Here is a 71,899-nt window from a genome sequence, read left to right as displayed (position 1 = left end):
GAGAAGAAGATAGTGATGATTTATTGAAAAAATAGAGAAGAATTAGAAGACGTGAGAGGACGACGATGCAGAAAGGGGAAGAAGACAAAGATGGCAGAGGTGAAGAAAAATTATTATTATTTTATTTGTTTTCTTTTTAATTTTTATGGTTAAAGTGTTTTTTTTTTGTCTTTTTGTGAATTTATTGGTTAAAGTGTAGAAAGTTGAAACAAATAATAAATTGATTGATATGATCGTGATTTTGAATGAATAAATTAAATAAAGAAATATAATTATTATTATTATTATTTTATTTTGGTTGTTTATTGGTTAAAGTGATGATTATAAATTGATAAGATGGGCACGTGAAAAAAAATATTTAGTTTTTTAATTATTTATTAAGATGGAATGTTATGATATGGCCACATGCAAATCCAAGGCTTTAATTAAGATGATGAGGAAGCACAGGACTATCATGGAGATAAATTGGAAAATAATGATATGGATTCCTTTAAATTTGAAGATTGATATTAGTTATACTTACAATTAATTAGATTTTTCTATTGTTTTATTTTCAAAAAATAGTATTTATTAAAATTTTATTTTATGGATATAGCTACCATTTTAAAAATTATAGTTGAATTTAGAATTTATAATCATATTTGTGTTGATGAATGATAGATTGATATTATTTTATAATTTTATTATTTTTAAGTGTATCTTACAATGTACGTTTCGTTTCTATATACGTTTTATAATTTTAACAAAATGATTCACATTTCGAATTACGATTTGACTACCAACATATTTGAAGCCGGATACTTGGAAGAAGAATAGGAACTGGACGACATCCATCAGAAGTAGAAAAGGGAAGTATCTGCCAGTACCAACATATTTGAAACAGAAGACTTGGAAGAAGAAGAGGACCTGGACGACATCCATCAAAATAGAGGACATGGGAGAAGAACTGGCTACAAAAAGTATGTCTCGTGGCTGATTTTTTTTTTTTAAAATACCAGTAAAAATTATTATTTGTGGCATTTTTTTAAAACTTAGCGTTTAATTACATCATCATTCAACTTTGTCATAAATTTGTTATTAGTCAAACTCATGGTGGCATTCAATTCAGTTGGAGTTCAAGGCAGAAAAGGGAATATGAATCGGCAGGGACCAACATGTCTGAAACAGAGGACTCGTAAGATGAAGAAGAACTTGCCAACATCTATCCGCACTGGGACATTGAAGAAGAACTCACAACAAAAAGTATGCCTTGTTGCTATATTTTCAAGATGGTTGTTGATGATTGTGTTTGTGGTCATGAATAAACTAATTATCTTATTTCCAATGGTTTCTATGGTGAAAACAGATACAGTAAAATCAAGGAAGGTGCTTAATCATTGAGGGAGAAAAGTTCGAAAGCTTTCTAAAGGATGCCGAAGTACAAGTAAGTACCAACATAATATATTTGTATTTTTGAATTGTTCAAGTTTAAGAAGGATTAACATCAAATTCCTTTTTTCTAATAATGGTGAAGGATAGATTAAACTCAAATCTGTTAACAATATGAAAGCAGTGACGAAGGAAGATGCATGATGGAAGACAAAGAAAAATATTAACTGGGGCAGATAGCTAGCATATAATGTGATACAAGAAAGTAACAAGGTTATGGTGGAGTTTTGCACCAAATCTGAACATGCAGAAACGAATGTATGTGTAAATCATAATCACAGGTTTCTTATCTAACATTTCTAGAAAATATAACTGATGTGTTTCAATTTTCAGTACAATTCAAGTCATGTATTTGTCCCTTGAAGGGATAACTGACATCTAATATTTATTGCCTTTATCCATCCATAATCTTGACAAAGCCAAATTGTCCTCTAAAAGCTGAGAAAAAATGTATAACATTTTGTATGGCTTACTTTCTTGCCTCTACTTCTTAAGATGTCTAAGTTGGTTACATTAGATGCTCAGTACTGCAGCAATCTGAGCACTGTTCCAAGTAACCTCGTGTCTAAATATTTTAGAAAATTGGATTTTGGAGGCCGCTCAAGACTCAAAATTTTCCTAACATTGTTGATAAAATAGAATGTTTAACAAGTCTAGATTTATGTGGCACTGCAATAAAAGATTTGCCTTCCTTGATTGATCTTATAGTTGCGTTTCACAAGTTGTACTTACCATGTGTAAAAGCTTCTGCACGTTCCAAGTAGCATTTATAAACTAAAGTTCCTTGATTTCTTGATCTTAAATGGTTACACAATTCTCTCTAAGTTTCCAAACTATAAACAAAAGAATACATGGCACAGTTAAGCTCAGCAATAGCATATTAAATCTTAGAAATTGTAATATATCAGAAGCGGATTTTCTTGTAACTCCTTTTAGTTTTCCCTTGCTTCAATGGTTTGATTTACCGGGTAACATGTCTGTCAGTCTTTCCTCGACTCTCAAGCTCTCTAAGCTTTCAGACCTTACTTTAGCTGACTGTCAACTGCTTAAGGAAATTCCTGAGCTTCCAGAAAGTCAAATTAATATAGTTGCAAGTCACTGCAAATAATTTATCAGCACTCTATATATGGAAGATAATGGCAAAGAACATTTCCAGTGGCACAGTCAGTCTCTCTCTATGTTTGAATGTGGCAAGTATACAATGGCTGTGTGTGTTTGTGTTAAACTAATGATATCCATTAAGTTGCAGGGATTCTTGAGGGACTCAGACTTTGAAGTTACACTTTCAGGTTCTGTTATTCCATGCTGGTTTAGCCATAAGTCTGCTAAAATAATCCATAACCTTCAATGTGCCTTGGAATATGTCAAAGAAAATGGCTGCAGTGATCATTTATACTGCCTCTAAATCAAGGAGGAAAAAAATAATGTGATTGTCATTTGAACTACTTCAGGAAAGTGATTCTTATGTAGGGTCTCTTAGAAGAGAGAACATTTTGATAGAACCAGGGAATACGTGGCTTATTTATTTTCCTGCTCGCACCCTTCTTTCTGAATGCTTGCCGTATTCTCTGTTCAAGGATACTAAAACAAGTGTCCTAAAAAAATTAAAACATGTTAACAAAATCAAGGTTTCATTCTTGGGCAGGAGGAAGAAGCATAATTATGACAGAGAAGTACCCATCTCTAGTTGTGGGGTTCATGTACTATAGGATCAAGGTGAGAACATGGTAGCACCAAACCTGATCAAGGGGGAAAGCCTCTGATCCTATTTCATACAGTTTTCGCAGAACGTGTATCTGCCAGGACCAACATATTTGTATCAGAGGACTTGGAAGAGGAAGAACTGGCCAGCATATCTGAAACAGAGAACATGGAAGAGGAAGAATAAGTGGCTTCTTCTGAAGAACCAGCCAACATTTCTGAGACAGAGAACATGGAAGAGGAAGAAGTAACCAACATATCTGAAATGGAGAACAAGGAAGAAGAACTTGCCAAAAAAAAATATGTCTGCTTTTGCAGGCTCTTCAAACATGTTAGAGATTGTTGGATGACATTTCATCATGTTCGGGAATCATGAGAAGCTTTCTCTATGTGTGGGATCCACATAGTATGGGATTGAGACGAGCTCATGATCGATCAAACACTGATCGAAGTCTTCCATCCTTGTCAGAATTTAGACAGATTTGCTGGTAATTTTCCATTAATTAAGAGAGGAGTTGTTGAGTACACAGATGGAGACGCAGAATCTAGTAATGGGTAAATGGGATTGTCGATCACTGGGGATCAACATAGCATAAAAAGAGAATATGCTAGGAATGCAACCTTGATGGAGGAAGGAAGAGTCACAATGAAAGATTAAAAAAAACGATAATAATAATTTAAAAATTAAAATATTAAAAACAAATAGAAAAGGTATTATTGGGCATAGAGTGATACAAGAAAGCAATAAGTTTTTTGGTGGGTTTTTGTCAGAAATATGAACTTACAAAGATGAATATTCAAATCATAATGATGTATTTCTACATTTTTTTCAGACAATATGAGTGATGTAAAAACATGTTAAATTTTGGTTGGCCCCCGGAAATCACTCGGGTTGGGCGAGACTCATTGTAATAATTTATTGGATAATTCTAACTAGTATTCCTTACACAATATGGTGAATTTCATTCTGGTCCTCAAACTTTTTTTTTTTAATTTTAATTAATTGATTTATTGATTAATTTATTTTTCATTTTGATCTTTTTAATGGGATTGGGATGGAAAGTTCACCGTTAGTCTCTGTACGGTACTGGTATGGGCCCCGTTAATGAGGTCTTTTTTTTTTTTTTTGGGATAATATTAAATTTATTATAACTGGGTGGTGCGGGAATGCCACACATAGCAAGGTTTAAATTGTTTCAAACATTAAACAAACGAACGCGAAAAAAAAATTATGTAGAAGTTAATTTTATGCACTAGGGAAAACAATATAAAAGTTATTTTTGGTAACATTTAAAAATAAAAATTGATACGTGTTATGAATAAAGTTTTCTAAAATACTCGAACAAATATGATTTTTTATGTAAAAAATTTTTTTAAAAAGATCTTCCCAAAAATAATTATATGAGAGATTTTAAATATTATTATACAATAACAAATTATTAAAATAAATAATAAAATCAATACAAATTTAAAAAAGTCCATATAAATATTCAAAAATATGAAAAGAACATTTACTTTCATAATTGTTCACAAAATCTAAAACATGTTTCATGTAATAAATGAAAAAAAAAAAACTAGGAAACAAATTTTATACTTCTTTAAACTTTTATTTTTTGAAAATAATAAAATAAATTAAAAATTATCCATAAGTAATAAAAAAATAAACTAGTAAAGTATTTTTTTTTTTCTTTTTTTGGGATATGATAGTGAAGTATGATTTAAATATTAGATTTATTGTTCATTTTAATTTAGAACTCATACAAATAATTTTTTTTATTTTATTTATTGTAAAATTGATTAAGACATGTTATTTGAAATCGATAAAATTTATCAATACATACCCAAAACAAAATTACACATAGTCCTAAGCCTACAAGTACTATATATATACACACACACATATATATTAATATATATATATATATTAACTTCATTTAGTAACAAAAATAGATACTTCTCTATTTATTTAATATTTATTCATATTTTTATAAAAAAATATATTTTAAATTTTTTTCAAAGTATAATATTTAAACTTTCTAAGACAATTTGTATTGGAAATAAATTATTTAACATAAATGTATTTTCACAATGATACATGAAACATATATTGGTATTTTTATGATATTTAATTTACCGTGTATGACAAATTTTATATTTTTTTCTATATGATATTTAATTTACCGTGTATGAAAAATTTTATTAATTTTATCTTTTTTTCTATTTTATAATAAGAAATATTTTTTCATATATATGCATACAGATTTTCAAATTTTTATTATTTTCGAAACTTACAATTAATAGTATTTAACTATATTAACTATCGTAGAAAGGAAAAAAACTAAAATATTTTTATTATGATTAAGAAGTGTATATAAATATTTTTTTTCTAGTTCCTTTATTTATTGCATTTTTTATTTATTTAGGTGGATTAATATATCTGTTACTTTTTTTACTATTTATTTAGATTTTTTTTTTTGGCATTTAAAAAGTAAACTTATAAAATATATCATATATGGTCCATATGAAATGACCAGTCCTACCTTGGCTAACAGAGTAAATGATATGAACAGTCCACTTTCGTTTGCCAAATGGACGGAAAAAAAAATAAAAAAAATAAAAAGACTAACAACGGACTTTTAATTGTATCGGAGGACCAAAATGAGAAAAAAAAAAAAAAAAAGTTCAGGGATTAGATTCACTTAGAGACTAACAATGAAAATTATCCTAATTTATTTGTTAAACATTTTTTAAAAAATAAAATTGCAATATAGATCTCTCATTTATTTTTTGCATAAAAAAGATAATTTTTTTTTTTTCATTCTCTTTTACTAATTCTCTAAATTTTTCCTTTTCTTTTGAAAGAAAAAAAAAAGAGACAAATTATAATTAATTAAAAAAATAACGAAAAGTATATATATATATATAAAGCAAATAAAAGAGCGAAAACTAGAAAATAGAGTATTTTTAACAAGTTATGCAAAAGGAAAGGGAAAATTTACCAAATACTTGGCAATTGGCCAAGATAATTTGGAATAATTTGCATGTAAAAAACAATAATGCTTAAAGTTATTAAAATATTTACCAAAATTATTAATTAAAAGATGTGGTAAAATTTAATTAGTTTATTTTTTAATTTATTTATTCATTTAAGGGTTTAATCATTTATATTTAAATTATACGAATATTTTAATCAATAATATCTTAATATATATCATTTGATAAATAAATTTAATAAATATTTTGGCATTTATATCACTGGGTAGAAAAACCATTTTTTATGATTTTAAAATACTGAAAATCATTTTTAATATGATAAATATTAAATTACAAATTAAAAAGATTAAGTCAAATTTCTTTTTCAACTTTTTATTTCATATCATTTTGTTTTTCATTTATTATTTTTTGGGGGAATATTTCAATTTTGAACTTTTACTACAATGTCGATTGATTAAGTACTTGTTTCCAAGCAAAAATTAAAAAAAAAAAATTACTAAAAAAATAATTAAAGTAATTTTTTTTTTTTTAAATCTTTCCACCGAGACTTTTCCCCCTGTTTGCCAATTTTTGCAAATTTTCCTCTTCCAGCCTTCCCCCCCCCCCCCCCCCCCCCCCCCCCCCCCAACAAAAAAACAAAAAAAACAAAAGAATTACATAAACACACCTCATATTTCGTTTCATTTTTGTTGAATATGACTCCTTTGGTAAGCGCAATTTTTTTTTTGAAACTCTCACATGCCCTTCTTCTTTGATTCCCAAACAATAATAATAATTAAACCACATATTGTCTAGTTTTTAATATCAATTTAAATGCTAAATAGAAAACTAACTATACTATCAATTTAAATGCTAAATAGAAACCTTAAAAAAAACAAAAAATTTATGTCATATAGGTACCATCCAATATGCATACAAAAGTAATTTTTATAATTTATTGTATTTTTTACATCATTGCCTTCTGACCTTCATGCCTTGCCTTGTAAGTAAATCTGTTTTGTTCTAAGTTGTAGACTCCTGTATTATGACCATTGAAAGAAGGTATGTGGGAAAACATCTGGTTAAAGTAAATTCAATTTTTCTGGTATTCTGGACATTGTTGGATGGATACCGACATCGATTTGTTTCAATGTATGAAAATAGGTCTATGGTTAAGGTGAGCAACGCTGCTTGTTATTAATATAATTAATAATAAAAGTCATTCTTGTAGGATCTCTTAGAACAGAGAACATTTTGATTGCACAAAGTATTATATGTCTAATTTACCTCACTGCTAGAACTATTCTCACCGAGTGCTTGCCATATTCTCCATTGAAACATACTAAGATTACTGTTGTAAGAAAAATAAACCAGTTAACCAAACTAGGATCAAATTTTTTTCCGGCTTTAATTATAAGGATTATTTGTCAGCTTATTTAGGGATTCATGTTGACCAGGATGAGATCATGATTGAACAAAAGCTGATCAAAGCCTGTGATTCTTTGTCACTAGTACTGACAGAAGCCTGGATGAGTTTCCTAATGGAGGCAATTGTGGTTCTCAGCAGAAAAGGCAATTTGAACGGGTGCATTCAGCTTGGGGGAAATAGGAGCAGCTTCTCCCACGATAATTTGGAAAATTCCCTTGGGATGTATATAGTTTTCAGACTCACTTTTACACAATTTTTTTACTTTATCCCATTCTTTTTGCATGTGCCTGTTCTCTCATTTAAACAATTTATTTATGATATCCGGAAATCCAGGGAAGCTGTCTCTAGGTTATGGGTTGAAAACAAGTTTTGTTGGGGAAGAACTAAACCATTTCTATTATATTAATGACATACAAAACAAATACATGGACACAATATAAAATATTCATACATGCAGCGGGATCCACACACACATGATAACCTTTACAATTCTTTTCACACTTAAACACCTAGCATTAATTATTTATTCTAACATACTTTACTGACACATGATAGCTCTCTTTCTAGGAGCCTACTCTACTCAATGGAGTAGCTCACCAGGCATGGAAGCCAAAGCTTCATTTTATACTTGCTATTGTCGGTTGCTTTAAGCCAACTCTTACGTCTTCTAGACTTCTCCAATATGCCTTGCTCTCATTCTCAATTTTAGATTGTTTTTTTTCACAAATTCCAATGCTTTACTTGCCAACCAAGTATATAAAAAATATTAGTTAATTCTAGAGCCTTCTAAGTCAATATTGATCCTTCATGTTCATGATTGATCAAACACTGATCAAAGTCTCCCATCCTTTTTCAGAACTTAAACAGATTTGCTGGTAATTTCCCACTAATTAAGAGAAGAGTTGCTGAGTATGCTTCTCATGGAGAACCAAACCAAAACTTGATGGAGGAAGGAAGATGCTCTGATGAAAGATTAAGGAAAAGGTTTATTGAGGTTTATTGAGCAGATAGTGACACAAGAAAGCGAAAAGGTTTTGGTGTGGTTTTGTTTGAAATATGAACTTGTAGAGATTGATATACAAATGATAGTGATACTTTTTTATCCTACATATTTCAGACAATATAATTGATGTTTTTACATTTTCTGTTCAATTCATTTCATGTTTTTGCATATAAAGTATAACCATCTGTAACACCCCATCCTGAAGTACATCGGAAATTTCTAAAATTTGACCAAGGTTGACCGTCGTTGACTGAGAAGGGATCAAATATTGACTTTTTGCTCCTGATGGAATTTCACATTGACTGAGGTACCGTTTAAAAGTACACGTTGTCACGAGTCCATAGACTAGTAGTACATTGAAAATAAAGTTACGGTTTGAAAGTTATGAGCAAAATAAGTTGAAGTCCAAATTGTCCAAGGGGTGCCCAAGTTGACTTTTTGTTCATGCAAAGTTGAGCTTTGACTCATATATGGTTGTGAAGTACTCGTCAATACGAGTTCATAGACTAGCAGTACGTCCGATTTGGACATGTGGTTTGAAAGTTATGGACATGTAAAGTTTTCCGAATACCGTAATATTTTAATATATTTTGACTTGAGTGAACAGTGTGTGCCACGTGTCATATTTTCAGCCAATCCCATGAGTGAACAGTGTCACCCATGGGTGCCTTTTATTTTGGCCAAAACACGTGAGCCGGGGGGAAGAGAGAGAAAGAGGGGAGGAGAGAGAGAGAGAGCTAGAAAGAGAAACCCAACCAACCACCGCCGATTTGCCATTTTCTGGCCACCCTTTCCATACATGCGCCACCCTACCTTGAAGTCCATCTGAAAGCCGGCCGGCCAGCCAAAAATCATGGCCAACAGACCGCCGAAGCATCTTCAAACCCAGATTTCTCCCTATTCCAGCCTCTATTTGCCTCACCCCCAGTCCCGTTGAGTTACCCATTCCCCAATCTACCTTCCCACCAAAAGTCACGACCAGTGACCATCGGATGCGCCGCCGGCGGTGATGGGTTCCGGTGACCACAGCGGCTCGCTGGGAAATCGACTTTCTGGTGAGTTTCCAGTTGCATCGCCCATCCTTTCCCACTAATTCTGACCCCCTGAATCCAAATCCAGTGTCCACTTTCCTTAATTCTTAATGGATTGTGAGAATCGAAGGCCAAAAATCCTAGAGCTTTCCGGCTAGATTCCGACCACCTCGGGTCCAATCTCCGGGAAGTAAGACCAGATTCGTAATCCTCCTTTCACAAGCTTCAATTCGGTATATTACTCATAAATTTTGGTTTTTGTTTGTGTTATCCCCCCGGGTACCGGATCTTATGAAGGATCTTGGTTGGATTGCGTACTTGAGGTGAGTGACCCACCTTCAAAACTATTTTGGGGACTATTAAAAATATATATTTTGTGTTATTTGAAATTATGAAAAATAAATGTGTTTGATATTGAGAGGAATTGATATTTAAAATTTATAATGTCAAATTATGATTGATTAATATATGTATTATCATCGAACTATATTTTGGGATTGTGAATATATATATATATATATATATATATATATATATATATATATATATATGGTGCTAATTGAATTTATGAAAAATGTGCTATATATGTTTAATATTTAAGAAATTGTTATTTGAGCTTATGATGATGATTTATGTTGACTTAGTGCATGTATTGCATCAAAAATTATATTTTGGGTTTTTAAATAAATTATGTTTTAAATTGTTATTAAATTTATTTTTGAATTTATGATGCCAAAAGTTTATTGATTTAAGCATATATTGCATGAAAATCATATATTTGGTTTTAAAGAAGTTATGAATTTAAATTATGATCGATTATTGTTAAATTTATATTATGAAATTTATTACGTATAATAAATTTACTTATATGGATTTAAGCAAATATGAAATTTATGTGAATTTGATATAAATTGATTTTAAGATTTTGAGAAAAATAATTGTATTAAAGTATTGAGTTCAAAATCTGTATTTATACGTTTGATTATTTATGGATCAGGTTTTCATGGTGTTGAAAATTGTTATATTTAAATGGATGGATTTGAAATTGATGAATTTTAAAGTGATGGATTTATGTTGAGGATTAAAGAAAAAATATGGGATTGTGAATTTGAAAAATGATATAATTTCCACGGTGAGTTTGCAAAAGTTGTTATTTTTTTAAAATAATATGGTTATTTATTTTAGACACACTCATACAATACTGGTGTTCTATACTATGTATATGGATGAGCGTGCAAGTTATAATGTCTCCCGTGAGTTGCCATCGGACCGAGGGCAGGCAAGTTTGATATTAGCCATAAGCTGCCCCCCTCCATGGTTGGGATGACGGTTTAAGCAGCAGTGCTGTCGGGACGCCAAAGCGACCGTATGCAAGTTTCTCTCTTTAACCTCCCGCTAGATGGTGCTCAGGACTCTGGGTATCATAGGGCATCACTGGTATATAGTGTGGTGCGTCAAGTTATTTTCTCGATACAAATTTTCAAACCAAAATGTTTTAAAATCGTATTTAAAATTACACATATTTAATTTTGTTTTATTGCTTATTTCAAACTAATATTTTCTAAAATGTATTTATTCGTGTTTTAATCAATTATTTTAAATTGGTGTTTTAGAATTTTATTTTACCATGTTGATATTATTTATTTAGATTTTGAGATTTTAACATAAATTTTATTGTATTCTTTTATCTATTTTAAGTTGACGTTTAAATTTACTAAAATGTTTCCTTGATTATTTCATTAATTTAAACAAAAAATTTTATAATTTATATACTGAGTTTATTTTTGTTTTATGCCAAATTTTTTTAATATAAGTTTATTTACGATTTTATTTATTTTATCTAGTGATGTTTTATTCTAAATTTAATTATTGGATTTTTAAAATGTTTTCAATGTAAATATTGAGTTCTAAATTAATATTTGTATTTATGTGCATTCTAAATTATTGTGTTTCGTTTAATCTGATATTTTCTTGATTATTTTAATGTAAATTTTATTGTGATTTTGCTTACTTTATTTATGATATTTTGTGTACAATTTAATAATTGTTATTAAAATTATTCATGTTTCTTATTATACATTCTAGATCTTTAATTTAATGTATTTTATTTATAATTTATTTAATTAATTATTCCTTGATGTTTGGGGCATAAAAGATTGAGTTTTGCGAAAATGTTTTAAAAGGGGGAACCTTTCCAACGGAATGAATGGTGAGGATTTTGAGAGAAAATATTATTTCCAATTTATTATTATTTATTTATTTAATTATTCTTAATTAATCAAGTGTACTATAATTATTATTACTATTATAATTGTATATTAGATTGGGTTACTCACTGAGATGATTAGCATCTCATGTATTTAAATTCTGTTCCCCTAGGTCTAGGTTTGGAGATGTTGATCGTCCGGGACAAGCCCGACGTATTAGTTCTTTGCCGAAAGTCCAAGGAACATTTCCTCCATTTTTCCTCTCCACCTTGTATTCCTTCTTTATATGTCATTGTATTAATTTCATAATTATTTGTATAATGCTCCGTATACTGATTGGACACATATTTATTGAATCATATATTGATTCCCTGTCATTTACTTGGAGTGCTGCAAACTTATGGAAGTAAATTGTAGTAAGGTGAGAGGAACAAGCTGGTGTTTATTGGAGTGTGTTTTATGTGCAGAAAATTTTGTGGTAAGTCCTACCCTTAGGGGAGATGCTGCCAGATTTTCCGCTGAAAGGTTCGGTGGTGTTTTCCTGGGATCAGGGCTTGTCTAGGATTCCGGTGAGGAATCTTGGATAGGTCCTGACACCATCCCTATGATTTTGAGTTACATAAGCTACCAAAAAAAAAAACAAAAAAACAAAATTGCTAATGAAATTGGAAAGGAAATAATGCAAATATCTTCAAAGAGGGTAAGAAAACAAAATTTACCAGAATAATAAGACCTAACACCCCAAAATTTGAAGCACAAGTTCGTAGCAGCCTCAAATTGAAAACTCAAGGTTTCCAAACTGTTCACAAACAATGCCTTCAAATATATACATATGGTGATTTTGAAGGTCAATTCGAGATATTCAGAAAATCATAATGAAAAAAAGAAAATTTTCAGAATGTAGGTGTAAATGGAAGACGACTCTTACCCTGAGAAATAGTAGAGAAATAAGAACGAAATCCAGCTCCATAAAACTTAAACGCTTTCACTTACTGCTTCTGAACAGCTTGTAATTTTGTGGTCCAAAGACAAAGAAGAAACAGGGGAAGGCATAGAGTCAAAGTATTAGGAGAGAGAAAAAAGAAGAGCTAAGGGGGGGAGAAAGAGAGTTTGCAAAGTGATAGTAGTTCAACGAGATTCGTTGTAATAATTTATTTGTTAAACTTAAAGTTCCTTGAAAAATAAAAGTACAACAAATCTCTCTTTCGTTTATTTATTTATTTTTCATATAAAGATGACCATTTCTCTGTTAGACTGTCTGTTTTCATTCTCTTTTTCTAGTGCTTTGGATGTAAGTCAATTTTTTTAAAAAAAGAATGCAAATATACTTAAATAACGAAAAGTATAAAACGACAAAAATTTTAATAACATATTACACATAGAGTAAAAATTTCAAAAGTAGGTACCTGCCTCCACTATCTCCACGTTGGCTCTGCTATGTATGTGGCTTCTTTTATCTCTTTTCTAGAACTATTGTTGGAAAAGTCAGGGTCGCATATATTTTTATCAGCGAGAGGAAATAAAATTCCAGAAAACCGAGTCATTACGTGTGAGAACCGTGTTAAGTTTAGACTTTTTTTTTTTGTTTTTTTTTTTTTCTAAACAATACAAATGTGAATATAAACTTAAAAGAGATTCCAACCATGATGATGGCAATTTATTACAGCTAAGAACATTATATTAAAAGAAAGCACTTTAGCCCCAAAAAAAAGAAAAAAGAGCTATAAACAGACAATATTATATTACTTGCTAGTTAAATGAAAAAAAACAAGAGCAATAAATCGAAAAATGTAGTCCACTTGGGTTGGATGATGATGAGAAAAGAATTCACTTTGCATCTTCATGGAAAGTACCAAAAGCTTACAACTATATATATATATATGTGTGTGTATGTGCATAATAGATGAAACTGAATTGCAATAGTTCATTATGGCCCACTTTTCCTCTACCTCTTTTTCCAGTGTCAGTGAAAAGCGACATGATATTTTCTTGAGTTTCAGAGGCATAGATACTCGCAAAAGTTTCACAGGCCATCTTTATAGTGCTTTGCAAAACAAGGGAATTAAGACTTTCATGGACAGTGAAGAGCTCGGTAGGGGGGAAAAAATTTCTTCTTCACTTATCAAAGCAATTACAGAATAAAAAATCTGCATTATTGTCTTCTCCAAAAACTATGCATCTTCAACATGGTGTTTGGATGAACTAGTAAAGATCCTCGAGTGCCAAGAATCACTAGGACAATTGGTTTGGCCAGTGTTTTTCAATGTTGATCCCTCGGAAGTAAGAAATTGTGCGGGCAGTTATGAAGAAGCAATGGCTAGATATGAACAAACTTTGAGCCATGACAAGGAAAAGCTATGCAAGTGGAAGGTTGCTCTGAAGAAAGCTTCCAATCTATCTGGATGGCATTTAGCCCAAGATATTCTAGAGCAAACCATGGATATCCTTTTTAAAATACATGTTGAAATTTATTTAGATGCATATTTTCAAAAGGATATGTATGTTTTACTCAGAATATTCTAGGCTAGCATAGGAGAATATATATTTGCTATTGTATGTAAGCCAGCTCACACTTTCATTTCACCAATTAGTTATCATATTACATGAGCTTAAACCTTCCCTTGTATTGCCTTTGTTAATGGGTTAAAAAAAATACCATGTTATTACTTCAGCAATTTTTTATCCCAAAGCTAGTACCTATCAGAAATAATTGAGTAATATCATACCACCATTTTGTTTACCAACTTTATTAGCAAGTGATATTGCAATATATTAATCATTAAAAAATTAATATATAAACTAATTATGAATAATTAAAGAGTTGGCAAACATTTTGGTATTTGTTGTTGTTAATTTTTGAATGCAAATTTTAATCCCATTTTAAACCTTTTAGAGGCTTCATCAATAAATATTTCACAAGCATAGCAGTTTTACATCAGTGAAAAATTTCAAATCTCAGGAATTCATTAATAACCCAACATGGAGAAAAATTCCTGTATATATTTTTGAGTTAGTAATTTTATCTTCTTGTATATAGTCTAGTATATCAAGTATGTTAAGTGGTATTTTTCATAATTGGGCAGGGATGAATCTCGACTAATCAAAACAATTGTTGAATCCGCGTTGAGAAAATTGAATCGTACACCTCTACATGTTGCCAAATACCCAGTAGGGATTGAAGATCGTTTACATGAATTGAGTCCAATAATAGATGTCGGAAAGAACGATGTGAGAATCATAGGGATCTATGGAATTGGTGGTATAGGAAAGACCACCATTGCTAAAGCTATTTTCAACAAATTTGTAGATGACTTTGAATGTTCCAGCTTCCTTGCAGATGTTAAAGACACATCAAAGCAGCATCTTGGTCTTGCTCATTTACAAGAAATGCTTCTGTTTGACATATTGGGAAACAAAAATTTGAAGGTCGGAAATGTTCACAGAGGAGTGAACATCATAAAGGAAAGACTTTGCCACAAAAAAGTTCTTCTAGTTCTTGATGATGTTGATGAATTAGATCAAATGGAGAAATTAGCAGGACGGCTTGAGTGGTTTGGCTCAGGAAGTAGAATCATAATAACTACCAGAAACAAGCATATTCTGACCTCTCATGGAGCTAATGAAATATATGAGGTCCAAAGGTTGGATTATCACAAAGCTATTGAACTTTTAAGTTGGAATGCTTTTAAGAGAAAACTACCCGTAGAAGATTACCTTTTGCTCTCAAATTGTGTTGTAGATTTTGCAGGTGGAATTCCATTAGATATAGAAATATTGGGTACCTTCCTATGCGGTAGGAAAAAACATCAATGGCAAATAGTGATACGTAATTTGGAAAAGAAACCCAACAAGAAATTATATGAAATACTTCACCATGCTTTCCAAAACGATGACGAGTGTTCAATTTTCCTTGATACCGCACGCTTGATTGTGAAAAATGCGACTATTTGTTTGGCTGCATTTTTAAAAAATACTGCCAAAAGAATTATTTACTGTATTTTCTTAAATTTGCTGTTGAATTTCCTCATTTTTAAATAAAAATATTGTACCCATTTATTACATCATTTTTAAATGTGCCATAAAATTGCAACATTTTCTTTTTTCATATGTCATTGATTAACATTTTTTTAATTACTAATCACCAAAAAAATCATTAATTTTAGATTACAACATTTTATATTTAAGTCACTAAATCTTGATTTAAGTAGTAAAACTATTGAAAATACAAGTAGTAAAACTATTGGAAATTTATTTTTTGATTTAGGTTCAAAGCCTCAGGTGAAAATCCACCCACTGTGACCCCAAAATTCTTAGGAAATGAAAGAAAAAATAAATTCCAAAATGAAGAAGAATGCTCACCTTTGTCATTATTAACAATTTTGCTCGCACTACATTTATCTCAACCTATAAATTACCCATTATACCATTCATTCAACAAGTAAGCTGCTGTTGGAACATCTCTCCCAATTGTTCAATCTAAGCTCTGGTTACTTTGATAGGAAGAAGTATCATAAGATCTGTTATAAATGGTGAATTGGCAGGTCTTGTCCTTGCTCAAGTTGTCCGCTGTTCTTCTCCATTCATGGTTTATATGGCTAACAGGAGTACAAAAATTGAAGAACATAGAACATGTTATGTGAACAAACCCACACGAAGCCGAAGCTACTAAACGATTGAATTGAACGATCTGTTTCAAAAACCTAATTTTAACCTACTCCGTCTCAGAGATGGGTTTGAGTTTGGGTACTGGTTGAATTCAAAGCCCGTGATTTTTTTTGTTTCTTTAAGCTGGGTATAAATTTACTTTACCTGAATTCAAAAACTGAGATTTTTTATATTTTTTATTTCTATGGTTAAATTTACATAGAGAGTAAGATAAAAATATATAGCAATATAGATTTTCTCTTAGCTACTATTTTTTTTTTTTTTTTTTTTAAATGCTTGATACATACCCCTCCTCATTTTGCTGGGGGCACCTAGTGTGGGGCAAGTCCCCATCCTTTCTTCAACCTCTGGTTCATCACCCACGCTTATTTTTTCAAAGATAATTTTTAAAAAATTGAAAAATAATATTAATTATTCTATTGATGGTGTAATTAATCATTGTATATGTTTTTGATTTTGTCTTTTTATGTATAAATTAAGAATTAAAAATTAAAAGTCTTTTCTTTACTTATTTTTATAGTCTGGTGTGGAAACCCAAAACGTGAAGATGTTGATGAACCCCTTTTGTGAGATGGCTTTGCATAAAGTTAAAAGCAACCCATTTCACCAGTTCGTTTACGAACACAGAATTAAGTCCCATCCCCATGCTTCCAAGGATCTGGATCAGGAAAAAATAATAATAATAATAATAATAAAGACTCAAAAGATCACATCTATATTCCTAATCCGAGCAGTGCTTCGATCATCATCGAACTTTTTTCCCTTTTTTTTTTTTTGCTTCGATCATCATCGAACTTAATGCCATCGTTTTCATGATTCTTGATTCTTTGCTCCAATCCAACACTACTCCACCCCTGCTCCACTCTCTTTATCTAATGGGTCACTAATATGTTTTGATTTTTGGAAACGAAGTTTCAGAGAGAAGAGATAAAGAAATAAACTTCAAAGGAATATAATTGGTAATGTATTAGATAGTGTAAATGAAGTGCGGGCAAACTTGTTGAAAATAAGAGATGAGATTATTTTTCTTCATTTTGCATGAGAGGTGGGCATTTTTGTTTTTTCCCTTTAAGATTTTTTTTTTTTTTTCTTTTGAACAAAAATCTTTAATTCAGTTTGGAGTTTCGCCTCTAGATCTCAATCTCCCTTTATTTTCCTTCCAATTTTATTCCATTTTCCTTTGTCTGATTCTATTTTCCTAGAATCCCAGTAAATGATTTTTTCTCAAATTCATTGCTTTTATTTATTTTATGGTTATTTTTAAATTTCAACTTGCTTTAACATTTTTTTTACCATATTTTATTTTTTATATTTATTATTTATTTTACTATTTTTAAATTTGTTTTATTGCGTTGCATGTTCCCAAATCTGTATAATGTTTCATATGTAAATTTGATTTTAGAAAAAAAAAATTCACAAAGATGAAACATATTTGAATTCTGGATGTGAAGAAGAGGGAAACAGAAGAAAAGAGTTGAGAAAAGAAAAAACTATTAACAAAAAAAGAAAGAACTAAATGAAAAACCATACTATTCTGATGTAGGATAGAGAGAGACAGTGACACTGCAATAGTAAAAAAGCAATTAAAATTTACAAAAATAAATTAATCTCATTTTAATATCGTCTTATTTTTCTACTCATTTTACTCTTACTCAAACAATTAAAAATTACGTAAAAAAATTAATTAAAAAGTTAACAAATTTTATACCTTTTTAAATTGATTTATTTCATATCATCATTTTTCAAAAATTTATTATATTTTTACGTCATTTAGTTTTTCTTTTTCTTTTTTTGTCAGCAATTCATTTTAGTGGTTCGATAAATTAATTTTTATAAAAATCAATTATCAAGGGTGTAAACGTAATTTAAATTGCCATATGGGGATAAACACTAACTGATCTTAGAGTAAAAAATGAAGATGTGCAGTTGATTTTCCTCAAATTTAAGTGAGGTTTTTGTATTTAAACAAAATTTTAGGGGTCACAGATGAAATTAGTCATAATAATTAATATTTTTATTTTGAAAAAATTACCAAACATTGCAAATTTCAAATATGGCTAATTTCTGGACAAATGGATGTGATAAATGTTTTTAACAAATAATCAAATGAACCTTATTCGATAATTGAAAACTGTTTTATACTAAATAGATTGCAAGTTTCAAAAACTGATTTTTTAATAACTAATTTAGTAAAGATAAATATCTATTAACCATTAGATAAGAAAAATCAAAAGCTAGGATTATTAATTAAAAATATTTGTCTAATATCTTTACATGAATGCTCCCCGTATATACACACACACATATATATATATATATATATATATATATATATATATATATATATTACATCAAACAAAATTGAAATATGAACAGTTAAATTGCAATTTTATAATAAAAAGCATATATACAAAACATCCTAAAATGAGAGGCTGTTTTAAATTGCTAAAAAGTCATCGTATTCCTCCAAAATAACAAAACCCACTTCTCCAAAGAACTAGAATAAATCTCCCAAAATCCAAATAATAATAAATAATAATAGTAGTAATAATAATAATAATAATAGTAATAATGATAATAATAATAATATTATTATTAATAATAATATAAAACTGAGGAAATGGTGCCTGTGAAAATGGAATGGTGGGAAAAAGCAATTGATTGGCCGTTATAAAAAGGAAAATCCGTTGGATAGTGTCTTTTGCCAATAGCAAGAGTGTAAGAGGTTTAGCATTCCATTGAAATTGTGATTATCAATTTTTTTTTGCCAAAAGCATTTTAATCGGAAAGAAAATTCTATGAAGTTTCTATGACTATTAATTTTGTCAAAAAAACATTTTGATTCATTATCTAATCATGACTACCAATTTCATAAAGAATTCTATGGAATGGTGTTTGATTTATAAACAATTTATGAAAAAAAAAATTTTTTAATTTAGTTGGAATTGTATAAATTATGGACATCTTAGATATTAAAAAGATTGTATAAAATTATATTATATTTTTTTATATATTTGAACACTAATGTATAAAAAACGACACTGTATAAAAGGTTTTTTTTTTTTTAAAATTGTAAACAAAATTCATTTGATAATTTTTTATTTTTCACTTTTTAGCAAATTAAATACAAAACAATATAACGCATCAAGCAAATAAAAGATTTAAAAAAAAATAGTTCTTTTAAGTCCAACTCTGGATTTGGTAGAACCAATTTGTATGATTTTTAAAATCAGGAAATATATTTTAGTAACGTATTTCTATTTTTTGCTCTAATAAATATTTAATTAATTAGAAACTAAATAGATTAACCCAAATTTCCATTTTGACCTTGTCTCTCATGTCGTTTTTGTCTTCGTTTTCCCTTTTATTATTTTGAACAACGTTAATGAACTTTTAAAATGCAAATTAAGCCCTTCTCTCCGAACAACAAATTTTGTTAAATATATATTTAAATTATCTTTTTTATCTTTTGATCAATGACATTCACCCTGTTTTGCTATTTGTGAATAAATGCCTCTGTAATTGTGTAATATCCCGTCCTGAAGTACATCAGAAATTTTTTTTACGTTGACCGAGATTGATCGGGTTTGGCCGCTGTTGAATGAGAGGGGTCAAAATTTGATTTTTTGATCCGGATGGAATTTCTCTTTGACTGGGGTATCGTTGCAAAGTATGCATCAATCCGAGTTCATAGACTAGTAGCACATTGAAAACGGAGCTACCGTTTGAAAGTTATGGGCAAAACAAATTGAAATCCGAACTGTCCAAGGGATGCCAGAGTTGACTTTTTGTTCGTGCAAAATTAAGTTTTGACTCTTGCACGATTGTGAAGTACTCTTCGATACGAGTTCATAGACTAGCGGCACACTCGAAACGGATATGTGGTTTACAAGTTATGGATCTGTAAGTTTTTTTTTTATATTGTGTTATTTTAATATTATTTTATATATATATATATATTTTTTTTCTTTCTTTTTCTTTTTCTTTTTTTTTTCCTTTTCCCCCACGTGGGAAAATACCCCACGGGCTTCTTCCTCCTTTCTTCTTTTTCTTCCTTCTTCTCCTTCTCTCTTCATTTCTCCTTCTCGTCAATCTCTCTCTCTCCTTGCTACATCTTTTACGGCCACCGGACGGCCACATGCGCCAGCCACCGGTGAAGTCCAGCTGTCGGTGAGCTCAGCTGCCAAGTTTGGTGGACCGGGGATGCGCCCAGATTGGCGGTTGAAGCTGGCGGCGGCTCATTTTGTTTTTTCGGCGATTTCATTATTTTCCGGCCAATCCAGCCCAATTCATACGCTATTCCCCCTATTTTGGACCTCCTGAGCTCGATTTTGAGGTCCATTCAGCTCAATTCCTTGCCGTTTGGGAGACACGACAAGTTGAATGTAACACCCCGTCCCAAATCGCACTGGAATCCATGCACGTTGACCGAGGTTGACCGTTGACCGAGCGGGTCAAAAGTTGACTTTTTGTTCCAGTTGGAATTTCGAGTTGACCAGGGTACCGTGGCGAAGTGCATGATGCTCCGAGTTCGTAGATTAGTAGCACGTCGAAAACGGAGCTACGGTTTGAAAGTTATGGGAAAAACAAGTTGAGGTGCAAACAGTCCAAAAAGGTGCCGAGAGTTGACTTTTTCTTGTGGTGTAATTTGGTGTTGACTCTTATACGGTTGTAAAGTACTCATCGATACGAGTTCATAGACTAGCGGCATGCTTGAATCGAACGTTTGGTTAAAAAGTTATGGACGTTTGAAGTTCGCCGGATACCGCAATATTTTATTATATCTGGCTTAAGTGCACAGTGATGCCACGTGTCAGCTTCTGATTGGTCGAAATGGAATGAACAGTGCCACACGGTGGCATTTATTTGATAAAAATCTCGGGGAAGGAATTCTGGACGGGTTTTGACAGTTGGTATCAGAGCATAGGTTCTTGTAATCTTAAGGGACTGTGCATTGATGTACAGCCCATCCGTAAATTCCTTCCTTTTGTAATTGTGCTTAAGTGTCCCTGTTTCTAAACTCTTGTTGTTTCTTCAGAATCTACTACGATGAGTCGACAGGACACACGTAGAACTCGGGAACGCTCAGCTGAGAGTTCCGGGAGTCGATCGAGCCTTAGAAATCTGGTCTCTCAACTAACTAGAGCCTTAGGGGGTTCAAGCTCTAATAATCGGTTCGTGGATCAGGCTCGACGTTTAGGAGCCGTGGAGTTCGATGGAAGCCAAGGCCCAGCTGCAGCCTTGAAGTGGCTAGCCAGCATGGAGAAAATCTTGGAAGAGGGGATGCAGTGCCCCGATGAAGATAGGGTTCATGTTAGAGGGGGACGCCCGGAAGTGGTGGCAAATAGAGAAGACTCGCAGAAGGCATACGTGGGATCAGTTCAAGGTTGCCTTCTCTACTGAGTTTTGTCCTCCTGCCTATCGTGAGGCAAGAAGGAGAGAGTTTGAGGAACTGCGACAGGGGAACATGACAGTTACCGAATACGAGAGGAGGTTCCGGGAACTATCAGAATTCTGCATGCACCTGATTCTCGACGATCACGCGAAGAAGGTGAGGTTCATAGACGGATTGAACGAGAACATCGGCTACACCCTTTCTGGATCAGTACATCCCACTTATCAGTCAACCAGGGATGCAGCGCTCGAGCTAGAGAGACAGGCGGAGATACGCAAACCCTCGAGGGGCAGATCATTCGAAGGTTCGTATAACGGGGTACCTCGACAAGGGGCAGCTAAGAAGAGCCATAGTTCAGGCTCAGACAGTGATGGGTTAAGCCCACGAGGCAGATTTCAGAGGAGAGATAGTTATCGTATGCCCCAGCCAGCTCGCCATTCGATCAGTGGGGATACAAGCTCGTATCAGCAGTCACGCATTGGTTCTCCGTGGATTTGTCCAATTTGTAGGGGGAATCATTCTGGGCAGTGTCAGATGGATGGTTTATGCTTTCGGTGTGGGCAGCCAGGCCACATAAGGAGGGAGTGCCCTTATGGTAGTGGCAGTGTGCTAGAAGCAGGTCGACGGACACAGCATACGGGGGTATTTCCAAGACAGAGTTCCCAGGGGAGTCAGGCAGTAGGAGTCTCTTCGGGATCAGTCCAGCCGTCTGCAGGATCGAGTCGAGGTAGAGGAAGGAAACCCCAGCAGACAGGTCAAGGTCGGGTGTTTGCTATGACGCAGCAGGGAGCCAGGACTACGCCTGACGTTATCACAGGTACTTTGAATATTTTTGGTAATGACGCACGTGTACTTATAGACCCGAGAGCAACACATTCGTTTATCTGAAGAGAGTTTGTCGTTCGGGTCGGTATGACCCCTACTCCTTTAGAATGTCTGCTAGAAATAGCCACTCCTGCAGGAGAATCCTTGTGGCCTAGCCAGTTAATCAAGGAATGTTTCTTCTGCATTGAAGATCAAGTGATGGAAGCGGACTTGATCCTATTGGATCTATCCGGACTTGATGTAATCTTGGGCATGGATTGGTTGGCAAGGAACCATTGAATGGAGGAAGCAACGTGGGAGCCCGAAGCGCAGATGCGCAATCAATACCCTTATCTGTTCCAGTGACGTGCGGAATTTCGAGGACGAAATTCTTGTAAGGGGGGAAGGTTGTAACACCCCGTCCCAAATCGCACCGGAATCCGTGCACGTTAACCGTTGACCGAGTAGGTCAAAGTTGACTTTTTGTTCCAGTTGGAATTTCAAGTTGACCAGGGTACCGTGGCGAAGTGCATGATGCCCTGAGTTCGTAGACTAGTAGCACGTCGAAAACGGAGCTACAGTTTGAAAGTTATGGGCAAAACAAGTTGAGGTGCAAACAGTCCAAAAAGGTGCCGAGAGTTGACTTTTTCTTGTGGTGTAATTTGGTGTTGACTCTTATACGGTTGTAAAGTACTCATCGATACGAGTTCATAGACTAGCGGCACGCTTGAATCGGACGTTTGGTTAAAAAGTTATGGACGTTTGAAGTTCGCCGGATACCGCAATATTTTATTATATCTGGCTTAAGTGCACAGTGATGCCACATGTCAACTTCTGATTGGTCCACGTGGCATGAACAGTGTCACACGGTGGCATTTATTTGATAAAAATCTCGGGGAAGGAATTCTGGACGGGTCCTGACATTGAAGATCGGCCGAAAGCTTCCGTCCACTTTCCAGCCAACTCCGGTCGAGTTGAGTCCAATGGAGATCAGTAATGTATTCCTCATCTCCTTAGCTTTCTGTTGATACCTTATTTGTGAATTTTGGACACCGTTTGTGTTAAACCCCCCTATACCGGATATTATTTATCGAAATAAAATATTAATTTATTTGATCCTGTGTAATATTGTTGTTTTAGGAGCACGTGTGAGCCGAAGAATTGATCTTATGGAGGATCTTGGTTGGATTGCGTGCTCGAGGTGAGTGACCCACCTTTAAACTTAATTTTGGGTGTTTAATTATATATATTTTGTGATAATTGATTATTTGAAAATGTGATATTTCATGTGTTAATTATTTAGCAAAATTATATTTGGAATTTTGATTGCACAATTTAAATAATTGAAATGATATGTGTATTAAAGCATAATTTGATTTTGACAAATTATGAAGATTTTATTTTTATGAAATTCAATTTTAAAGAAGTTGTGAATTTGAATTGTTGAATTTAATTGTGTTTTATAAAAATGTATCTATATTTTGATTTATTGTGGAATTTATTTATGAGAATTTTGATTGTTGTGGATTTTATGATGTTTAAATGACATATTTGATTCAAATTGGTTTTTTTGAAGATTTGAGAAAGAAATATTGATTTAAATTATTATGTTCAAAATATTTATGCCATTGGAAAATTTGTATATTTAAATTGATGGAATTGAGAGTTGATGGATTTGAAATTGATGGAATTTATTATGACGATGAGTTATAAAGGAATTGTGGGAAATTTACGGGTTTAGTTGGATGGAATAAACCCAGTAGTATTTATGAGATTTTGATATTTGAAAATAAATATATTGATTTTATGATTTTTAGATGGACCATACACGTAGTGGTGTTCTTTATATATGGATATGATTAGCGCATATGTGGATATAGTGAGTGCACAAGTGAGTGTGAGTAGCGCACAGGTGATTATGGGGTTGTCCTGTGGTTGCCATCGGATGAGGGCAGGCTGCCTCTCCATGGTCGAGACACCTGTTTGCAGCAGCGTGATGGGACGCCACGCGACCGTATGCTGATTTCTTTTTTTAACCTCCTGTTTGACGGTGCTTGGGATGCTGGTTACCGTTGGCGCCACTGGTGTCAGGACCCGTCCAGAATTCCTCCCCGGAACCCTAGACAAGCCCTGATCCTAGGGAAATACCACCGAACCTTCCAACGGAAAATCCGGCAGCACCTCCCCTAAGGGTAGGACTAACCAAAAATTTCCTGCACTGAAAATACACTTCTAAAAACATCCCCTTATTCCTCCCACAAAACTACAATTTGATTCCACAAATTTACAGCACTTCAAATGAACAACAGTAATCCAGTGCATAAATAATAACTACACGTCCAATACAGTATACAGAGCATTATACAATTAAATGTGAAATTAATAAAATGACAGATAAGGAAGCAATATAAGATGGAGAGGAAAAAGGGAAGAAATACTTCTTACACTTTCGGCAACGAACTGAGATGTCGGGCTCACCCCGGACGATCAACATCTCCCAACCTGGACCTAGGGGAAAGGAATTTAAAAACGTGAGATGCTAATGATCTCAGTGAGTGACCCTAACTACTGAACACCTTTAATATTAATAATATGACAAATACAGGAATTTAATTAATACTGACAACTAAATAAATAAATAATAATAAACAATTGAGGTAATAATGTTCCCCTTTTAAAACATTTTCACAAAACCCGATATTCGTATCTCCTGAAAACCAAGGGATCAAATAATTTAATAAACAACAAATAAATAAACATCAAATAATTTAATAAACAACAAATAAATAAACACCCCAAATATAAATAAAGTGTAATAAATTATAATAAATAATTTTTGTACTCTTTGGGGTTTGAAATTTCTATCCGAAAAATTTGTACTTGACGCACCACACTATATACCAGTGATGCCCTCCGATACCCAGCGTCCTGAGCACCGACTGGCGGGGAGATTAAAGAGAGAAACTTGCAAACGGCACTTCGGCGTCCCGACAGTACCGCTGCTGAAACCGTCATCCCGGCCAAGGAGGGGGGCGGCTATGTGCACTATATCAAACTTGCTTGCCCACAGTCCAATGGCAACTCACGAGAGACATAATACTTGCGCGCTAACCACATATATACCAGAACACCAATACTATGTGAATGCGTCTAAAATAATTATTAAATTAATTATAACCGTACCGTTTTCCAAAATTACCGTGGAAAATATACCAATTCTCAAATTTACCATCCCACATTTCCTTTTAACATACCCGGTACGAAAACATCGACAACAGTAAAACAACAATTTTTCTCATAATACGAGGTTTGACAAATAAAATACCAAGGGCATAATTATAAAAATTAAACCGCCACTTTAAACAAATATTTTCACAAAATATTCAAACCAATTATGCCCAAAAACAATATAAAATCCAGACACAATTAATTACTGAAAATACTTGCTCATGTGTAATAAATACCATTTAATCACAATAAAATAATAATCGGGAATTTCTTAATGATCCCAAAATTCCATTTAGCACCAACGGGTAAATATATATAAAATAATATTTTTCCCGATTATATTTAAAGTACACCACATGAGCATAACTGTAGATATCAAATTAACACGACATAAATATAATTAATTACCCCAAAATATTTTCAAAGGTGGGTCACTCACCTGGAGCACGCAATTAACCTAAGATCCACCATGGGATCAATTTCACGACTCACCGGTGCTCCTAGAACACAATTCACACACAGTCAAATAAATTAATATTTTATTCGGGTAAATAATACCCGGTACCGGGGGGTTAAACACAAACGTTATCCAAAATTGACAAATTATATGTCTATGGAAAGCTTGTGAGATGAGGATCACATTACCGACCTCCATTGAGTTCAATTCGACCGGCGGTGGCCGGAATTTGGCCAGAAAGTTTCGGCCGAATTTAAACTTGAGGGACCTCTCAAACGGTGGGGATTTTGGGCAATCTAACCCAAGAAATGGACTCATAAGGGTCGAAAATGGTGGAATAGAGGTATGGGTCGAGCTGGGTTGGCCGGAAACAGCGAGAATCGCCGGAAAAACTTAACCGGCCGCCGCCGACTTCACCGGCCCGATCTGGGCGCGTTCGGTGGCGACTGGCCGGGAAAATTGGAGGTTGAGGTCGCGGGGGACTGGGATTCACCGGTGGCCGGCACGTGTGGCCGTCCGGGGACTGAAATCCGGCCAAAAGGTCAGTCAAAGAGAGAGAGGGAGAGAGTCAAAGGAGAGAGAGAGAGAGGATTCCTTGCTGGTTTTTTTTTTTTTTTTTTTTTTGATGAGCTTGGGGAAGAAGGGGAAGGGAAGGAAAAGAAAAGAAGGAAGGTGTTTTCCCACGTGGGGAAAAGAAAAAAAAGAAAAAGAAAAGAAAAAGAAATAAAAGAAAAAGGAAAATAAAATAAAATAAAAATAATTAAATAATATTAAAAATAATATTATTACATAAAATAACAATAAAATAATATGATATTAAGCATGGTGGACATGTGGCATCTCAACATAGTGACACATGGTCACATTTATTAAGTCACACATGGCACATCGTTACGCATTTAAAATAATATTAAAATAATACAGTATTTGAAAAACTCTACAGGTCCATAACTTTCAAACCACATGTCCAAATTGGACGTGCCGCTAGTCTACGGACTCGTATCAACTAGTACTTTACAACCATGCATGAGTTAAAGCTCAACTTTGCATGAATAAAAAGTCAACTCCGGCACCCCTTGGACAGTTTGGACCTCAATTTGTTTTGCTCATAACTTTCAAACCGTAGCTCCGTTTTCGACGTGCTACTAGTTTACAAACTCGTGCCAACGTGTACTTCGTAACGGTACCTCAGTCAACCTAGAATTCCAACCAGAACAAAAAGTCAACTTTTGGACCCCTTCGGTGAATGGTCAACGGTCAAAGTCAACGGTTAACGATCAACCTCCATCAACGTGCACGAATTTTGATGTGATTTGGGATGGGGTGTCACAACTGATATATAGTGGGTGCATCAAATGGTTTTCACGACGTAATTTTAATCATACAATATTTTAAAAATTTATTTAAATTAAAATGTTTTTAATAGTGTTTTATAAATTAAATTGTTTTGGCATTTTAAATTGAGTTCTATTATTAATTGTTTGGTTTTATTTTATTTATCTAAATATTTTTGGATCATTTTTGTTAATGTAAATTTTATTGGATTTTCGTATTAATTGTTTATAATACTTTATTTCCAATTTAATATTTGTCATTAGTCTTATTTTTTATAATTATTTTTCACTAAAATTTTTGGATTATTAATTTATTATCTTTTATTTGCAAATTATTAATTAAATATTTTCTAGCTTTTTGGGGCATAAAATGTTGGATTTTGCAAAAATGTTTAAAAAATGGAACTTTTCCAACTAAGTGAATTGTGAGGATTTTGAGGGAAAATATCATTTTTAACTATCTATTATTTATTTACTTATTTCTTATTAATTAATCAACTAAGTTATTTACTCTTTTATTTTTATTATTGTATGGTAGATTGGGTTACTCACTGAGATGATTAGCATCTCATATTTTTAAATTCCGTTCCCTTAGGCCTAGGTTAGTTGACGTTGATTGTCCGGAGACGAGCTCAATGTCTTGGTTCATTACCGAAAGTCCGAGAGGCTTTTCCTTTCATTTCTATCTTGTGTTATTTCTTTTTATCTTGTATTGTATTAAATTTCATATTCAATTGTACTAATAACGCTCTGTATATTATTTGGACATTTATTTATTTAATTATGCACTGGTTTCCTGTCATTTATTTGAAGTCCTACAAACTTGTGGAAGTAAATTGTAGTAAGGTGGTGTATATAGAAGTGCATTTTCAGTGCAGGGAAATTGTGGTAAGTTCAACCCTTAGGGGAGGTTCTGTCGGATTTTCCATTGGAGGGTCCGATAGGGTTTTTTCGGGATCAGGATTTGTCTGGGGTTTCGGGGAGGGATCTTAGACGGGTTCTGACAAATTGGTTTTTTTTTTTTAAATTTACATAAAAAGAGAAAAACCTAACATTTCACTTTATTTTTGTTTGAATATCGCCCCTTTCTTAAGCAATTTTTTATTTTATTTTTTTTGGGGAAAATTTTACATGCGGTTCATCTTTTATCCTTTATACTCCCAATAATAATAATAATAATAATAATTCAATCATATATAATATATTGCCTTTAATAGTCAATTTTGTAAATAAAAAAAAAGAAGAAAAAATTACAATAAATGCCAATTTATAACATATATATCATCTATTATGCAAACTTATACAATATAAGAGCATATTCAATGGCGTGTTATTTTATCATTGCATTGTTAAATTATAGCATATGAGCACCTTTTATTTCTCCAATTTCAAATGGTAAATTTTAACAATGTTATTTCTGGTGTCAAATTTGGTACCAAATTTGTAATAGGCCAATTTTGCCATTGGACTCCCCTTTCATAAAGTATATGGGTTCCATGCCATTTTATGAATTTAGTTCATATTATTTTTGCTTTTAATTGGTAAAAAGTAATTAAAAATGGGTTCTATTTTTATTTAATAGAATTTTAAATTTAACATTGTCATTTTTCAGCATTTACTATTTGAGTATAAATGATAAAATTTGGCATTTGCATTAGCATTCATTATTGGAGAGTTCATATCAATACTAAATTATAAAAGCAACAATATCAAAATGATATTTACCATTAAAGATTAAAAATGTTCTAATATAGGAAATATAAATATATTCCAATAAAAATAAATATTTACGTATACAAACTTCATTTTTAAAAAGTACATTGCATCTTACTTAAGCTTATTATACGCGCGTGTGTGTGTGTGTGTATATATATACATATACACTTGGAAAAAAATTAAGAATTCTAAAGAAGCACTATAATGCTAATAAAAAAGAAAACATTCTTTTGGTAATAGTGTCCACTAGGTCCTCTTGGTTGGCACTCGCAAGTCTTTGTCTTTTCCCTTCCGGTGGTCAACAAAAGGGAGTGAAGCTTCGAGGAAGTTACCCTCGAAATAATATATCATTCTGTTATTGCTTTTGCTAAGATTATCAAAAGAAGAGAGTTAGCTAAAGCCTAAAGCCGAACATAAGCTCTTGGCAAAAAATACTTCCTTGACAAAAGCTCTGTGTGTGTGTGTGTTTTATTTTTCATTTTATTTTTCTAAAATTTTTTTAATGGTTCACTTGCTTACCTCTTCCTCTTCCTCTTCTTCTTCCAGTGTCTTAGTAACCCATCATGATCTTTTCCTGAGTTTCAGAGGAGAAGATACTCGCAAAAATTTCATTGGCCATCTTTGCAAAGCTTTGCAGCAAAAGGGAATTCAGACTTTTCATTGACGATAAGGAGCTGAGGAGGGGAGAAGAAGTTTCGCCTTCACTTATTAAGGCAATTAGAGGATCAAAGATATCCATCATCATCTTCTCTAAAAATTATGCATCTTCGTCATGGTGTCTGGATGAACTGGTTGAGATCCTTCATTGTCGAGGATCACTTGGACAATTGGTTTGGCATGTCTTCTTTGATGTGGATCCTTCTGATGTAAGAAATCACACAGGCAGTTTTGGAGAAGCATTAGCTCAATATGAAGAAAGTTCCAACAAAAAGAAGGAAAAGCTACCAAACTGGAAGCTTGCTCTAAACAAAGCTTCCAATTTATCTGGATGGCATTTAGCCGATGGGTATGTAACATTATAGTTACTTGAAGATATAACGTGTATATATCCTTATTTCTATACATGCTCTTACACTAGAACTGCATTTACCTTTCGTTAACTAATCTACTTTTAATAGAAAAGAAGCAATTAATGCTCTAATGTTAAAATCACCATCTATTCCGAAAGCTATAGGTAATATATAGGAAGCGAACAATTAATGCATTATAAAACATATTTTTCAATACTCTGATACATATGTCAAGCATTCCTCTCAGTAATATTATTTTTTAATGGGCAGAGATCAATCTCAACTGATCCAAAAAATTGTTGAAGCTTCACTGAGCAAATTGAACCGTACACCTCTACAAGTTGCCAAATGCCCAGTTGGAATAGAGGAGCGCCTGCAGTACTTGAAAACATTGATAAATGTTTCAAAGGAGCATGTGCATTTCATAGGGCTCTATGGCATGGGTGGTATTGGAAAGACAACCATTGCTAGAGCCATTTACAATGCACTCGCTGATGAATTTGAAGGTTGTAGCTTCCTTGCAAATGTAAGAGAAACATCAAAGCAGCATCTTGGTTTTGTTCAACTACAAGAAACGCTTTTGTTGGACATGCTTGGGGATATCAATTTGAAGGTTAGCAATATTTATAGAGGCATGAACATCATAAAAGAAAGGCTCTGCAAAAAAAGAGTACTTCTCATTCTTGATGACGTTGATGAACTGGATCAGTTGGAGACATTAACGGGAGGAAAAAAGTGGTTTGGCCGAGGAAGTAGAATCATCATAACTACTAGAAATAAACACTTGCTAACCACTCATGGACCTAATGGAATATATGAAGTCCGGGGATTGGATCATGAGAAAGCCCTTGGACTTTTAAGTTGGAATGCTTTTAAGAGGGAGAAACCTCCGGAAGATTACCTTGCGCTCTCAGATCGTGTTGTATGTTTTGCTGATAGCCATCCATTAGCTCTTGTAGTATTGGGTTCCTTCCTATGTGGTAGGACAGAAGAACAATGGCAAAGTGCAATACATAATTTGGAAAAGAAGCCGGACGAGAAATCATATGAAATACTTAAAATAAGTTATGATGCGTTACAGGAAAATGAGAAGAGTCTTTTCCTTGATATCGCATGCTTCTTTGTTGGAGAGGATAAAGATTATGTTATCAAAGCACTTGGAAGCAGTAACTTCTGCCCAATCATCGGAATCGGAGTTCTTTCAGATATGTCTCTCATAAGTGTAGAGTTCAATAACCTAAGAATGCATAACTTGATAGAAGAAGTGGGTAAGGAAATTGTCTGCCGAAAATCTCCTGAAGCTGGCAAACGAAGTAGACTATGGTCTCCAGATGATGTTTTTCACATTTTCTCAGAAAACACTGTCAGACTCATCTATAAGCTCCTTTTTGCAATAAGTTCTAACATGATTTTGTTACATATTGTGCTTTTGATATGACATAGAATACCTTTTTTCCTTCTATGAACTATCTAGGGAACAAATTCGATAGAAGGAATTATGCTGAAGTTGCGTGAGCAGAGAACTCTGTACCTGAATGCTACATCATTCAAAAAACTGAAAAGTCTATGGCTACTTATATTTGCTAATGTAGTCTTTTCTACTGCCATTGAATACCTTCCAACCGAGTTAAGGTTAATTAATTTGCCTGCATACCAGTTTCCTACTTTGCCCTTCAATGCCGGTCCAAAACAACTTGTTATAGTGAACATGGCACATAATCATATCCATCAACTTGACAAAGGATTCAAGGTACAATTGTTATGTAAGTAATTTTCTGTAGTTACATTGTCATGTTCTTGAATACCTAGCTAGTTTACATTTGTTTTTTTTCTTTATCTTTTGTTTTCAGAATTTTGAAAGATTAAAAGTTTTGAACTTTAGTCGCTCTAAATTCTTAAGAAAAATTCCTGACCTGTCAACGGCGCCAAATCTCGAGAGCTTATATGTTAACCACTGTGCAAGTTTAGTTGAGATCCATGAGTCTGTTGGATTTCTCGCCAAGCTGGTTACATTAGAAGCCCAACACTGCAAGAACCTTAGCACTTTTCCAAGTAATCTGGTGTCCAAATGTTTTAGAAAATTGGACTTTCAAGGCTCCTCGAGACTCAAAATCTTTCCTAACATTCTTGAAAAAATGGTATTTTTAACAAGTGTAAATCTATCCGGGACGAGAATAAAAGAGTTGCCTTCCTCAATTGATCATGCAGTGGACTCAAGTTGTTGCGCTTAAAAGATTGTAAAGAGCTTGTCCACATTCCATCAAGCATTTACAATCTAGAGTTTCTTTTTATCCTTAATCTTAATGGTTGCACAAATCTCTCTAAGTTTCCAAACTATGTTGCCCAAGTACATGACAATTTTAAGCCCTGCATTTTAAGTCTTCGAAATTGTAATATATCAGAAGAGGATATTCTTGCAACTCTTGTTGGTTTTCCCTTGCTTAAATCGCTGGATCTATCAGACAACAAGTTTGTTAGTCTTCCCTCCCTTCGCAAGCTTTCTAACCTTTCAGCGCTTGGTTTAGCTAATTGTCAATTACTTGGGGAAATTCCAGAGCTTCCAGAACGTAAAATGAAAATAATTGCAAGTTGCTGCAGATCATTGGTCGATACTCCATCCAAGATCATGGCCAAGCTCATTTCCAATAACGCGGTCAGTCTCTCTCTCTCTATATATATATATATATACATGGAAATTCTATGGTGAGGATGGTCCGCATGAGGACCGCAGTATTAGTGACGTAATGTGGGATGAGACAATGGATTCGTACATCTCTACCTATAATGTGGGATGTAGATAAGATCATGATTGAAGGAAAGCCAATCAAAGTCCCTGACTCTGTTTCACATATTATTGACATAGACTTTGATGATTTTGATGGTAGAGGAAACCAATTCGGTTGGAGTTCAAGGTGGAAAAGGAAACGCCAGGACCAACATACTTGAAACATAGTACTTGGAAGAGGAAGAAGTACTGGCCAATATCTTGAAACAGAGGACCTGGAAGAAGAAGAAGTACCGGGCAACATTGATTAAGACAGAGGGCATGCAAGAACTTAGAAATTTTGGCACGTGTGGCTTAAATACCTCATGTGACCTCACACCCAAACTAAATGACTTTTAGGTTTGTGCTGATATGTTTTGCCTTTTGTCATATATGGGCCGCCACTTTCAGCTCCATGGAAGAGAGGTTTTGTGAAGCTTTGTTCTTGGTTTGTTGCTTTGTTGACTTTATTCTTTCTTTTTTTGTTCTTGGACTGCGAAAGTCTTCGGGTGTATTTAAGGATTTGGGTTTGTGACATTGTATTCTATGTTTTTAGTATTCGAATTTGAATATAGTGGAATTTATTCACCATCATACAAATTAACATGGAGATCTGCAGAAATGGCAACGTCTTGACTAATTATCACGCTGTTATGAGTGTAGCACTAAACTTTTGATTGATTATCATAACTAGAAATTATGAGCATAGTACCCAACTGCTACTCCAAAGTGCTTGGGAGTATTAATTTATGCCCAGTTTTCGGATTTGAAGTTCTTAAAGAGATATCTTTTATGAAGATGGAAAAGGAGAAAGCATAAATTGATTGAAGAAGTGGATAAGGAAATTGGCCACAGAGAATCTCCTGAAGCGGGAAAATGGAGTAGATTATGGTCTGCAGATAATGTTTTCCATGTATTCTCAGCAAACGCAGTGAGAATCATCTACAAGCTCTTTGCAATAACTTCTTAAAAGGACTGTGATGTAATAGTACGATATATATGTTTCATTATCCAATTCACATATCATGTGCTCTCCTCTGAACTATTTAACAAACTTGATTGAAGGCATTATGCTGAGGTTTCCTGAACGGAGAACTCTATACTTGAATGCTAAATTATTCAAAAATGATGAAAAGGCTTCGGCTACTTATGTTTGGTAGTGTGGTCATTTCTAGTGCTATCAGATACCTTTCAAATGACTTAAGATTTATTGATTTGCCTGGATATCAGTTTCCCACTTTTTCCATTAAATTCTGGTCCAAAACAACTTGTCATAGTCAACGTGACAGATAACCATATCCATCAATCGGGGAGTGGATTCAGGGTACAATTATTAGGTTTCTTGACTCATAATTGCAATATTGTTATGTTGGCGGTATCTAATTTACATAAAATTTTCATAACTTTTGTTTGCAGAATTTGGAGAACATAAAAATGGTGAACTACAGTAACTCCGAATTCTTAAGAGAAACTCCTGACCTATGAACATTCCTAAATCTGGAGACCTTAGGTCTTGACCATTGTAAAACTTGGTTAAGATTCATGAATCTGTTGGGTTTCTTACTAAGTTAAGTTGGACCTTCAATGCTGCATAAACATTAGGACCTTTCCAATTACTTCGGTATCCAAATCTATAAGCTTATTAAATTTTAAAGGCTGCTCAAGACTCGAAAAATTTCCTAATATTGTTGGAAAATTGGAACAACTTATAAGATGCCTATATTTTACTGGCACTGCAATAACATAATTGCCTTCCTCAATTGAGCTTCTAGTTGGGCTGCAACAGTTAGACTTATCCTCTTGTGAGAATCTTAAGCTCACTCCAACTTGCATTTATGAGTTATACCATCTTGATCAACTTGATCTTGGGGCTGCACAATATTCTGTAAGTTTCGAAGTTCTTCCTTCCCTTTGTCGATACCTGAAAAAGTCAAACCTCACAGTTTACAGATCCTTAATCTCCTAGGTTGTAATCTATCAGAAGCGAATTTCCTAGTTTTGATATGCTTTAATGGTTAGATCTATCTAATAACAATTTTAACACCGTTCCCTCCATTCACAAGCTTTCTAACCTTTCATACCTTAGTTTATCCGAGTGTAAATTACTTCAGGAAATTCCAGAGTTTTCAGAACCTGAAATGAATTTAAATGCAATTGACTGTAAATCATTAGTAGAGACTCCAGGAAGGATCATGGTCAAGATCATTTTCCATTATAACATGGTTAGTTTCTGCCTCTCATTATACATACATATATATAAACAAATTTGATCTAATAGTAACATTTACCAATCTTCTTACAGGAACCATACAGATATGGCAAGCACTAATTAAGTGTATATATATGTGTGTGTGTGTGTGTGTGTGTGTGTACATGTTAAACTAATATTCCCATTATGCTGCAGGGATTCTTAACGGACTCTGAAATCGAAGTTATACTTCCAGGATGTAATATTCCACATTGGTTTAGCCATAACTCTGTAGGAGAATCCATATCCTTCAATGTGCCTTCAAACAAGTTAAAGAATATGGAAGCTGTGATCATTTCAGCTGAGTTTCATCAGATGGAATTAAAGCACTTAACACTACAGAGTGAACTTCTTCAAGAAAATAATTCTCCTGTAAAAGACAAAAAACCTTGTCAATAAAATCAGGGAACATGTGGCTTATTTATCTCCTTGCTTCTACTCTTACCTCCGAGTGCTTGGTTGCTTGCAAAAGAAGTTTTTCAAAGGAGAAAGATGTCTGGAAAATTAGAAACGCAACTAAAATCATCGAAACGCAAAAAAATTAAAATAAAGTAAAGAATGAAAACCTCGGGGCTATATGTAGATGCAAAAGAAGTCTGAAAGTCCAAAATCTGATTAAAACGGTTCGTAAAGTCCAGCTAAAATTTAGTTGGAGCCCAATACAGCCCGAGCTTCAGTTTGTCCAATTTTTATTTGGATTGGACTTGAGCTTTAGATTTTTAATATAGATCCAACCCGAAGCTCGACTTGTTGGGCTGGCCAAAAGCCCAATATAATTTTGTAATTTTGTTTTTATATTTTTAGTCAGCATATTATAAATATATATTATACGTTAAGTTGTATTTATTTATTATTTATTATAACATAAGATAATTTATTAAAATTAATTCTAGATTCACCAAATTTATTAACCAAATATTTAATATGCAATGATGATAAATATATATATATATATATATATTGGTATCCAATGACTTTGCATTATTCATTAGATTTATTTTTTATGATTTTAAAACATTATTTAATATATCAATCATTAATAAAATAGCTATATCATTTGATATAAAAAACTTAATTAATCAATTTGGTATTTATTGCATTTTTCATTTATTAAACTATTATTTTTATTTTATTATTATAAAGATAGCTTTAGAGAAAAAAAATAAAATTCGAGTGAAATTTAAGATTATGAAAAAAATTAAATAAATAAATTTTAAATTTTAAATTTGAATCTAAACTTTAAACCTGAAATCCAAGTCCCATATTTAAATCCGAAACCTAACTTGATACCATGGGATCGGATAACGAATTTTAGATTGGGTCCATTGGCTAGTCTGACCCACCTTGAATTCTTTTTACAGCCGAAAAATCCAACCCAAACCCATTGGAATTGAACTTAGATTGGGCTGAGCAGTCCAAATTGGCTGTAGCTGTACGTGTTGTCCCGAGTTTACAAACCTTGACCCGTGTGGAGACATGGGGTTATGTACTTGGGTTCGTCCGCTGTGTGTCAAAAAGTCAGAATATTTGGACACGTGGGAATTTTAAATAATGTGAAGATGCAAAAGCTAGGACTTGCTGCCTGTGCAAGACCGCTAAGTTAGCCAGGAAAGGAGGATGCTGGTGAGCCAAAAGGACTATACCTTTTGGTGGTCCAAAAGGTTAGGAGGATGCTGATGGTCCAAAACGACTTCACCTTTTTCCAAAGGGCAAAGAGGATAACGTTGGTGTCCAAAAGGACTTCAAATGAGGATAATGTTGATGTCCAGATGGTCTTCAACCTTTTTCCAGCAGGAAAGGATGATTTGGAAAAGGAAGGATGAAGATGTTGATGGTCCACAAGGACTTCACCTTTTTCCAAAAGGAAAGGAGGATGATAGGATAATGATGATGGTCCTAAAGGAAAGGATGTTGTTGGTGGAAGTTACCCAGGAAACAGCATTCCATTGATTATGGCCCTTTGCTAAGAATGTTCTACTCCCCAATTTCGCATTTTAGCTTTACCTCTCTATACCAAATATATGCATAATCTAATATTTCATGATCTTGGCAGCTGGGTGGCAAAATTAAGGATAAGAGCTAGTTGACAATAAGCTGTGGGAAACTTCTGAATTTAATTAAATTTGTGGGGCTTTGGTATTTATGGCTCACCCTGTTGGCTCTAACTCTTCTTTCCCTAGTGACATTGGAACAGAACATCAATATAAATACAAGTATGATGTTTTCTTGAGTTTCAGAGGCCTAGATACGCGCGACGGTTTCATAGGCTTTCTTAATGACGCTTTGGAGCGGCAAGGAATTCATAATTTCGTTGACTTTGATGAGCTCCACAGAGGAGAAGAAATATCATCATCACTTATCAAGGCAATTAGAGGATCAAAGATATCAATCATTATCTTCTCTGAAAACTATGCATCTTCATCATGGTGTTTGGATGAACTGGTTGATATCCTTCATTGTCGAGAATCACTTGGACAATTTGTTTAGCCAGTCTTCTATGGTATGGATCCTTCTGATGTAAGACATCACAGAGGCAGTTTTGAAGAAGCATTAGCTAAACATGAAGAAAGTTCCAATAACAAGAAGAAAAAGGTGCCCAAGTGGAAGATAGCTCTTACTAAAGCTTCAAATTTGTCTGGATTTCATTTCCGTGAAAGAAGGTATTTACGTTTCTTATTAGCTCACGTTTAATCCCTCTATCAGATTGCATTTGTTAATGAATTTTCTTGTCCAAGTAAAATACGATTCCAACTTCGAATAACCATAAACCCATTAGATTTTGGCTTTCCTCAATTTTTTATTTTTTATTTTTTTGGATATTGAGAGTTTACGTTTGCTAGTTGACCTTTTTTCTTCTCGTATGCTCTATATATAATTGTGACTAAATATTTTGCCAAAGTTTGTCATCAAACATATAATAGAAAAAAATATATTGTTGTGATTATAGGATGTCAGGGTTATGTATAAGTATTTTAGTCACACAAATTTTTTTTTTTCTTTTGCTTCTTAAATAACAATCATAAGATAGGGCCAGATGAGGTTAACAAGATGATCAACAACTTTATCACATTCATGAAAACTATGGTCTATAGAATAATCGGGATTCTGTCTGAACACCTCTCTGCACAGCTAGCTATAATGCTGTAAGAAGGACAACTAGAATCCAAACCATCTTTGATCCAATAGACAATCACAGAAGAGTCTAATATTTAAGATAGATTAAAGATACTCTTGGAAAATTAAAACACATTTTTTTATAATTATATGTGTTTTTTCAGCCACATTAACATTTTAACAACAAAATGTTAAATCTTTTATGTAACTATTACTTTTAATTAAAAAAATTACACTTCTACTTGCGTGATTTGTAGAAACTAAAAAGATAATTTCATTTTGTAGTGTAGACATGTCTTTTATTATTATTATTATTATTGTTATTATTATTATTATTATTATTTGTTTTACCATGCACAATATATCAAGCTTTTGCTCTTGCGCTGGCATTTCTTTATGAGCAGGCCCGGACCAAAATTAGTCTTAAAAATTTGTTGAAGAGGCATAGAAAAAATTGAGTCGTACACTTCTATATGTTGCCAAACACCCAGTTGGAATTGAATCCCATTACAGGAGTTCACTCCATTAATAATGTTTCAGAGAAGGATGTGCGATTCATAGGCATCCATGGAATTGGTGGAATAGGAAAGTCCAGCATTGCAAAAGCTTTTTTTTAACCAATTTGCTGATGAATTTGAAGGTTCTAGCTTCCTTGAAGATGTCAGAGAAACATCAAAGAAGCATCTTGGCTTTGTTCAACTACAAGAAACACTTCTGTTTGACATGCTGAACCTCAGAAATTTCAGGGTTGGTAATGCTCAAAGAGGTATCAACCTTATAAGGGAAAGGCTTCATCACAAAAGAGTGCTTCTAGTTCTTGATGATGTTGATGACCTAGGTCAGTTGGAGAAATTAGCTGGAAAGCATGAGTGGTTTGGCTCAGGAAGTAGAATCATTGTAACTACTAGAAATAAACACTTGCTAACCACTCATGGAGTTGATGAAGTATATAAGGTCCAGGAATTGAATCATCAGAAAGCTCCTGAACTTTTAAGTTGGCATGCTTTTAGAATGAACAAACCTAAAGAAAATTACCTTATGCTCTCAGATCGTATCGTAGTTTATTGTAGTGGGCTTCCATTAGCACTTGAAGTGTTGGGTTCCTTACTAAATGGTAGGAAAAAACCTCAGTGGGAAAGTCTGATACATAATTTAGAAAAGAAACCTGAGAAAAAAGATATATGAAATACTTAAAATAAGTTATGATGCTTTACAAGATGATGAGAAGACTAGTTTCCTAGACATTGCTTGTTTCTTTGTGGGAAAGGACATAGATTATGCAACCAAAGTAATTGGGAACGATAATTTCTGCCCCATCTTTTCGATTAAAGTTCTTATTGACATGTCTCTCATAAGGATAGAGTTCAACAAGTTGAGAATACATCACTTGATACAAGAAATGGGCAAGGAAATTGTAACACCCCGCCCCGAAGTGCATCGGAATTTCTAAAATTTGACCAAGGTTGACCGCGTTTAACTATCGTTGACCGAGAAGGGATCAAATGTTGACTTTTTGTTCCTAATGGAATTTCACATTGACCGAGGTACCGTTAAAAATTACACATTGTCACGAGTCCATAGACTAGTAGCACGTTGAAAACGGAGCTACGGTTTGAAAGTTATGAGCAAAACAAGTTGAGGTCCAAACTGTCCAAGAGGGTGTCGAAGTTGACTTTTTGTTCATGCAAAGTTGAGCTTTGACTCATGCATAGTTGTGAAGTACTCATTGATATGAGTTCATAGACTAGCCGCACGCTTAAATTGGACATCTGGTTAAAAAGTTATGGACATGCAAAGTTTTCCAAATACCGTAATATTTTAATATATTTTGACTTGAGTGAACAGTGTGTGCCACATGTCATATTTTCAGCCAATCTCGTGAGTGAACAGTGTCACCCACGGGTGGCTTTTATTTTGGCAAAACACAGGAGCCAGGGAGAGGAGAGAGAGAGAAAGAAAGCTAGAGAGAGCAACACAACCGGCCAACCACCATTCACCCATTTTCGGCCACTAGAACAGTACACGTGCCACCCTAGCTTGAAGCCCACCTGAAAACCGGCCGGCCAGCCAAAAATCACGGCCAACCGACCGCCGATGTGTTCGGATCGAGACATTTTCCGGCGGCGGCAACGATTACTTCAAACCCAAATTTCTCCATATTCCGACCTCCGTTTGCCTCACTACTAGTCCCGTTGAGTCACCCATTCCCCGATCTACCTTCCCACCAAAAATCACAACCAGTGGCCACCGGATGCGCCGCCCGCGGTGGCGGATTCCGATGACCACAGCAGCTCACCGGAAAACCCAATTCCGGTGAGTTTCCGATCACCCCACCTATCCTTCCCCACTAATTTGACCTCCCTAAACCCAAATCCAAGATCGTTTTCCTCCAATTTGCAACGGATTGAGAGAATCGAGGACTTGAAATCTGATAGCTTTCCGGTGAGATTCCGGCTACCTCGGGTTCGATCTTCGGGAAGTAAGGTCAGATTTGCAATCCTCGTTTCATAAGCTTCGATTCAGTATATTATTCGTAATTTTTGGTTAACGTTTGTGTTAAACCCCCCCGGGTACCGGGTATTATTTACCTGAATAATTTGATTTGTGCAATATTGTTGTTCTAGGAGCATGTGTGCGTCGTGGAATTGATCCCATGGAGGATCTTCGATTAATTGCGTGCTCGAGGTAAGTGACCCACCTTCAAAATTATTTTGGGATGTTAAAATATATATATTTTGTGTTAATTGGTTATTTGAAAAATATGTTTGATGTGTTGAATATTTAGTAAATTTATATTTGGAATTTTGATGCCAAAATTGAATAGAATTAAATATTTGTACATTATAAAATATTTTGGTTTTAAGGAATTTGAGATTTTAATAATTATTATCAAATTTCATTGTTGGAATATTTCAAAAATATGTTTATGTGTTCAATATTATGAGAATTTCTATCTAGAATTTTATTGCCTATTTATAATGTTTTTAATATATGTTTTGGTGCCAAAAAAATATAATTGGAAATTTAAAAAAATTGTGGTTTTGATTTATTTTAATTATTTCTATGGTTATTATTCAATTATTGTGCACAATTATATGAATTAATTATATATGGAATTTATATAGCTTTCCTATTACTGATTTAAATTGATTTTTGAGAAATTGAAAAAAAAAATATGGATTTAAATATTATGTTTTAAAAATATTTATGCATTGAAATATTAATGGCTTGACCTTATGCGATTGAAAAATTTGTATATTCAAATTGATGGATTTGAATTTGATGGATTTTAAAGTAATGAATTTATGATGAGGATTAAAGAAAAACTGTGGGAATGTGGGTTTGAAAAATGGTGTAATTCCCTTGGTGAATTTTGGGAAAATTTTCATATTTTAATAATAAATTTGGTTATTTGTTTTAGACGCACTCATACAGTACTGGTGTTCTGTACTGTATATGTAGATGAGCGCGCAAGTTATAATGTCTCCCGTAAGTTGCTATTAGACCGAGGGCTGGCAAGTTCTACATGGTGCACATCAGGACGCCGAAGCGACCGTATGCAAGTTTCTCTCTTTAACCTCCCGCCAGATGGTGCTTGGGACGCTGGGTATCATAGGGCATCACTGGTATATAGTGTGGTGCGTCAAGTATTATTTTCCAAATATAAATTTCAAATCCTACAGGTTTTAAAATTGTATTTAAATTAAATGTATTTAATTTGTTTTATCATCTATTTCCAATTAGTATTTTCTAAAATGTATTTATTCATATTTTATGTCATTTATTTTAAATTAATGTCTTTAAAATGCATCTTGCCATAAAAATATTATATAGATTGGTTGAATATTTCAAAATGAGTATTATAATATTTTTCTATCACTTATTTTACATGATTGTTTGTAATTATTTAAATTATATTTTTGATACCGTTTATTTTGATTTATTAAATCAAATTTTACGAATTATATATTGAATTTTTCCTTTATGTTATATTTCTTTCATGCAAGTATTCTAAATTTATTTTATTATATTTCATTACATTTTATTCGTATTTGAATTATTTAATTATTTATTAAATTAAGTATTCTTTGATTTTGGGGCATAAAAGATTGGGTTTTGTGAAAATGTTTTAAAAGGGAAACTTTTCCAACGGAATGAATAGTGAGGGTTTTCAGAGAAAATATTATTTTCAATTAATTATTATTTACTTACTTATTTATTCTTAATTAACCAAATGTACTATAATTATCGTTACTATTATAATTGTACAGTAGATAGGGTCACTCACTGATATGATTAGCATCTCATATTTTTAAATTTCGTTCCCCTAGGTACAAGGATTGGGAGACGTTGATTGTCCGGGTGCGAACTCGACGTCTTAGTTCATTGCCGAAAGTCCAAGAAGCATTTCTTTTTTCTTTTTTCCTCTTCATCTTGTATTGCTTCTTTATCTGACATTGTATTAATTCCATATTTATTTGTATAATGCTTTGTATACTGTATTGGATATATTTTATTAAATATTGCATTAATTTCCTGTTATTATTTTGGAGTGCTGTAAATTTGTGGAAAAAAAATTGTAGTAAGATGGGAGGAATATGGTGGTGGTTATAGAAGTGTGTTTTCAGTGCAGGAAATTTGTTACAAGTTCAACCTGTAGGGGAGGTTCTGCCGGATTTTCCATTGGAAGGTCCGGTAGGGTTTTGCTGGGATCAAGACTTGTCTAGGGTTCCGGTGAGGAATTTTAGATCGGTCTTGATAGATATTGTCCGCCAAGAATCCCCTAGGGTTGGCAAACACAGTAGATTATGGTCTCCAGATGATGTTTTTGAAGTATTCTCAGAAAACACTGTAAGAATTATCTACAAGTTCTTTAAAGTGACTTCTAAAGCAACTTTGTATTTATACATATCTACATATATTCTATGTTGACTAGTGAAATATATAACCTATGCTTTCCTCCAAACCTTATATCCAGGGAACAAAATCAATTGAAGGTATTATGCTGAAGCTACCTGAACCGGGAACTCTATACCTGAACTCTAAATCATTCAAAAGAATGAAAAGGCTTGGAATACTTATATTCAGTAATGTAATCCCTTCTGGTACCACTGAATCCATTCCTCATATGTTAAGGTTGTTTGAATTTCCTGGATACCAGTTTTCCACTTTCCCCTTCAATTCTGTTCCAAAACAACTTGTCATACTCAGCCTGCCTTATAGCCATATCCAACAATCCGGTCAAGGATTCAAGGTACAACATTATGTGTGTTAGTTTACAATAACTAAAATGTTATGTTCTTAGTAGCCAATTTACATTTTTGTTTTTTGTTTTTCTTTTTGTTGGCAGAATAATTTAGAAAATTTGAAAGTTGTGAACTTTAGTCACTCTAAATTGTTGAGAGAAATTCCTGACCTATCAAAAGTCCCAAATCTTGAATGTTTACGTCTTGACCATTGTACGAGTTAAATCGAGATTCATGAGTCTGTTGGGTCTCTTGCTAAGCTGGTTATATTGGACCTTCAAGACTGCATTGAGCTCAGGATTTCTCCAAGGAATTTGGTGTCCACATCTTTTAGAATATTGAATTTTGGAGGTTGCTCAAGACTTCAAAACTTTCCGAATATTATAATTGGAGGGATGACATATTTAAGGAGTGTAGACATAACTGGGACAGCTATAAAAGAGTTTCCCTTCACAGTTGAGCTTTTAGTTGGGCTCAGGGAGACACAGTCAGGAGGCTTATCCTCTCATGAAAAGCTCATGCTTATTCCAACCAGTACGTATAAGTTGATGCATCTTGAGCTTCTTGATCATTCTCGTTGCGGCAGTTATAAGCTTTGACTTTCCATTGCCAATTCCAGATGAACTCTTAGACAATCCAAGGTTCCAAACTAGAACCATGTATGACAGGTTTGGGCATGGAGGCCTGAATTCCTTTGATACTGTTCTTGGAAATTCTAATCTATCAAGTGAGGATTTCCTTTTGACACCGGGTAGTTTTAACAAACTCTACTGGTTGGATCGATCTAAAAACAAGTTTGTCAGGCTTCCCTCCTTTGGACATAGAGAAGGCGTGGAAGTGGTTATGCACATTTCTGGAATCAACCACAAGCTAATTGCTAATTTACCCACCCAAGTAAACGCATTTTGAACCGGTATGTTTCAGGCACAGAAACTTTTTATACTGTCTAGAAATTATGTATTGTTTTCTTGAAGGCGACAGATTGTAATTTTTTTGTAACTGTAATTCACTTCAGATGGTTGATCTAGACTCCATGCAGGATGATGGGAAAGATTATTTCCAATGACCAGGTTGTTCTCTCTCTCACTTTCCATCTGTATATATGTGTGTGTCTGTGTGTTTGAAACTAATTATTTTCATTACATGGCAGGACTAGAATCAAAGTTACAGATAGGATTTGAAATTCCAGGCTGGTTTAGACAGAGGAATCAAAATCTGGATCACACGTTTTACCAGCTGGTGGAAAATGTTCCAAAAAACTGATCTGTACGTGTGGGATCCACGCACTAAGTTGTCAAGATGAGCTCATGATTGATATTAAAAACTTATCAAAGTCTCTCATCTTTCTCAAAATGAAGATATAATTTGACATCTATGAGTGAAGCTTTGACAATTTCGCGAAAAGAAGCCTCCAATCCTGTTGGAGCTGTCCGCAGAAAAAACAGCTAAATAAAGGATGCATGATGAAAAGATGGAGAAAAAGGGTTAGAGGTTAGTGATAAACAAAAGAATAAGGCTTCTTTTGTGGCATTGTTTTTTGTTTTGTTTTGTTATTTATTTATTTATTTTTAATGTTTTGTTGTTATTTTTTTAATTATTATTACTATTATTATTTTTTCACATGAAGTCTAATTACATGTAAAACTTGTTTAAAATATCACTGGCAGTCTTATCGGTGACATGTTTTTTTAGTCAGGCAGCCTCATCATCTGGACTCAACTACGCTTTCTTAGTATATATACAAAACTGTAATTTTATAATATATTTTAAATTCTATTAGGTGTATGAATTTTATATGTTAAGTTAGAAATTTCAAATAGGATGCACCAAATTAGATTATTTCTTCTTTTTTTTTAAGGCAAAGTAGTATACTTATTTTCTCCCCGTCTTAATTTCTGCCTCCAAACCTTTCGATCGCTCCCTGTCAACCTCGCTTTCTTTCCCTTCCCTCTCATTCTCCATTTTATTATACACTATTATAATTTATCAAAAATAAAATAAATAAATTTTCCTTTATTTTATTACCGAGAAAATTTTGGAAGAATTATCATATGTTAATTATAATTTTATTTGTTGAATTTCCCTTTTAATATATAATAGTCTCTAATATATGTGAAATGACATGTTACCAAGTAGAAACAAATGCCAATTCTTGACAAAAGAAAAAATAAGAATAAAAACAAAAATAACCAGAATTCTTATAAAAAAAATTAAAACAAAATAAAGAATAAAAACCTAGGGGGCTATAGGATATAAAATAAATCCGAAAGCCCAAAATCTATTAAATTCGTACAAAAAATCAAGCTCAAATTTAGCCTGGGTGCAATATGGCCTGAGCTCGAGTCCATCCAATTTTTATTTGGGTTGGGTTCGAACTTTAGATTTTAATATAGATTCAATCCAAACCTTAACTTCTTGGGCTATATGATGGGCGGGCTCAAAGCCCAATATAATTTTGTAATCTTGATTTTATATTCTATTCAATATATTACAGCAATAATGCTATGAATATCAAAAGTTTAACCAAAATTCTAACCCGAATGATATGGCATCTAAGGTTGCACTCCATTTAATAATGCACATCACTAACAAAATTCTTAATTAATTAATTAATTAGTTTTTATTTTCTAAGTTTTATAATATTTTGAAAACACGATCTACCAAAAAAAAAAAAAAAAAAAACAATCGCCATTTATCAGCATCTCACTAACACCATCGCCTACTTGCCCATCATAGCTTTTTTCTTTCTTGGATGACAAGGAAGAAGATAATAAGAATTCTCCATCCCCTTCTGTTTTCACTTCTGATAAATGCCCCTCTTTCTTCATTCTGTTGGAATTCTTTTCCTTAGACTCAATTGCGACTGATTCCAATACATGCTTCGAATTACTTCATTCGCAGGATTTCTTCTTCCCATTATTACACTCCCTACTAGATTTCTCCTTCTTTTCCAATTGTACCTCTTCAAATGAATTCAAAATTCTCTCTCTTCTTCCCGAACTGACACTCCTTTCTACTGCCTGTCTCTTATGAGAAATCCCATTCCTACTTTTGCCACCAAAATATTCCGCATCCACTTCCTCACTCAACAAATTGATCAATGCATCAGAAGATTTTTTTTTTTTGGTAGATCATGTTTTCAGAATATTATAAAATCTAAAAAATAAAAACTAATTAATTAATTAATTAATTGAGAATTTTGTTAGTGATGTGGCATTGTTAGATTATTAGGTGAAGTGCAATGTCAGATATCATGTCATTTTGTTATAATTTTGGTTAAATTTTTTATATTCATAGCATTATTAATATTATAAACTGTATTTGTTTATTGTTTATTATAATATGAGATAATTTATTAAATAGATTCACCGAATTTATTAACCAAATATATAATATTTAATGATGATAAATATATATATTTAGTATCCAATAACTTTGTATTTTTGATTGCATTTATTTTTCATGGTTTTAAGATATTTTCTAACATAGCAACCATTAATAAAGTAACAGCATCATTTGATATAAAAAAGTTTAGTTAATAAATTTATCCGTTTATTAACTTATTATTTTTATTTTATTATTATAAAGATAGTTTAAGAAAAAACTTGAATTAAAATTTATTAAAAAATAAAAATTAGATTTTGAATTTTAAATTTGAAGCTAAGTTTTAAACTTGAAGTCCAAATCCAAAATCCAAGTCCGAACCCTAGCTTGATACCCGTAAAATCCAATAACAAATTTTAGACTCGGCCTGTTGGCCCAGTGTGACCCAGCTTAAATTCTTTTTCCAGCTTAAAAAAATCCAACCGGAACCCATTCCAGTTGATCTTGGATCGGGCTTAGCAATCCAATTATACACCCGTGGGTTAGGTACTTGGGTTTGTCCGTTGTGTGTCAAAAAGGCAGAATATTTTGGGTGCGTTTTTTAAATAATGTGAAAATGCAAAAGTTCAGGAAAGGAGGATGTTGGTGGTCAAAAGGACTTCAACTTTGGTGAAGTTACCCGGGAAACAGGATTCCATTGATTATTGCCCTTCGCTAAGATGTTCTGTGGTTAGGCTTTTCCCGATGGAGTAAGAAATATCGCAGGCAGTTCTAAGGAAGCATTTTAGCTTTACCTCTCTATACAAACTATATGTATAATCTTATATTTCATGATCTTGGAAGCTGGGTGGCAAAATTAAGGATACAAGCTAGTTGACAATAAGCTAGCTGTAGGAAACTTCTGAATTTCATTAAATTTAGGGGGCTTTGGTATTTATGGATAGCTATGTTAGCGGGTTCTCTCCTAACTTGCCCCCTCACCCTCCTTACTATTTTCCTGACAGTGGAAGAAAACATCAATATGAATATGATGTTTTCTTGAGTTTCAGAGGCGAAGATACGCGCAACTCATTCACAAGCCATCTTCATGGAGCTTTTCAGAGAAGTGGAATTTATACTTTCATTGACGATGAGGAACTAGACAGAGGAGAAGAAATATCACCACTACTTATCAAGGCAATTAGAAGATCAAAGATATCAATAATTATCTTCTCTAAAAACTATGCATCTTCGTCATGGTGTTTGGATGAACTCGAGAGGATCCTTGAGAATCGACGAAGATCGTTTGATCAACTGGTCATCCCAATATTTTTGTATGTCGATCCTTCTGATGTAAGACATCACAGAGGAAGTTTTGAAGAAGCATTAGCTGAACATGAAGAAAGTTCCAATAAGAAGAAGGAAAAGGTGCCCAAGTGGAAGATGGCTCTGACTGAGGCTTCCAATCTGTCAGGATTTCATTTGCGTAAAAACGGGTATGTACATTTCTTATTAGCTCACCTTTGATCCCTCTATCTATTAGATTGCATTTGTTAATGAATTTTGTTGTCTAAGTAAAATGCGATTCCAGCTTCGAGTAACCCGAAACCCATTAGACTTTGGCTTTCCTCAGTTTTTTTTTTTTTTAATTTTTTTTTTTTTTTTGGGGATATAGAGAGTTTATTTTTTCTAATTGACCAATTTTCTTCTCGTATGCTCTCTATATAATTGTGTGACTAAATATTTTGTCAAAGTTTGTCATCAAACATATATCAGAAACAAATATATTGTTGTGATTATAGGCAGTCAGTGTTATGTATTAGTTTTAGTCGCAATTTAATGGGAGGTTAACAAGATGATCTGCAACATTATATGGTCGACAGAATAATTGGGATTCTGTCTGAACACCTCTCTACATAGCTGGCTATAATCCCATAATAACGACAACTAATCCAAACCATCTTTGATCCAATGGACAACCACAGAAGAGTCTAATACTTATGATAGATTAGAGATACTCTTGGAAAATAAAAACATTGTTATAATTATTTGTCTTTTAGCCTCATTAACATTTTAATCACAGAAAAATGTTAAATCTTTTATGTAAATATTACTTTTAATTAAAAAATTTTAGACTTCTAATTGCGTGAGTGATTAGTGGAAACTAAAGAGATATTTCATGTTGTAGTGTATACATGTCTTTTATTATATTCCAATTCTTTTCTCTTGCGCTGGTATTTCTTAATGGGCAGGGATGAATCAAGATTTATCCAAAAAATTGTTGAAGAGGCATGGAAAAAATTGAGTCGTACACTTCTACATGTTGCCAAATACCCAGTTGGAATTGAATCCCATTTACAGGACTTGATTCCATTAATATATGTTTCAGAGAAGGATGTGCGATTCATAGGCATCCATGGGATTGGTGGAATAGGAAAGTCCAGCATTGCAAGAGCTTTTTTTAACCAATTTGCTGATGAATTTGAAGGTTCTAGCTTCCTTGAAGATGTCAGAGAAACATCAAAGAAGCATCTTGGTTTTGTTCAACTACAAGAAACACTTCTGTTTGACATGCTGAAGTTTAGAAATTTCAGGGTCGGCAATGCTCAAAGAGGTATCAACCTTATAAGGGAAAGGCTTCGTCATAAAAGAGTGCTTCTAGTTCTTGATGATGTTGATGACCCATGTCAGCTGGAGAAATTAGCTGGAAGGCATGAGTGGTTTGGCTCAGGAAGTAGAATCATTATAACTACTAGAAATAAACACTTACTAACCACTCATGGAGTTGATGAAATATATGAGGTCCAGGAATTGAATCATCATAGAGCTCTTGAACTTTTGAGTTGGCATGCTTTTAAAATGAACAAACCTCAAGAAGACTACCTTATGCTCTCAGATCGTATCGTAGTTTATTGTAGTGGGCTTCCATTAGCACTTGAAGTGTTGGGTTCCTTAATAAATGGTAGGAAAAAACCTCAGTGGGAAAGTCTGATATGTAATTTAGAAAAGAAACCTGAGAAAAAGATATATGAAATACTTAAAATAAGTTATGATGCTTTAAAAGAGGATGAGAAGTCTAGTTTCCTAGACATTGCATGTTTCTTTGTTGGAGAGTACAAAGATTATGCTACCAAAGTAATTGGGGATGGTAAGTTCTGCCCAATCTTTGCGATTGAAGTTCTTATTGACATGTCTCTCATAAGGATAGAGTCCAACAAGCTGAGAATGCATCACTTGATTCAAGAAATGGGCAAGGAAATTGTCCGCCAACAATCCCCTGAGGTTGGAAAACGCAGTAGATTATGGTCTCCAGATGACGTTTTTGAAGTATTCTCAGAAAACACTGTAAGAATTATCTACAAGTTCTTTAAAGTGATTTCTAAAGCAACTTTGTATTTATACATATCTACATATATTCTATGCTGACTAGTGAAATATATAACCTATGCTTTCCTCTGAACCTTATATCCAGGGAACAAAATCTATTGAAGGTATTATGCTGAAGCTATCTGAACCGGGAACCCTATACTTGAATTCTAAATCATTCAAAAGAATGAAAAGGCTTCGAATACTTATATTCAGTAATGTAATCCTTTCTGGTACCACTGAATCCATTCCTCATATGTTAAGGATATTTGAATTGCCTGGATACCAGTTTTCCACCTTCCCCTTCGATTCTGTTCCAAAAAAACTTGTCATACTCAGCCTGCCATATAGCCACATCGAACAACCCGGTCAAGGATTTAAGGTACAAGTATTATGTGTGTTACTCTGCAATAACTAAAATTTTTCGTTCTTGATAGCGAATTTAAATTTTAGTTTTTTCTTTTCTTTTTGTTTGCAGATTAATTTAGAAAATTTGAAAGTTTTGAACTTTAGTCACTCTACATTGTTCAGAGAAATTCCTGATCTATCAAAAGTCCCAAATCTTGAATGTTTACACCTTGACCATTGTAAGAGTTTAATCGAGATTCATGAGGCTGTTGGGTCCCTTACTAAGCTGGTTATATTGGACCTTCAAAACTGCAGCGAGCTCAGGATTTCTCCAACGAATTTGGTGTCCACATCTTTTAGAATATTGAATTTTCGAGGTTGCTCAAGACTTCAAAACTTTCCGAATATTATAGTTGAAGAGATGAAATATTTAAGGAGTGTAGACATAACTGGGACAGCTATAAAAGAGCTTCCGTTCAAAATTGAGCTTTTAGTTGGGCTCAGGGAGACAGAGTCAGGAGGCTTATCCTCGCATGAGAAGCTTATGCTTATTCCAACCAGTACGTATAAGTTGATGCATCTTGAGTTTCTTGATCATTCTCGTTGCAGCAGTTTAAGCTATGACTTCCCATTGCCAATTCCAGATGAACTCTTAGACAATCCAAAGCTCCAAATTAGAACCATATATGACAGGTTTGGGCATGGAGGCCTAAATTCCCTTTATAATGTTCTTGGAAATTCGAATCTATCAAGTAAGGATTTCCTTTTGACACCGGGTAGTTTTAACAAACTATTTTGGTTGGATCGATCTAAAAACGAGTTTGCTAGGCTTCCCTCCTTTGGAAATCAAGAAGATGTGGAAGTGGTGATGCACATTTCCGGAATCAACCACAGGCTAATTGCTAATTTACCCACCTAAGTAAAAACATTTGAACCGGTATGTTTTGAGCACAGAAACTCTTTAGTGTCTATAAATTATATATTGTTTTTTTCAAGGCGACAGTTTGTAATTTTTTTTTTTTTTGGTAACTGTGATTAACTTCAGATCATTGATCTAGACTCCATGCAGGATGATGGCAAAGATTATTTCCAATGACCAGGTTGTTCTCTCTCTCACTCTCCATCTGTATATATGTTTGTGTCTGTGTGTTTGAAACTAATTATTTCCATTACATGGCAGGACTGGAATCAAAGTTACAGATAGGACTTGAAATTCCAGACTGGTTTAGACAGGGGAATCAAAATCTGGATCACATGTTTTACCAGCTGGTGGAAAATGTTCCAAAAAACTGATCTCTACGCGTGGGATCCACGTACTAAGTTGTCGAGATGAGCTCATGATTGATATTAAAAACTTATCAAAGTCTCTCATCTTTCTCAAAATGAAGATATAATTTGACATCTATGAAAGAAGCTTTGACAATTTTGCGAAAAAAGAAACCTCCAATCCTGTTGAAGTTGTCTGCAAAAATTGCATTGTGGATCCTCAAGAATCAGAAAGATAGGAAACAGAGGACATGCAGGAAAAAACAGCTAAGGTCCTATGAGCCAAAACTTTTTCCACTGAAGGAAGATACAGGACAGAAAGATGGAGGAAAAGGTTTAGTGGATGGTGATAAAGAGAAGAATAAGATTTGCCTGTGGCATTTGTTTTCTCATATGAAATCTGATTACATGTAAAATTTGTAAGGAAATTGCAAGTCTTAATAATATATTTTTTTATGTCAGGCAACCGCGTCATGTAGGCTGATCTATCCTATCTTAATACACAGACTGTAATAATCATAAAAAGAAAAAAAAAAAAAAAGTAAGTGAACAGAAAGACACACAACAAAAAAGTAAACTTTTAATTAAATGAATGATTAACATGTAAGATAAAACTGTACACAGTATAAGAGGTGAGGGAGGCCAAGAATCTGGTTTGAGCTCTGTTTGAACTTATAATATAAAATTGAGAGAGTTTTTATATTAAGGTAAGCACTTAGCAAAAAAGAACACTAAAGTACGCATTGTCATGTTAATAAGTAAATAAAAGGAAAGTCAGAAAGTTGGAGACAGAAAATTCTAGTCCCTTGGATTGGAAGAATGTGCAATTGCTTCTCAAATTCAGGCACTCCAAATTGACAAGATGAAATAATAATAATAATAATAATAATAAACAATAAAAGAATAAAAAAATTTGACCGCTTCCAAATTTACCCTGTCCATTTTCATGTAAGTTACTCTGAACATATCATTGACTTGTTGACTTCCCCATCTAAATAAAAGTTACCTAAAATGCATTAAACGCATTTGCTTTTTTTGTTGTTGTTGTTCGTAAGTTAGCAGCTCTATGGTGTGGTAAAATTTTATTTTAGAAGAAATTACGGCTCCAAATAAGTAAAGGACATATGGCCAATTATTTCTTTTTATTTTTTTATTTTTGTAAATATGTGGCTAAGTATTTATTTGTTGGAATTGACAAAGATATTTCTTGAAGTTATATCAAGCTGTCTAGCTTGACGGGTACGCAATTGGAAGGAGGAGAAAACACAAAAAGGAGATAAGCTTTCTGATTTCTCTCTGGTTTTCCGTGAAAAATATTGTGTTCATGTGGGTTTTGTGCTGGAAAAGAGTAGAGAGAAGAGAACTGAGAGTCTGAAGCAAATTGTGTTTGGTATATATGGATCACTTGCTCGCCTCCACCTCTTTTTATAGCAGTAGTTCAGGAAAAAACACAGCACAAAACCACCATGTTTTCTTGAGTTTTAGAGGCATAGATACCCGCGACAATTTCACAGGTCATCTTTATAGAGCTCTGCAGCAGAAGGGAATTCAGACTTTCATTGACAATGAAGAGCTGAGGAGGGGAGAAGAAATTTCACCCTCACTTATTAAGGCAATTAGAGGATCAAAGATATCAATCATCATCTTCTCTGAAAACTATGCATCTTCGTCGTGGTGTTTGGATGAACTCGTGGAGATCCTCGAGTGTCGAGAACTACTTGGACAACTAGTTTGGCCTGTCTTTTTTTATGTGGATCCTTCTGATGTAAGAAATCACAGAGGCAGTTTTGGAGTAGCATTAGCTCAATATGAAGTTCCAATAAGAACAAGGAAAAGTTGCCTCTGTGGAAGATTGCTTTGAATAAAGCTTCCAATCTATCTGGATGGTACTTAGCCCATAGGTATGTATACCTTATATTTTCAAAAATTGTAAAGCTTGAAAATGTGTTATATTTTGAAACAAATAAGTAAAGGCTTAAAACACTTTACTACCATCCAGTTTCGTGTAATGCCATTTGAAAAATTTTAGTTTTTAATTTTCATTTAATACCCTATAGTTTTAAACTAATGTAATGTAAGTCTTTAATTAATATCTGTGATTTTTTTTTTTTATTCTAGTTATATATCTAGTAATTCTCACAGTTATTTTAATTTAATGTGTCCTAGAGATGAATCTCAAGTGATCCAAAAAATTGTTGACGCTGCATTGACAAAATTGAACCATACACCTCTACATGTTGCCAAATACCCAACTGGAATTGAAGGATGTTTACATGAATTGAGTACATTGATAGATCTTGGAAAGAATGATGTGCGAATCATAGGGATATATGGAATTGGGGGTATAGGAAAGACCACTATTGCTAAAGCTGTCTTTAATAAATTCACCAATGAATTCGAAGGTTCTTGCTTCCTTGCAGATGTTAGAGACATGTCGAAGCAACAATTTGGTCTGGTTCAGTTACAAGAAATGCTTCTATTTGACATCTTGGAAAATAGAAATTTGAAGGTTGGAAATACTCATAGAGGTGTCAACATTATAAGAGAAAGGCTTTGTCACAAAAGAGTACTTCTAGTTCTTGATGATGTTGATGAACTAGGTCAGTTGGAGACATTAGCGGGAGGGCATGAGTGGTTTGGCTTAGGAAGTAGAATCATCATCACTGCTAGAAATAAACACTTACTAACCACTCATGGAGCTAATGGAATATATGAGGTCCAGGGATTGGATCATCAAAGAGCTCTTGAACTTTTAAGTTGGAATGCTTTTAAGAGGAAACAACCTGTAGATGATTACTTTGTGCTATCACATCGTGTTGTAAACTATGCCAGTGGCCATCCATTAACTCTAGAAGTATTGGGTTCCTTCCTATGTGGCAGGACAGAGCACGAATGGAAAAGTACAATACAAAATTTGGAAAAGAAACCGCACAAGAAGGTGTATGAAATACTGAAAATAAGTTATGATGCTTTGCAGGCTGATGAGAAGTCCATTTTTCTTGATGTTGCATGTTTCTTTGTTGGACATGACAAAGATTTTGTTATCCAAGTACTTGGCAGTAGTGATTTCTGCCCAATCATTGGAATGGGAGTTCTTACAGATATGTCTCTTATAAAGATTGAGTTCAACAAGCTGAGAATGCATCCCTTGATACAAGAAGTGGGTAAGGAAATTGTCCGCCAAGAATCCCTTGAAGCTGGAAAACACAGTAGACTATGGTCTCTGGATGATGTTATTCATGTATTCTCAGAAAAAAAAGTAAGAATTATATATATCTACAAGCTCCCTTTAAATAATTTACTTCTAACACAATTTTATACATGTATTGTGCTTTTTGATGTCAGAAGATATATTTACACTATGTTTTATTCTCTAATTCTTGATATGACATGTGCTGATCTCCTATGAACTATTTAGGGAACAAATTCGATTGAAGGCATTATGTTAAAGTATCCTGAACAAAGAACTCTACACTTGAATGCTAAAGCATTCAAAGGAATGAAAAGGCTTCGACTGCTTGCTTTGAGCAACATAGTCCTTTCTAGCACCATTGAATATGCTCCTAATGAGTTAAGGTTTGTTGATTTGCCGGGATACTCATTTCCTACGTTTTCTTTCAATTCTGGTCCCAAAAAACTTGTCATTCTCAGAATGCCCTGTAGCCATATCCATGAACTGGGGAAACACTTTAAGGTACAATTATAACTTTCCCCGATATAATTTTATTTTGGGACATCCTTAATGTATCATAATTACATTGTTATATGTATATATAAATTCTATATAGCTTATTTACATGTTTTTTTCCTCATATTTTGTTTGCAGAATTTTGAAAATTTGAAAGTTGTGAATTTAAGTCACTCTAAATCCTTAAGCAAAATTCCTGACCTATCAACAGCCCCAAATCTTGAGAGTTTAATACTTGACTACTGTACAAGTTTAGTTGAGATTCATGAGTCTGTTGGGTATCTTAGTAGGATGGTCTGTTTGGAACTTCAATTTTGCAGTAAGCTGAGGAATTTTCCAAGGAATTTGGTGTCAAAATCTTTTAGAATACTAAATTTTCATGGATGTTCAAGACTCAAAAACTTTCCTAACATTGTTGGAGAAATGAAATGCTTGACGAGTCTAAGTATATCTTGCACTTCCATAGAAGAGCTGCCTTCCTCAATTGAGCTTCTAGTAAGCCTTAAAGAGTTATTCTTAATCTTCTGTAAAAACCTCGTGCATATTCCAACTAGCATTTATAAGCTATCAAAACTTGAAGTGCTTTCTTTCTGTCATTGCTCAAAACTGTATAAATTTCCAAAGAATGTTCTAAACTTGAAACCTGATGAACTCTTCCACAGCCCCAAGTTCATTCCTAAGGTCCAAACATCAAATCTATTTGTGCTTCCCATGTTAAAGGCCCTTAATCTTCAAAGTTGTAATTTATGTGAAGCAGATTTCCTCACAATTCCTGAGAGCTTTCCCATTCTTAACTGGTTAAATCTATCAAAAAACAAGTTTGTCAACCTTCCCTCCCTTTGCAAGCTTTCTAACCTTTCAGATCTTGATTTATCCAACTGTGAACTACTTCGGGAGATTCCAGAACTTCCAAAATCCATAATGAGAGTAAATGCAAGTGACTGCAAATCATTGGTTGACACTCATGGTAGGATCATGGACACGATCATATCCAATAACATGGTTTGTCTCTCTCTTCCTCTTTTTTGTATGCATGTATGCACGTATGTATGTAAGTATGCATGTATGCATGTACGTGTAAAGGAGTTTAAGATGCATGTAGACATACAGAACCAGCCTCTCTCACTGGCATGCAGATCTCTCTCGCACTCTCACATTATATATACAGAGTGGGTTTCATTCTGAATGGAGAAAGTAATACACAATGGATGCAGCTCAAGGGTGTCTTCAGATTTGAGTATCATTTATTATTTCTTACTGATTTTTCAATTGATCAACTACTGTTTCTGGAGTTGGGTTTTGTGAGACCTGTGTTTTCAGGTTTCAGTTTCATCATTTTTGTTTTTTCAATTCAAGTAATGGTTTAGCACTGATTTTTAATTATCATTTTTTTTGAATTTCTGTTTCATCAATTTTTTTCATTTATATTTTTTTTTGTTAATCCAAGTAATGTTTCTGAAGCTGGGTTTTTGAGTTTTCTATGCTCTGGATGCTAAGAGAAGAGGAGATTTGCTACAGAGAGAGGCAGAGTTTTGGGCCATATAGAGAGAGTGAGAGAGGTCATTGTTTTTGGCTCAGCCTCTTTAAATCTCCCTATGGAAATAATCCCAAGATTAATTCAATATATTCAAGAGTTTTCTCTCCTTCACATACATATGTGTATTAAACAAGTTTGATGCATCAGTTAAAACTTAAAACCATGTTACCTCCCATTGTTTGGAAGCCATGTAATTCCGTTAAGTCATAGCGCTAAGGGTTATCACTTCACTTACTAACTTTCGCTTTTAAATAATTAATTGAAACAGTACCTTTAACACTTGTCACATTAATCACACTCCAGGCATATTAAAACTCATCCACTTATATATGATATATGTCAAACTAATGGTTTGAATGGTTTCTATTGAGTTGCAGGGATTCTTAAAGGACTTCGAATTTGAGATTGTAATTCCAGGAGGTGATATTCCAGACTGGTTTAGCCATAAGTGTGAAGGGAATTCCATTTCTTTCATTATGCCTTCAAATGTGTCAAAGAATTTGGCAGGGGTGATTATCTGTGCTGTCTTTGAAGCAGCAAGCGAAAGAGTTAAATTATCATTTGATCAGGAAATTGACAAGTCTCATACGTGCTCTGTCTACACTAGAGTTGTCTTTTCTATGAAGTCGGGGAATATGCACCTTTTTTATCTCCCAGCTGCTAGTCTTATTTCTCCCTTTAATACTCCAGTCAAGGATTTTAGCATATACAGAATTTCATTTTCTGGCCTTGTGAAATCCAAAAAGGTTGTCTCTAGGTGTGGGACCCTTGTACTATGGGATCAAGAAGATGACATCTTGAATGATCGAAACTCTCATTCTTCTCATGATCTAGACAAGTTTCATCATAATATTTCACCGAGTAAAAGAAGCTTTGATGGTTATCTTTATGGAGACCGACACGATTTTAGTTCGCAACAGAAGAGGCATTGTGAACCCTGTAGGATCAAAATACCAAACACTGAGAGCATGCAAGAAAAAATAGCCACCTCCAACCAACGACTTTTTTTGGAAAAAAGATGGACAAGCATAAAAAGGCAGAGAAAAAAAAAAGTAGACAGTCCAGATCCAAGAAGGAAAAGGTTTTGTTGGAAAGTGTTTGAGTTTTCACAAATGAAATCCAAATATTGTTGAAAAAAAACTGGAATTTTTAAAGAAATCCTAGAATTATCTGACAATGCTATACCATGGTTGCCTTTCTCAATTGAGCTTTATTTTCAAGTTTTACTAGATATAGATATGTGCTTGTGCAAAGCTTATGTATATATTTCAACTAGCATTAATAAGCTATTGCATCTTGATGTACTTGATCTTGGTTTTTGTACAAAACTAATCAAATTTTCAATGTGTAGAGTATTGCCTATGGTGAACTATTGAACAATTCAAAGTTCCTTTCTCTTTCCCACTTGAGACTTCGATATTGTAATCCAGAGGAAGTAGATTTCATCGTGATTGCTTTTCATTTTCCAATGCTTGATTGGTTAGATCTATCAGATTCAGCATGCCCTCCTTCTATACTCTGAAGTTTCAGTAGTTAGATCTGTCTAATAACAGGCTTCTGATCAGCCTTCCCTACTTTCAAAAGCTATCTAATCTTTCATATCTTTCTTTATCTAATTGTCAACTGCTTCAGGAAATTCCAGAGCTTCAAGATGTGGAGTGAATATAGAAGAAATTGACTTAAAATCATCGATAGAGACTCCATGAAAGATCACAGCTAAGATCATTTCCAGTGACCTGGTTGCTCTCTCTCTCTCTCTCTCTCTCTCTCTCTCTCCGTGGTTTTACTTTCAATGTGCCTCCAAATTCCTGAAATTCATTGGTCGAAACTCCATCCAAGATCATGGCCAAGTTCATTTTCACCAGTAGTATTATCTATCTATATGTATATGTGTGTCTGTGTTAGATATAATTTCCATTAAGTTGCAGGGTTCATTAAGGGACTTCGTATTCAATGTTATCCTTCGAGGATTTCATATTCCAGACTAGCTTCGCCATAAGTCAGTAACTGGATCAATATCCTTGTATTTACCTTCAAAAATGTAGAAGAGTATAACTGTAGTAATCATTTGTGCTGTCTCTGAAACATGGAGCAAACAAATAAGAAAATTTTTATTTGAACTACTTCAGGAAAGAGATTCGCATGCAGGCTCTCTTAGAAGAGAGAATATTTCAGTAGAACCTGGGAATATGGCTCTTATTTATCTCACTGCTAGAATTTTTCTTTAAGAGTGTTGTCATATTCTCCATTCAAGTACACCAAAACTACTGTCCTCAGGAATATAAACGATGTTAGCAAAATCAGAGTCTCACTTTTTACCTGATTTGAATTATTACACAGAATAACCTACCTCTAGATTAGTTGTGCACGTGAGATTCACATACTATATTGGATCGAGATGAGATCATTATTGAAAAAAGAAAACAATAAAAAATATAAAAATATGATCAAAGTCTCTAATCCCATTTCACATATTACTGACAGAAGCTTTGGTGATTTTGCTAGTGGTGGAAACCGATTCAGTTGGAGTACTTTGCAACAGCAGACACGTAACGTGCACCAGTGAGAACCAACATATCAGAAACAGAGACGAGGAAGAAGAAGTAGCCAACTTCTAATAACCAAACACTTCCATATATTTGGAAAATATACAGTGATAGCGATGACAGAAAATAATATCTTCGTCCGTGTTTGCTTTTTCATTTGAAATCTGAATAGATATAAATTTTTGTGCAATCTGACGTGAACATACACAGCAAAAAATCCATTTCTGAAAACTTTCAAATTTGATCATATCTATGTCCTTCCATTGGTTTTTTGTTAAAGTTAATTGCCATTGATTTTTTCTATCACTTATCACTCTGAAAAACGTTAGGATAAGGGTATGCAGGGTCAACTGGAAGCATTAATTAACACCAAGGTACAGTACAATTCTGCCATCAATCTCTCTATCAGAAGCATTTGCAGTTTCATATGTTATTAGTAAATAGAAAAATTAACCATTGATGAAGAAAGACAAAATACAATATATGCTATGAAACTGCCAATTACTCTGTTTTTTTCCACCAGTCATCTCTAAGATGTGTGAATCAAGTTAATTAAGTAATTTAAAAAGTAATTTAAAGGTACTTAACACGTATGCACTATAAGTGGAAGGAGCTTTTCTCGTTTAATTTAATGATATTTAATCAGACTTGCCAAGAATCTTGTTTGAACTGTTTAAATTAATAAAGTATAGTTGAGAGAGTTCTTTTTACTTTATATATTAAAAAGAAGCACTTAGCCAAAAAGAACTAAGAAGCATTATCATGAAGTAACCTAAAATTTTAGTCCCTTGATTGGCAGAATGTGCGAGTCCTCGTCTTTAAGCACTGCAAATTCTTCTTTCCCATCTTCCTGGAAGTTACCTAGATCATATCATCAATTTATTGCCTTTATCATCCTCACTGAAATCTAGAATACTTGTCTATAAAAAATAAAAAATAGAAATAAAATGATAATAATACACTTGCAATTAGCATGGCTAACTTGCTTTCCTCCACTTTTTCTTCCAGAGCCCATAAAACACAACTAGATGATGTTTTCTTGAGTTTCAGAGAAGATGCTCGCGGAAATTTCATCGGCCATCTTTATAGAGCTTCGAAGAACAGGGGAATTCAGACTTTCATTGACAATGAGGGCTGAGACGGGGAGAAGAAATTCCATTCTCACTTATTAAGGCAATTAGAGGATCGAAGATTTCCATCATCATTTTCTGCAAAAGCTATGCATCTTCATCATGGTGTTTGGATGAACTTGTCGAGATCCTTGACTGTCGAGAATCACTAGGACAATTGGTTAGGCCATTCTTCTTTGGTGTGGATACTTCTGAAGTAACAAATGACAGAGGAAATTTTGGAGAAGCATTAGCTAAATATGAAGAAAATTCCAACAAGAATAAGCAAAAGTTGCCTAATTGGAAGGTTTCTCTGAACAAAGCTTCCAATTTATCTGGCTGGCATTTAGCTAATGAGTATGTACATTTCCTTAATTATAACTTTCTGTTATTATTACTATTGTTTTTCATTACTATTCACTTAACTAGGTTAAAACATGGTTCAGTTTTGCTATTCTTCATATTGTTGCATCTTTACTGACTAACTATGTTAAACTAATTATTCTATATCCCAAAAAATTCAGACATGGCGTTTATATTGAGTTTCCTTTTATTGAAGTTTCCATACAAGCCATGTTGTTTCTACATATTATAACTAATACATTTTTAGTTACAAACCATTTAGTCACACACCTCTTTAATTTGTAACTAATATTTTTTAGTTACAATGGAGGGAAAAAAAAAAAAAAAACTTTTTAGTTACTAAAATTTAGACTTCTAGACACTTGACTTACGGCAACTAATGATAATTTCATTTTGTAGTGTTGACATGTCTTTCTTATAAAGATATACACTTAATTTCTTTCGTTATATCAATATATCAAGTCTTCCACGCGGTTTATTTTTCTTAATGGACAGAGATGAATCTATACTAATTCAGAGAATTGTTGAAGCTGCATTGAGCAAATTGAATCGTACACTTCTACATGTTGCTAAATGCCCAGTTGGAATTGAAGACCGCTTAGACAAACTGGAACCACTAATATGTGCTGGATTTGGAAAGAATGATGATGTGAGAGTCATAGAGATATATGGAATTGCTGGTATAGGAAAGACCACTATAGATCTATGGAATCGATGATATAGGAAAGACCACCATTGCTTAAGCTGTTTTCAAAAAGTTTGCTGATGATTTTGAAGGTTCCAGCTCAGTCAATATGCATAGTGGTATCAACATCTGTTAGAAGAGTTTGTCTTTTAGTACCAAACCCATTTCAATTTTTTTTAATGTCATTTATCATTTTCAACCTAATTTAATCCATTCCAATAGAACGCAAACCAAAAAAATTACGAGTGTTAAAGGAGCAATATAATGCTAATTAATAAGAAAAATACTAATTGATATTATTTTATTTTATTATTATTTTTTATGGCATAAAAGAAAAAAATATCTGGTCCCTTTGGTTGGTTAGTGTCCACGTGCTAGCCTTAAACCTTTCGATGGACCTCATTGACGAGCTGCAAAGAAAGGGGCATCTTCCAAAATGCCATTGTGCGTCTTTGGAAGTTACTAAGAAAATATCATTCAATTATTGAATTAACAGTAACATTAAAAAATAAATAAATAAAGCAAAGAAACAAAGTAGAAAAAGCTAAGGCAACTGAACTGAATTGAACTGCATGCGTTATTTATTTTTAATGGATCACTTGCTTGCTACTTCCTCTTTGTCTTCCTCTTCTTCCAGTGTCCATGGAACCCAACATGATGTCTTCTTGAGTTTCAGAGGTGAAGATACTCGCAACAATTTTATAGGCCATGTTTATAGCGCTTTGCAGCACAAGGGAATTCAGACTTTCATTGACAATGAGGAGCTGAGGGAGGGGGAAGAAATTTCACCTTCACTTACTGAGGCAATTAGATGGTCAAAAATATCCATCATCATCTTCTAAAAAAACTATGCATCTTCATCATGGTGTGTGGATGAACTGGTGGAGATCCTCAAGTGTTTAGAATTACGTGGACAACAGGTTTGGCTAGTCTTTCTTTATGTGGATCCTTCTGATTTAAGAAACCAGATAGGCAGGTTTGGAGAAGCATTAGCTCAATAAGAAAAAATTTCCAAGGAAAAGCTGCCCAAGTGGAAGATTTCTTTAAACAAAGCTTTCATTCTATCTGGATGGCATTTAGACAAAGGGTATGTACATGTCTTACTAACTCAAAATATATATTGTTGGTGTTAGAAGTTTTAGTCACACAGGTAGCGAGTTTAAAAAATTTGAAAGATATACGCTTGGTTTGGAAAAATATATTTGCTTATACTTAAAACTGACAGCCATATACGTGAATATTAATCACAGCAAAGTTAATATTGAAAGATACTTTTTCTTAATGTGTAGAGATGAATCTGAACTGGTCCAAAGAATTGTTGAAGCCACAGTGACCAAATTGAATCGTACACCTCTACATGTTGCCAAATACCCAGTTGGAATTGAGGATCGTTTACAGGACTTGGAACCACTAATAGATGTTGCAAATAAGCATGTGTGGTTCAGAGGGCTTTATGGAATGGGTGGTATTGGAAAGACCACTATTGCTAAAGCTGTTTTCAATAAATTTACTGATAACTTTGAAGCTTGTAGCTTTCTTGCAAACGTAAGAGAAACATCAAAACAGCATCTTGGTTTTGTCCAACTACAAGAAATGATTCTCTTTAACATGCTTGGGGATAAAAATTCATAGAGGTATCAACAACATCAAGGAAACACTTTGCAACAAAAGAGTACTTCTCATTCTTGATGATGCTGATGAACTAGATCAGTCAGAGACATTAGCAGGAGGGCAAGAGTGGTTTGGCCAAGGAAGTAGAATCATCATAACTACTAGGAATAAACACTTGCTAATGACTCATGAAGTTAAGAGAACATCTGAGTCAAGGAATTGGAATATGAGAGGGTTTTTGAACTCTTTAGTAGGAATGCTTTCAAAAGGGAGAAACCTGTTGAATATTACCTTACACTCTCATATCGTATCATATGCTATGCTAGTGGCCTTCCATTAGCTCTTGTAGTATTGGGCTCCTTCCTGATTGGTAGGACAAAAGATCAATGGCAAAGTGCATTACATGATTTAGAAAAGAAGCCGAACAAGAAATTATATGAAATAATAAAAATTAGTTATGATGCTTTACAGGATGATGTGAAAGCTCTTTTCCTTGATATTGCATGTTTCTTTGTTGGAGAGGACAAAGATTATTTACTCAATGTACTTGGAAGTAGTAATTTCTGCCCAATCATTGGAATCGGAGTACTTACAAATTTGTCCCTCATAAATGTACAGAACAATAGGCTAACAATGCATTACTTGATAGAAAAAGTGGGCAAGGAAATTGTTAGCCAGGAATCCCTTGAAGTTGAGAAACAGAGTAGATTATGGTCTCCAGATGGTGTTTTTCACATTTTCTCAGAAAACACTGTAAGCCTCATCTACTAGCTCCTTGCATTAACTTCTAAAATGATTTTGTTAAATATTATGCTTTAAGTATGAAAATTAGACTATATTTTTTAGACTTCTAAAATGATTTTGCTAAATATTGTGCTTTCAGTATGAAAATTAGACTATGTTTTTTAGTCTCTAATTCTAATATATAATGTGATCTCTTCTAAACTATTTAGGGTACAAATTTGATTGAAGGAATTATACTGAAGTTGCCTAAATTGAGAACTCTATACATTAATGTTAAATCATTCAAAACAATGCAAAGGCTTCGACTACTAATATTTGCTAATGTAGTCCTTTCTACAAGCATTGGATATCTTCCAAATGAGTTAAGGTTAATTGACTTGCCTGGATACCATTTTCCCACTCTGCCCTTCAATTCTAGTTCAAAACAACTTGTCATAATCAACATGCCTCATAGCCATATCCATCGACTCAACAAAGGATTTAAGGTAGAAATACCATGTTAGTTTATCGAATTACATTGTTATGTTCTTGATGGCTAGCTCATTAATTATTTTCTATTTTTTCTTATCATTTTGTTTACAGAATTTTGAAAGACTAAAAGTTTTGAATTTTAGTTGCTCTAAGTTCTTATAGAAAATCCCTGACCTATCAATAGCCCCAAATCTTGAGAGTTTCTATTTTGACAATTGTACAAGTTTGGTTGAGATGCATGAGTCTGTTGGACTTCTTACCAAGCTTATTGTCTTGGACCTTCGATACTGCAACAACCTTAGTATTTTCCCAAGGAATTTGGTGTCCAAATATTTAAGAACATTGGATTTTCAAGGATGCTCAAGACTCTAAAGCTTTCCCAATATTGTTGAAGAAATGAGATTTTTACGAAGACTGGATTTATTTGGCATTGCCCTTGAAGAGTTGCCTTCCTCAATTGAGCTTATGGTTTGGCCTCGTATCCTACATTTATCTGCTTGTTCAGAGTTTATGCATATTCCATCCAACATTTATAATCTACGAAATCTTCATGTACTTGATCTTGATTCCTGTCAAAAACTGATCAAGTGTCCATCGTATGGTGTATTACCAATGCCTAATAAACGCTTACACAACCCAATGACCCTTTCCCTTCTTGACTTAGATCTTCAAAACTGTAATCTATCAGAAGTGGATTTCCTCACAACTACCTTTCATTTTCCAAGGCTTAACCTTTTAGATCTTTCTTATAACAAGTTTGCTAGCCTTCCCTCCTTACATAGTCCAAGACTTCGATGGATAGATCTATCTAATAACAAGTTTTTGATCAGCCTTCCCTCCTTTCGAAATCTTTGTGAGCTTTCATCCCTTATTCTATTTGAATGTGAACTATGTCGAGTCCAGCCTTTTATCTCCTAAAACCCAAGCCCATTAGGGTTTCAACCCTAGAAACCCTAGAGAGAGCATTATAAATAGATACTCATTTTCAGTCTTGTAAGATCACACATAACACACAGTATAGAAAATACAGGCTTTTGAGAGAGGCTGAGAGAAGTTTTTTTGTTGTATAAATTTTATAATATAATACATCTTTTTCTTCTCAATTTTCGTGCTTTTGTCTCTGTTTACTTTTCTGTATTAGTTTTGTGTGTCTTTCATGATCAAAGGATCACAATAAGTGGTATTAGAGCAAAGATCTAGATATAGGGTTCGCCATCAAAACGATCAAACAAAGTATTTGAGCATATCAGAAGGTAGATCTCATCGAGACGAAGAGAATGAGCCTAACCAAACCTCCATCAGCCGCCGAACGTGCCCCCACGCGCCGGTCAAATTTTCTGTGCAGGTTTTCATGCGCGAGTCAACCAACACGCCCCATCCACGCGCCTTAGTCGAGCCGAGCTGCTCTGAGCCACGAGCAGCGAACTGAGCCAAGCCGAGAGACGAGCTGCTGAGCGTAGTTCATAGCCTAACTATGCCACATCACCCTGCCATGTCATCAGCCAGCTCTCTACCATATCATCATATCTACCACGTCAGCACCGGTCCAAGACTTTTTTGAAATTGCAGAAATACCTCTATATTTTTGGTATTTGTAGGTTTTCCAGAAGTTTTGATATTTGTAAATTGGCCTAGAAGTTTTGGAAATTGCACTTTGACCCTAAAATTTTGAAGATTCAGATTTTGACCCGAGAAGAGTCAAACCCAACATTTTTTACAATTCCGGACACACTGATGGACTATATTTTTCTGAATTCAACTCCAATTTTTTGCAAGACAAGATGTCAATGGACGAGTCATATTTGGGAGCGATGATCAAGCTTACTGCCACCAACTATGCACTTTGGAGACCTCGAATGGAAGATCTTCTAAATTGCAAGGACTTGTTTAACCCCTTAGATGCCAAAGGAAAGAATTCTAATCCCACCAAAGAAGCAGAATGGAAGAAGATGAATAGGAAAACGATCGGTCAAATCCACCAATGGATCAATCACATTGTCTTCCATCATGTTGCACAAGAGATAGATGCATACACTCCCTGGAAGAAGCTGGAGGACATGTACCAAGCCAAGACTAGTCGGAACAAAGCCTTGTTGATGAGGCGTTTGGTGAATTTGAAGTTGAAGAATGGAACTTCTGTAGTCGAGCACACCAGTATATTTTAAAACTTGGTAAACTAATTGTCTGCAGTGGAGTTACAACTAGGGGATGAAGAACAGGTACTTTTACTTCTTAGCTCTTTTCTAGACAGCTGGTAGACACTAGTAGTCTCTCTCAGTAATTCAGCCCCTAACGGCAAACTTACCATGTCTATGGTGACTGATGCCCTATTTAACAAGGAGGCCAGGAGGAAGGACATTGACAATGATCAAACACATGCCTTTGTCACAGAGAAACGGGGGAGAGAGCAAGAAGGTACTCATGATAGGGGGAGAGGCAGGAGCCAAAGCAGAGGCAGATCCACAAATGGAAGGAGGCCAACATACAAGTGTCATTATTGTGGCCGAGAAGGACACTTGAAGAAGTACTGTAGGAAGATGTTGTGAGAGCAGGGACAGAAAAGCAATCAGTCGAAGAAGGATGGTGAAACTTTAGTCACAGTCAGAAAAGAAGTGGCATATTGTTCCACACATGAAGAATCATGCCTTCACACTTCAAGCCAAGAAGTCGAATGGGTAGTAGATATTGCAGCATCTAACTATGTTACTCTGCATATAGAGTTTTTCAAAACATATAAAGCAGGAGACTTTGACACAGTGAAGATGGGAAATAACAGCTTCACTAAGATCGCTAGAATTGGTGATATTTAGATAAAGACCAACGTTGAACATATAATTACTTTGAAGGATGTTTGACATGTTCCAGACCTTCGGCTCAATTTGCTCTCAAGAATAGCCTTTGACAAGGAAGGCTTCGGCAACCACTTTTACAACGGCATATGGAAAATGACAAAAGGTGCTATGGTTGTCGCTCGAGGACATATTTGTGGAACACTTTACAAGACTCATATGAAAATTTGTGTAGATAGCCTCAACATTACAGAAGGAAAGGTATCTTAAAATCTGTGGCACCAGAGACTCGGTCACATGAGTGAGAAATGATTGTCTACCTTGATGAATAAAAAGCTTATCATTATTTAAGGATGCTATGTTAGATCCTTGCAATCATTGTTTGTATGGTAAGCAACACAGAGTCTCATTTAAGTTCTCTTCAACAAGAAGATCAGAATTGCTTAGTCTGGTACATTATGATGTTTATGAACCTTTGGTAGAGGAATCTCTAGGTAGCAATAGATATTTCTTAACCTTTATAGATGATGCTTCTCAGAAGGTGTGAGTTTATTTCCTGAAGATGAAGGATCAAGTTTTAGATCACTTCAAAGAGTTTCATGCCATGGTAGAGTGTGAGACAGGAAAGAAGTTGAAATGTCTTCACTCAGACAATGGAGGTGAGTATACTTCTCGAGAGTTTGCTGCCTACTATAGAGGACATGGCATTTGGCATGAGTAGACAGTCCTTCGCACCCCACGACATAATGGTGTAGTCGAGAGAATGAATCGGACTATTATGGAGAAGGTCAGAAGTATGATCAGTATGGCTAGGTTAACAAAGTCATTCCGGGGAGAAGCTGTTCGTGCCACCTACTATCTAATTAACAGATCACCATTAGTACCACTGAATTTTGAAATTCCAGAGAAAGTGTGGCCTGGTAAGAATCCTTCATACTCTCATTTAAGAGTATTTGGATGTTTAGCCTTTGCACATCCAAGGAGCTTAGACAGAAGCTTGATGCAAGAACTACTCCATGCATCTTTATCGGATATGGAGATGAATAATTTAGATACAGATTATGGGATCCAAAGGCAAAGAAGGTTATTAGAAGTAGGGATTTGGTATTCCATGAAAACCAGACTATAGAAGATTTTGAGAAGCCAATAAAGTTTTCTAGTACCAGTGCCCATGATTTTGTTCCTAATCCAGCACCAACACAACCAGCCACAGATGATGATGAGGTGCGTAGGGAATTACCAGAAGCAGAATAGGAGAGAGAAGAGGATATTGAACAGGGAGATGCTCAAACATCAGAAGCTGCAGGACCATCAGAACAGTCAAATGATGGTACACCTCTCCAAAGATCTAAACAAGGCCGTGTTCCATCAAAGAGATATCCAAAATATCAATATGTTCTGCTTACTGAAGAAGGGGAGCCAGAGAGTTTCCAGGAAGCTAATTCCTATCAAGATAGAGAAAAATGGCTGCATGCAATGCAAGATGAGATGGAATTTTTACAAAAAAACCATACTTTATGAGTTAGTTGAGCTTCCAAAAAGAAAGAAGGCACTGAAGAACAAATGGGTATTTAAGCTCAAGAAAGATGATAACGGACGGGTGGTGAAGCATAAAGCCTGATTGGTCGTCAAAGGTTTCCTTTAGAAGAAAGGAATTGATTTTGATAAGATTTTCTCACTAATGGTGAAGATGACTTTAATACGAGTTATTCTCGGTTTAGTAGCCTGTTTAGACCTAGAGCTTGAGCAGATTGTCAAAACCGTCCAAAATTCCTCACCAGAACCCTAGATAAGCCCTGATCCCAGGAAAACCCTACCGGATCCTCCAATGGAAAATCTGGCAGAACCTCCCCTAAGAGTTGGACTTACCACAATTTTCCTGCACTGAAAACACACTTTTATATGCACCACCTTATTCCTCCCACACTACTACAATTTAATTCCACAAATTTGCAGCACTCTAAATGAATAACAGGAAATCAGTGCATAATTAATAACTAAACGTCCATACAGTATACAAAGCATTATACAAATAAAAGTGGAATTAATACAATACCAGATAAAGAAGCAATACAAGATGAAGAGGAAAAAGGGAAGAAATGATTCTTGGACTTTCAGCAATGAACTGAGACGTTGGGCTTGCCTCGGACGATCAACATCTCCCAACCTGGACCTAGAGGAACGTAATTTAAAAATATGAGATGCTAATCATCTCAGTGAGTGACCCTATCTACTGTACAATTATAATATTAATAATATAACAATAAAAAAAATTAATTAATCAATACCAAACAATAAAAAAAATTAATAAATAATAATTAATTGAAAGTAATATTTCCTCTCAAAACCCTCACCATCCACTCTGTTGGAAAGGTTCTCCTTTTAAAACATTTTCGTAAAACCCAATATTTTATGCCCCACAAATCAAGTAATAATTAATTTAATAAATAATTAAATAGTCCAAATATGAATAAAATGTAATGAAATATAATAAAATAAATCTGGAATACTTGCATGAAAGAAATATAGCATAAAAGAAGAATTTAATTTATAATTCATATAATTTGATTAAATAAATTAAGATAAACAGCATCAAAAATATAAATTAAATGATTATAACTAGATGATAAAACAAATTAAATGCATTAAATTTAAATACGATTTTAAAACCTTTAGGGTTTGAAATTTCTATCTGAAAATTTATACTTGACGCACCACACTATATACCAGTGATGCCTCCGATACCCAGCGTCCCGACCACCGTCCGGCAGGAGGTTAAAGAGAGAAACTTGCATACGGTCGCTTCAGCGTCCCGACAGCACCGCTGCTTAAACCGTCATCCCGGCCATGGAGGGGGGCAGCTTATGTGCACTATATAAAACTTGCCTGCCCTCGGTCCAATGGCAACTCACGGGAGACATTATAACTTACGCGCTCATCCACATATACAGTACAGAACACTAGTACTGTATGAGTGCGTCTAAAATAAATAACCAAATTTTATTATAAAAAGGTACGTAATTTTTCCAAAATTTACCGTGGGAATTATACCATTTTTCGAACTCAACCTCCCACATTTTTCTTTAACATTTCCAGCATAAATCCAACGATAATAATATACAAATAAATTTTTCCCAAATCATAAAATCAATTAAATAATATTCCAAGGGCATAATTATATGATTTGAAACCACCAAACTTAAACCAATATTTCCTTGAAATATTTAACATCAAATCATGCCCAAAAATAATATTAAAACCACATGAATTTCATATATAATTAATTCATATAATTGTGCACAATAATTGAATAATAACCATAGCAATAATTAAAATAATCAAAACCACAATTTCTTTAAATTCCCAAATATATTCTTTTGGTACCAAAACAAATATTAAAAACATTATAAATTGGCAATACAACTTTAGATAGAAATTATTATAATATTGAATACATAAACATATTTTTTTGAAATATTCCAACAATGAAATTTGATAATAATTACCAAAATCTCAAATTCCTTAAAACCAAAATGTTTTATAATGCACAAATATTTAATTTCATTCAATTTTGGCATCAAAATTCCAAATATAAATTTACTAAATATTTAACACATAAAACATATTCTTCAAATAACCAATTAACACAAAATATATGTACTTTAACATTCCAAAGTAAATTTGAAGGTGGGTCACTCACCTGGAGCACGCAATTAATCCAAGATCCTCCATGGGATCAATTCCACAATGTACACATGCTCCTAGAACAACAATATTGCACAACTCAAATAAATTAATATTTTATTTGGGTAAATAATACTCGGTACCCGGGGGGTTTAACACAAGCGTTAACCAAAATTGATGAGTAATATACCGAATCGAAGCTTATGGAACAAGGATCGCGGATTGAGGCTTACCTCCCGGAGATCGGACCCGTGGTGGCCGGAATCTCGTCGGAAAGCTCATGGATTTCAAGTCCTCGATTCTCTCAATCCGTTGAGAATTGAGGAAAGGGGACACTGTATTTGGGTTCAGAGGGTCAGAATTAGTGGGAAAGGGGGGGCGGTGCAGCCGGAAAGTCATCGGAAAGTTAATTTCTCGGCGAGCCGTCGTGGTCACCGGAATCCGCCACTGCCGTTGGCACGTCCGGTGGCCATTGGCCGTGATTTTTGGTGGGAAGGTAGATCTGGTGATGGGTAACTCAATGGGACTGGTGGTGAGGTAAACGGTGGTCGGAATAGGGAGAAATTGGGGTTTGAAGGAATCGGCACCGCCACCGAAAAAAGCCTCGATCCGGGCACATCGGAGGTCGGTTGGCCC

General features: G+C 34.0%; 5 protein-coding genes and 3 pseudogenes across 6 annotated transcripts; all 8 read left to right on the top strand.

Annotated features, from left to right (window-relative positions):
* The first annotated feature begins 14,085 nt into the window (after positions 1 to 14,085).
* On the top strand, positions 14,086 to 16,412 carry LOC107419517 (disease resistance protein RPV1-like). The gene is made up of 3 exons (XM_060815089.1): positions 14,086 to 14,270; positions 14,856 to 15,702; positions 16,314 to 16,412. The coding sequence occupies exons 1-3, from the start codon at positions 14,086 to 14,088 to the stop codon at positions 16,410 to 16,412; spliced, it is 1,131 nt and encodes a 376-aa protein (XP_060671072.1).
* Positions 16,413 to 29,756: 13,344 nt separating this feature from the next.
* LOC112491601 (disease resistance protein RPV1-like) lies at positions 29,757 to 31,836 on the top strand (annotated as a pseudogene).
* A 43-nt stretch (positions 31,837 to 31,879) lies between these two features.
* LOC125422289 (disease resistance protein Roq1) lies at positions 31,880 to 32,612 on the top strand. Its single transcript, XM_048473095.1, has 2 exons — positions 31,880 to 32,131; positions 32,232 to 32,612. Exons 1-2 carry the CDS (start codon positions 31,880 to 31,882, stop codon positions 32,610 to 32,612), a joined length of 633 nt encoding a protein of 210 aa, XP_048329052.1.
* Positions 32,613 to 38,926: 6,314 nt separating this feature from the next.
* LOC125422779 (disease resistance protein RPV1-like) lies at positions 38,927 to 41,142 on the top strand (annotated as a pseudogene).
* Positions 41,143 to 47,712: 6,570 nt separating this feature from the next.
* LOC107419543 (disease resistance protein RPV1) lies at positions 47,713 to 52,497 on the top strand. Of its 2 annotated transcripts, none has more exons than XM_060814130.1 (6): positions 47,713 to 48,552; positions 49,309 to 50,401; positions 50,529 to 50,804; positions 50,901 to 51,707; positions 51,829 to 51,870; positions 51,951 to 52,497. In XM_060814130.1, exons 1-4 carry the CDS (start codon positions 48,014 to 48,016, stop codon positions 51,687 to 51,689), a joined length of 2,697 nt encoding a protein of 898 aa, XP_060670113.1. In that variant the 5' UTR covers positions 47,713 to 48,013; the 3' UTR covers positions 51,690 to 51,707; positions 51,829 to 51,870; positions 51,951 to 52,497. The 2 variants fall into 2 exon arrangements, with proteins under 2 accessions (XP_060670113.1, XP_060670112.1); XM_060814129.1 differs by having other exon boundaries at positions 51,816 to 51,870.
* Positions 52,498 to 53,432: 935 nt separating this feature from the next.
* Positions 53,433 to 53,897, top strand: LOC132800793 (disease resistance protein RPV1-like). The gene has a single exon (XM_060815088.1). The coding sequence runs from the start codon at positions 53,433 to 53,435 to the stop codon at positions 53,895 to 53,897; it is 465 nt and encodes a 154-aa protein (XP_060671071.1).
* A 294-nt stretch (positions 53,898 to 54,191) lies between these two features.
* On the top strand, positions 54,192 to 58,641 carry LOC107419491 (disease resistance protein RPV1). Its single transcript, XM_060815087.1, has 4 exons — positions 54,192 to 55,295; positions 55,455 to 55,730; positions 55,863 to 56,726; positions 57,639 to 58,641. Exons 1-4 carry the CDS (start codon positions 54,192 to 54,194, stop codon positions 58,392 to 58,394), a joined length of 3,000 nt encoding a protein of 999 aa, XP_060671070.1. The 3' UTR covers positions 58,395 to 58,641.
* Positions 58,642 to 58,777: 136 nt separating this feature from the next.
* On the top strand, positions 58,778 to 68,011 carry LOC107419523 (disease resistance protein RPV1-like; annotated as a pseudogene).
* The last annotated feature ends 3,888 nt before the right edge of the window (positions 68,012 to 71,899 follow it).

This window comes from Ziziphus jujuba, chromosome 2, assembly GCF_031755915.1.
Source record: "Ziziphus jujuba cultivar Dongzao chromosome 2, ASM3175591v1".
Classification (NCBI taxonomy): Eukaryota; Viridiplantae; Streptophyta; class Magnoliopsida; order Rosales; family Rhamnaceae; genus Ziziphus; species Ziziphus jujuba.
This window is presented reverse-complemented; position numbering and strand designations above follow the sequence as displayed.

What these genes read in the sequence shown, in the direction of transcription:
- LOC107419543 (XM_060814130.1), top strand. Translation starts at nt 48,014, where the DNA reads ATGGATAGCTATGTTAGCGGGTTCTCTCCTAACTTGCCCCCTCACCCT. An exon ending in TTTCATTTGCGTAAAAACGG is followed by an intron (nt 48,553 to 49,308) that starts GTATGTACATTT and finishes CTTAATGGGCAG; the next exon opens with GGATGAATCAAGATTTATCC. An exon ending in AACCCGGTCAAGGATTTAAG is followed by an intron (nt 50,805 to 50,900) that starts GTACAAGTATTA and finishes TTTTGTTTGCAG; the next exon opens with ATTAATTTAGAAAATTTGAA.
- LOC125422289 (XM_048473095.1), top strand. Translation starts at nt 31,880, where the DNA reads ATGCTGAAGTTGCGTGAGCAGAGAACTCTGTACCTGAATGCTACATCA. An exon ending in AACTTGACAAAGGATTCAAG is followed by an intron (nt 32,132 to 32,231) that starts GTACAATTGTTA and finishes TTTTGTTTTCAG; the next exon opens with AATTTTGAAAGATTAAAAGT.
- LOC132800793 (XM_060815088.1), top strand. Translation starts at nt 53,433, where the DNA reads ATGGATCACTTGCTCGCCTCCACCTCTTTTTATAGCAGTAGTTCAGGA.
- LOC107419517 (XM_060815089.1), top strand. Translation starts at nt 14,086, where the DNA reads ATGGCTAGATATGAACAAACTTTGAGCCATGACAAGGAAAAGCTATGC. An exon ending in GCATATTTTCAAAAGGATAT is followed by an intron (nt 14,271 to 14,855) that starts GTATGTTTTACT and finishes ATAATTGGGCAG; the next exon opens with GGATGAATCTCGACTAATCA. An exon ending in TTGATACCGCACGCTTGATT is followed by an intron (nt 15,703 to 16,313) that starts GTGAAAAATGCG and finishes GTGAATTGGCAG; the next exon opens with GTCTTGTCCTTGCTCAAGTT.
- LOC107419491 (XM_060815087.1), top strand. Translation starts at nt 54,192, where the DNA reads ATGTGTCCTAGAGATGAATCTCAAGTGATCCAAAAAATTGTTGACGCT. An exon ending in ATGTATTCTCAGAAAAAAAA is followed by an intron (nt 55,296 to 55,454) that starts GTAAGAATTATA and finishes TGAACTATTTAG; the next exon opens with GGAACAAATTCGATTGAAGG. An exon ending in CGATCATATCCAATAACATG is followed by an intron (nt 56,727 to 57,638) that starts GTTTGTCTCTCT and finishes ATTGAGTTGCAG; the next exon opens with GGATTCTTAAAGGACTTCGA.